The sequence below is a fragment of the Eretmochelys imbricata genome, chromosome 24 (genome assembly GCF_965152235.1).
Source record: "Eretmochelys imbricata isolate rEreImb1 chromosome 24, rEreImb1.hap1, whole genome shotgun sequence".
Classification (NCBI taxonomy): domain Eukaryota; kingdom Metazoa; phylum Chordata; order Testudines; family Cheloniidae; genus Eretmochelys; species Eretmochelys imbricata.
In genome coordinates, this window is record NC_135595.1 from 18471122 (window position 1) to 18540464 (window position 69343).

At 54.8% G+C, this 69343-nt stretch overlaps 3 protein-coding genes and 1 pseudogene across 3 annotated transcripts in view; 1 reads left to right on the plus strand and 3 right to left on the minus strand.

The window, feature by feature from the left end:
• Positions 1 to 2577: 2577 nt before the first annotated feature.
• Positions 2578 to 7545, minus strand: LOC144279719 (phospholipase A2 inhibitor gamma subunit B-like). Its single transcript, XM_077841327.1, has 6 exons — positions 7440 to 7545; positions 6463 to 6590; positions 5839 to 5955; positions 4385 to 4537; positions 3865 to 4005; positions 2578 to 2927 (listed from the first exon to the last, which is right to left on the minus strand). Exons 2-6 carry the CDS (start codon positions 6509 to 6511, stop codon positions 2713 to 2715), a joined length of 675 nt encoding a protein of 224 aa, XP_077697453.1. The 5' UTR covers positions 6512 to 6590; positions 7440 to 7545; the 3' UTR covers positions 2578 to 2712.
• Positions 7546 to 7750: 205 nt separating this feature from the next.
• LOC144280000 (phospholipase A2 inhibitor NAI-like) lies at positions 7751 to 41869 on the minus strand. Its single transcript, XM_077841695.1, has 6 exons — positions 41821 to 41869; positions 38749 to 38865; positions 37646 to 37798; positions 29133 to 29263; positions 9415 to 9628; positions 7751 to 7839 (listed from the first exon to the last, which is right to left on the minus strand). The coding sequence occupies exons 1-6, from the start codon at positions 41867 to 41869 to the stop codon at positions 7751 to 7753; spliced, it is 753 nt and encodes a 250-aa protein (XP_077697821.1).
• On the plus strand, positions 31819 to 32683 carry LOC144279883 (putative G-protein coupled receptor 33; annotated as a pseudogene).
• Positions 41870 to 56911: 15042 nt separating the features above from the next.
• Positions 56912 to 69343, minus strand: part of LOC144279723 (phospholipase A2 inhibitor and Ly6/PLAUR domain-containing protein-like) — a 16164-nt gene continuing 3732 nt past the window's right edge. The window contains exons 2-6 of the mRNA XM_077841331.1: positions 64708 to 64822; positions 62323 to 62436; positions 61082 to 61234; positions 59387 to 59530; positions 56912 to 57588 (exon numbers count right to left, since the gene is read on the minus strand). Coding sequence (XP_077697457.1) covers positions 57350 to 57588; positions 59387 to 59530; positions 61082 to 61234; positions 62323 to 62436; positions 64708 to 64780 — 723 coding nt within the window. The 5' untranslated portion in view covers positions 64781 to 64822 and the 3' untranslated portion in view covers positions 56912 to 57349. The remainder of the gene's footprint in view (positions 57589 to 59386; positions 59531 to 61081; positions 61235 to 62322; positions 62437 to 64707; positions 64823 to 69343) is intronic.

A 69343-nucleotide genomic window follows, 5' to 3' on the forward strand; every position in this document is an offset into this window, starting at 1 on the left:
TTTGCTGTCTCGTCCCTCCCCCTGCCACCCCCACCCCACCCCGGGGCTGCGAGCTCGGGCTGCTGTCAGGCATAGGGGCACCCGTTTAATAATACTGCGTAGGGCCCCATAAATCCTTAGGACGGCCCTGGACCTGGGCATGAAGAACAGCCAGGGCCCTGCAGTGCATCTGAGTTTCTACCATGCCAGCAAAATCATTCCAAGGGGTCCCATCATCTTCCTAATGATCTCCACAACAGCTCTGGTTTCTAGCTGGTTGTAATTTGAGTTTAGCCTCCGCATCTCTTCCTCCTGTCCATCTTCCCCAGCTCCCTTACACTGTGTCATAAACGTTATGCAAGCATGGAGCTGGATTCCTGACACCAACCCAGAGGAAACATCAGATTTCATCAGGAGAAAAATAACCCTGAAAACCTCAAATCTAAATCATAAAACTTTTGGCAGGAAATTGCAGGCAAAAAAAATTCAGCCAAAAATGAAAATTGTTCAAGCTGAAAATACAAAATAATGTTGGTTGAAAAGCACTAAAACCTGGGAAAGTTTTGGCTACAAACTGCTACAAAGGGAACAACTATTGGCCTAAATGTGAATAATTTTTGACCTAAACCCAGAAATGTTTTGAGCCCAAATTCTCAAAACAGAAACAATTTTCAGCAAAAAACAGGTGGAAAAGGTGGTGTTTGGGGCTGAAATCTGAACAAGCTTTTGGCCAAGACCTGCCAAAACCAAACCGATTTCAAACCAAAAAGAGTCAAATGAAGAGAATGTGGCCAAAAACTGCTGAAAAAAATTTAAATTGGCTGGGGGGGGAGGGGGGGGGCGTTTGACCAAAATGGAAAAATCTGTAGGAAAGCAGGTCCCTGCTGTGAAAATGTTTGAGTTGAAAAACCTGATTTTCCATTAAAAAAAAAAAAAGCAAGTTGTGATGGGAAATCTCCTCGCAGCTCCTCATGGAAGTGCCAGGGGGCTGTTGGCCCCTCACTGACATGTTGCACAGCGTGGGGTGGGGGGGGGTCAGCCCTCTCCCAGTACCAAAAGAAAGGGGAAGGGTAAAAGAGAAACCAGGATCCTGAGACTGAGAGGCCCCAGGGCCAATGGGGAGAGGCCTGCACTCCCGGTCAGCCCGATTGACAGGGCAGCAGGCCAATGCGGGAGTCAGGAGCCTAGAGCCCGTCCTCTGTGTGAGCTGGGGCTGGCCGAGCCAGGGCAGGGCAGAGTTAAGGGGAGAGCAGCAGCCCGAGCTGGGCTGGTGGCAGAGGAGGAGGAGCCGGGAGCTGGGGCAGCGCAGACCAGCCGCGCCGAGGCGGAGCCAGGCCCAGCTGCAGGGGGGAGCCGCGGGTGCGAAGCCCGAACAGCAGGACACGGCCCAGCCCCATGTAACACCGGTGCCTCATGCGGCGAGCGGCTGGGGAGAGCCGGGGGGCCTGGGCAGAGGGCCCAGCGCAGGGAGATTTCGCCAGGCACGAGGGCTTCCAGGACGGACTTGGAGCGGGACGTGACCTCGCCGTTGGGGCCGACGCTGGGGAGAAGGGTCCTGCCCCCTAGCGCCTGAGGGCCTGTGGGCCCCGCCAGAGCAGGGTCTGACCCACGGTGTCATTGCGGCGTGGCGGGAGGCCTGGGACGGCTGAGAGACAAACTGTGAACGGTTGTGCTGTCCCTGGCCCACAGGGCGGGGTCATAGAAGATTAGGGAGGGAAGAGCCCATGATACAGGCTCTCTGGGAACATCCCCTTCGTATTGCCCCAGTTCCCACGGGACAGCCCCACAGCTCCGTGACTTCAACACCCTGTTCCTGCCTCCAGCACGTCTCTTTCCTACCGTGGCTCCTTCGGCCGGTCCCAAAGCGTTTGCACCCCGCGGGAAGCTGAACTGACGTTCTCCGGGGCTGTGTCGCTCCCGGCCTCTGCTGCCTGATTTCCCCACTCGGGTCTTTCTGAGCCTAAGCTTCGGGCTTGGAAGGGCTTCCATATGAGGTGAAATGAAACGGGTTAGGGCTCTTCAGCCTGGCAAAGAGACGACTCTGGGGAGATGCCACAGAGGGCTAGAAAATCATGCCATGGGGTGGGGAAAGTGACGAGACAAATAATATTTCCCCTGTCCCACACCACCAGAACAAGGGGTCACCCAATGAAATGGACAGGCAGTAGGTTTCATGCAACCAAGAGGATGTACTTTTTCCCCCACAATGTACAGTTAACCTGTGGAACTCATTGCCAGGGGATGTGGGGATGGGCAAAAGTAGATGGGGGTTCAAAAAAGAACTAGATCAGTTCCTGGAGGATAGGGCCATCAATGGCTATCAGCCAAGATGGTCAGGGACGCCACCCCATGTTCTGGGTGTCCCTAAATCTCTGATGGTCAGAAGCCAGAAGGGACAGACAGGGGTGGGTTTCTCCACATTTGCCTTGTTGAATGCACTGCCCCTGAAGTTCTGGGCATGCCGCCATCAGAGACAGGACACTGGACTAGCTGTGGCCTCTCATGTTCTTACTGGGCTTCTTGACAGCACCACCCACGAGAATCACATTTTTCCCCATTGAAATAAATAAATAAAATTGCAGACAGTTTGCTCTCCAGTGTGTTTTATTCAGTGCTGCAACGTCAAGGGAATGTGAGTCCACCCGGGAGCCAAGAACCGCTGTGGGCGGGAGGGACTAACGCAGGCTGCAGGGTGGATTTCAGTACAGTGTTGCCTTTGCACCAGGTGGAGAATCAGGAGAGAAGCTTCAGCAGGAGGAGCCCAGCGAGGGCTGGGAGGAGGAGCCCGGCTGGTCTCGGAGTCACGCCCGCCGCGCCGGAGGCCACTGTGCATTTGGCTGTGATTAGATCTACCCCGATCCCTGCGATGGTCCCTGAACCCGTTTGTAACTGGGCGCAGAAGGACTCAGAAACGCAGCCCTTTATGTCCATCTGCGTTGGTCTTCCGCCTGCGTGTGTGGGGGAAAGCAGGCGATTGTCAGGGGAGCAGCTCCACTCCTCCAGCTGGGGTAGGACACAACTGCCCCCCCCCTCAGGGCCCCACCAAACTCCCCCCAGCCTCCATCTCCACCCAGCTGGGGTAGGACACAACTGCCCCCCCCTCAGGGCCCCACCAAACTCCCCCCAGCCTCCATCTCCACCTCCGGTCTGGGCCTGGATGGTCTCCCCCTCCTCCTCTGCTCTGATGCAGACTCACTGTGTGTCCTTGAGCCAGCCCCGATCTAGAGCCCACCAATGGCACTCGGATTGGATCCAGCTAGTATTAGCCTCCTCCCCTCCCTCCCCCCCCCCAGCAAAGCACTAGCCCGGGGCTGGTGGTAGCTGTGGGATCTCTGAGTAGGGTGGCTTTCTAGTGAGTTACAGCACCATGATGGGACTCTGCAAAAGTAGGTTCCCTTCCCAGTTCTGCTGCAGCCTTCCTGTATGACCTTGGACAAATCATGGCAGTGCTCAGTGCCTCAGTTTTCCCATCTTTAAAATGGGCAGAACAATCCTTCTTTTGCCTCCTTAGATTACAGGCTCTTTGGGGACAGGGACTGTATCTCACAAGGTGTCCTTTAGCATCTGGCAGAAGAGGGGACCCCGAGCTCAGCCAAAGGTCTGTGCAGCACCCCAGCATAGCAAGTGCTCCCAATACTAAGCCAGTCCCTACCATGAAAAGCTTACAGACTAAACTAGGCTCAGTCAAAGGATGGGAGAAAAACAGGAGGCCCATGGAGGGGAAGACACTGGCCCAAAGTCAGCGCTGGGAACAGAACCCAGGTATCCAGATCTGCAGCTGATACCGTAACTTACCAGACCCCACACAGCATCTCACTTCTGCCCGACTGGGGAAGGGGGGTGAACAAAGGAAAACTAACCCCAGAATAAATGAACGGAAGTTACCAGTTGTTAGGGTCTGGGTGATGTCGACACATCGGGTCTCGGATCCAGTGCACTGTATGGTCTCTTCACGGCATTGCTGAGAGGACAGAGAGTAGCAGCCCCGGCAGCTCCGGCCATTGGGTTTGGTGTCGGCCGGGGGCACTGGGAAGAAGCGGAGCAAACGCAGTCAGCTCGGGGGACGAGCCCCAGGACAGATCGGGGCCAGGAGAGCAGCTGGGGGCTGCACAGCTCAGCCCCGGGGGCCCCCTGCAGGGGGCGCTGTAGCTCCGGGGAAGCCGGGGGCAGCAGGGGCAGGGGAGGGGTTTGCAGCAGGGAGCCCTGGACCCCGCCCTGGGTGGGGCCAGCTGGGTTCACACCTGGTGGAAGCCTAGAGCCCCGCCCACCAAACTCCGCCCACCCAGAGGCTGAGTGTTATTCCAAGGGGCGCCCCCTGCGGGGCGGGAGCACCAGGCCCGGGAAGGTAACGTGGGGCAGGAGGTGCAGGGGATGGGGGAGGAGAGGCGGAGATGGGGAGAGGTACTTGTAACGGTGGTTGTTCTGCAGTCGTCTCCCACGCAGCAGGCGATGCTCGTCCTTGTTGTCATTCCCTTCCCGAAATTCATAGAGACAAGGCCAGCTTTACATTGGCTGGATATCACACACGTCTTGATAATGCTCTGGGTGTTCACTCCCGCTGCACAGGAAGGTGAAGACAGAGATTTATTCCCCTTCCACTCCCACCCCATCGACGCCCTCTTCACAGCGATGGCCCTGTGCCGTTAGCTTTCCTCTACCTGGGGGAAACTGAGGCACGGGAAGAAGAAGTGACTCACCCGAGGTCCGGCAGGGCTAGAGAAGGTCATATCAACACCTCAATCCAGCATTTAGACCCTCCAGCTCCCCACTCAGCTACCGCCTAACCCTGGGGACCCCGAATCTCCTGCCTATAAAGTCCTTTCGTTGCCAAATTTTCCACCAGGGGGTACGTGGAGGACTGATGCTATGTGTCCCGCTCACCCCTTAGCTCCGGGTTTGATCCAGGGGACTCCTTCAGAGCACGACCACCAGATCAGGCTTTGCACAAAGCCCAGCCAAGGGCAAATGGGGGGTTGCCCCCCGTATACCCAGGAGCCCAGAGGGTTGGATGCTTCATGTGGACGTGGGGAAATCAGGTTCCAGGGAATGTTTAATTATTTCATGTTACATGGGGCGGCTTCAACAGGGGAGATGAAGAGACCCTCCCGGGAGGCAAGGGGCATCTGGCACGTCCGTAGCAGGGGAGAGACCTGGGCTGAAGTCCCCAACCCAGAGCTGGGACTAGAACCCAGGAATCCTAGCCCCCCACCCTGTTCTAGGTTTGACAACTTGGTAGTATTTAAAAAACGGACACTCCAGCAGCCCCATCCCTGCCCCGCCTCTTCCCCTGAGGCCCCGCCCCCATCCACTCCTCTTTCCCCCCCGGGGCCCCCATTGCTCGCTGCTTTTCCCCTCCCTGCAGAGCCGGGGCTGGGAGATGCAGCCCCCCAGTGAAGATAGGAGGCAGCCCCGGCTCTGGAGGTGATGACCCAGCACCCCCCACCTCCCCTGCTCACAGTAGATCTGACTGGGTGCTGTCGGGTTCCCTTTTTGACCTGACTTTCCAGTTGAAAACCGGGAACCTGGCCACCCTATCCCGTTCCCGGGCCATGGGCGGCAGGTGGACCCCCACTTCAGGGAGCCTAGCCCCATGGCCCCGCCCCTCACATGAGGTCCCGCCCCCCTGGCTGGAGCCCTAAGCCCCTCTGTTCCCCTCCCACATCTGGAGAAGCCCCGGACCAGCCAGAACCCAGACCTGCCCCTCCTCCTGCCCCCCACTGCCAGAGGAGCCCCAGGCTTGACCCAGCCGGCCGACTGACCTGAGCCCCAGCCTGAGCAGCCCGACTTGCACCTTCCCTGGCCTATTATGCCCACCGTCCATGTCCCTGACCCACGTCGGTTAGCAGCCATTTCACCTACCCTGCGTGGCTTCAGTAAAAATGACACCACAAGAGTCTTGCCCAGAGGCGCAGGTCTCTAGGTTCCCCGTGCAGCTCTTTCCTAGGCCAACACAAGTCTCACACTGCAGACAGGCCCCTGGAGCAGGAGAGAGAACATGACCGGTCTAGATTTGTCCCTTCCTTGCCCCCTCACTTTCCCCTGAATTTAACTGACCCCAGCTGGGATCTGGCCTCATCGACTCCAGAGGAGCTCCGGCCGACTGACTGTGGATCAGTTCGAAATGCCTTTTATATCATCTTGAGCTCCTGTCACTGACATTCAGATCTGCTGCCTTTCAGACAAACTCGTGATGAAAATCCGCTTTCACAAATGCCCTTGGTTTCTGGCCAGCTGTGAAGTGGAACAAGTCCCTACATCGTGCTAGTGATTTAAAGAATAAATATTTCCTCCCATTTCCACACTTGCTTCACTCATTGTTTATGAATTCCAGTCCCCTCCTCCTAGACGCTCCCAGCACAGCCCCCCTTATTCTCTTGCTGCTCTTGGGTAACGTTAACTAACAGGTTCACCGGGCAGGTGGCTCTGAGCTGTTAGGGTGGAGACGTTAGGAAATCAGCCCCTGTAGGAACAGAGCCCACTCACCCGTCACCAGGAGAGCAGCGAGGATGCAGGCGGCAAGAGAAGCCTCCATGGTGATGGGGAAGCAGGAGACTGGCTCTGGGGTCTCTGATGCAGCCAAATCTCCAGCCAGTGGATTGATCAAAGACAGGCTGAAATGAGATCAGACAAGAGATTGCCCATGCCTGAGCCAGGTAAACAGGTGGATCCTCAGAGCTGTTTGCCACAGTTCTGGGGTAGCCGCATCACTGAGCCCTTCCTGGCTGGGACGTTCGCAGCACCCTCCCAGAGCTGTCAGAGACAAACTTCAAATGCTTCTGCTGGAAGGTTGTCCGCGAGGTGACTGTTTCTGGGAATCTACGACGACCACCCACAAGAACCACAAACAAGAGGGAGACAAAGCAGGCTGCTCCCTACGGTACCACGAGACGACTCAGCCACCTAGTTCTCGGAAGTGGGTTTTTTACCCACGAAAGCTTATGCCCAGATCAATCTGATAGTCTTTAAGGTGCCACCAGACTCCTCGTTGTTTTTGTGGATAAAGACTAACACGGCTGCCCCTCTGATACTTGTTCTCGGCTGGTTCTTTGCAGGCTGCCTCTGGTCCCGCACTCCCCTTCAGAGCCCTCATGACCGCCAGCAGGACCAGGAAACCCCACTCCCCCAACCCATCCACTCTGACAGTGATACCTTGTCGTTACAAACAGTCCTCAATACAAAATGTCCATTAACATTCATCGGGTGGAGGAGTGGGATGGGAGCCAGGACTCCTGGGTTCTGTCTCCAGCTCTGCAAGGTGAGTGGGGGCTAGCGGTTAGAGCAGGGAAGGGGATGGGAGCCAGGCCTTCTGGGCTCTATCCCTGGCTATGGGAGGGGAGTGGGATCTAGTGGGTTAAAGCAGGGTGGCTGGGAGCCAGGACACCCAGGTTCTAGCCCTGGCTGCAGAAGGGGCGTGGGGTCTAATGGTTAGCACACCAACAGCCCAGAGGGGTATCACTTACCAAAGGCTCCTTAGAGTAAAGTTTGCCTGGGGTGAAGTGGATGGCTAATTCTTCAGAGTGGACAAGCTGTACCAGGCTCTGTCCTGTCTCTGTCTCTTTGTGGAAGGGCTCAGTTATGTGCTGTGATGTAACATCGAAACTTTAACGGAGGTTTGCCTGGCAGAGTCTGTAAGTTTCTGTTCTCCCCATCAGCCCTGCCCACCCTGTGGGCGTCTGTGCACACTGCCAAATCCTCCTCCATCCTGCCAGGAAATCGACTTAGGGGAATGAGTGATACCAACTCTCCTGGGGTGGCAATGGGGGGTAGCGGGTCACACCAGGGACAGGGCGTCTGGACTCCTGGGTTCCGTCCCTGGTGCCATGTAGATTAAGGGCAGGATTCTTGGGTCCAGCTCCTGTCCTTGGGAGAAGCGGGATCCAGTGGTGAGAGGAGTAGGGGTGGGAGCCAGGACACCTGGGTGCTATAGATGGGGAAACGGGGCACAGCAGAGTAGGGTTGGGGGAGCCTTGGAAATCTGGGTTCCATAAGGCCGTACGGTCTAGTGCAGGGGCGGCCAAACATATTGACCCTCCGGAGCCGCATCTGAGGCTCTTCAGACCTTCAAGAGCCGGGGCGCACCTGCCAGGGCTCAGCCCTTTAGCCTTGCAGGGCGGGGGCTCTCGGGGCTCGAGCTGAAATCCCGAAATCCCCCTCCCTGCTGGACAGAAGCCAGAGGTGATGTGGGGTGGGAAGGGCATGTGTCCCCCTCAGAATTTTGCCAGGGTTTTGCTGGCCCTGCTCAGTCAAATGGTGCAACTGGTCTCCCTCCCTGCACGGGAAAGTCACAGGACCCGTCTCTCCTTTTCATTGTAAACGTTATGACAATATTCCCCCCCCTCCCCAGATCTCGTGATAACCTCTGCAAAGTTCCTGGTACATTGAAGTGCTGGGCATGGGGTTGCAGTGGCGGATTTAGCGTTAGTGGGGCCTTGTGCTCAGCTTCATTTTGGGGGCCCCTCCTTGGGACCCAGCCAAGAACATTCCCTCTTATCTCCCCCCCCGCCCCTGTTTTTCATTCTTTTTTTCTTTATCCTCCTCCTATAAGTCATAGCAAGTAAATGAAAATAAAGTGAGATACCTTGACTGGTTTGTAGTCTACTCCTTTCCCACAGACCCCTTGAAAATCGCTGAGGGTCTCGGTGGGTAACGTAATGATCTTTCCAAATATTGTGTGAATCGCTGGCTAACTATTGTAAAGTGCTTTCGATGCGAGCGCTTTATAAAAAATATATATATATTGGGGTGTGGGGTCTGGCCAGGACTTATAGTGCGGGAGGGGGCTCAGGGCCAGAGGGGCAGGGTCTGGGAGGGAGTTAGGGTGCAGGAGCAGGCAGGGGGTTGGGGTGCCGGGTCTGCCCAGGAGTTAGGATGCAGGAGGGGGCTCAGAGCTGGGGCCGGGGGTTGGGGTGTGGAGCGCGTACCTGGGGCATCTCCCATTTGGCGCAAGGGGTGCAGGTAGGAATGTGGAGGGGGGGTGCAGGAGCTCCAGTTGGGTGCTCCGGGTGGGTGGGAGGGAATGGAGGGGTGCAGGAGACAGGGAGGGCAGGGGGCTGGGGGGTGTGAGGGGATGCAAGAGTCAGGGCAGGGGGCTGGGGGTGTGAGCTGGGGCCGTAGGGGTGCTGCCGGCAAACATCTGTTCAGCGGCGGGGGAAGCGCTGGGAGGGGGGGAGGAGAGGGAACGCGGCTGCTCAAGGGAAGAGGCAGGTGGAGGGGGGAGCTTGGCTGCCGGGGGGGCACGGAGCATGCAGCAGGAGCCCCAGGAGCCGGCAGGACCAAGCTTCTGCCCCCGCAGCTGTGCGGCCCTGGGGCCCCCTGTCGCTGGGGGGCCCCGTGCCAGGGCCCCCTGTGTTTCACTGTAAATCTGCCTCTCTGGGGAGGGCTAAAGCTCTGAGGGTGGTTTTGGTCCTTTCCCCACGTTTGGTCCGTCGCACTCACCTGCAGCCCCGTTTAAAGCAGAGCGGAACGGGGGGACCCGGGCATGGAGAACAGCCAGGGCCCTGCAATGCAGCCGAGATTCTGCCAGGCCGGGCGTTCCCATCCTCTGCCTAATGACCTTGACAGCAGCGCTGGCTTCGAGCTGGTTGTAATCTGAGCTTTGTCTCTGCATCTTTGGCTTCTGTCCATCAGCCCCCAGCTCCCGCACACCGTCCTAAATGTTATGCAAGAGGAGAACTGGAGTCCCACCGGCAGCCCAGGGAAACCTCAGTTTCCAGTAAAAAACCAAAAACCATCAAAAAGCTGAAAATCATAAAACTTTTGGTGGGAAATTGCAGGTGAAAAAATTCTGCCCCCCAAAATGAAAATGTGAACAATTTGGGGCCTTAAAATGAATACCTTTCAACCTTAATCCAAATATCTCCCACCCTCTGAACCCCTCGGCCCCACCCCCCAGCCCAAAGCCCCTTCCTGCACCCCAAACCCCTCATCCCCAGCCCTACCCCAGAGCCTGCACCCCCAGCTGGAGCCCCAGCCTGGTGAAAGTGAGTGAAGGTGACAGAGGGAGGGGGATTAGAGTTGGGGGGGGGGCTCAGAGAAGGGGGGTGGGGGCAGGGCAAGGGTGTTTGGTTTTGTGCAGTTAGGAAGCTGGAAGCCCTAGAGGCAAGTACAACAAGCTAGAACCGAGCAGAGAGAAGATGTATCAGGGGCTAAGAGAGCAACGGACCAGCAGGCAGCAGAAGCTAAGAAACCCTCTGTTATTTATGTCCCACGGGAGCAGAAGTTCACGCAGTTCGGGGGCTTCCCGACTAAACCAGGAAATGCTACGGTGGAGGAGTGGGTCAAGTCTGTGAAGGCGGCTACGCGCGCGCTAAGAGGACCTGAAGAAGATCATGTGGACTTCGTAGAGGAACATGTCAAGGACCAGACCAAGGCCACGGTACAGTTCTGAATTATGCAAACTCTCTGGCATAGCCAAAAAGCCGAAGAACACCCTGTCGCCCGCCAGGAAACACTCAGGGCCAGAGGTTTCACCGGACAACGCGAGGCATGGTCCCGACACTCTGGCCTGAAAAGCTGCAGGCCTGGCAGGAACATCTCCCTGAGCCAGGGTTGGCCTGCAACAGACATGTCCATTCATCGATGGGTCATGCTCCTTTTTATCTCAGTCAGGAGAGATCCCAGGTTACCGTTCGCTATTCTGGACAGGGAGGGCCCTGAGGCGGATGAGGTGTTTGGGTCAAAGGTCACTGTGACGGGCTGGAGATAGCTCATAAATAGCAATAAGAATGTACAGCACCTAGCACAGTGGGGGCCGAGACTGGGTGCCTGGGTGCTACTGTAATACACCTAATAAATAGCAATCACAATATACAGCACCTAGCACTGGTGGGGGTCCTAGGTCTGACAATAACAATCAGATATTTGAACTCACTCCCGTCTGGCAGAGGCTGAGTGGCAGGTGCTTTATCAGACGGCTGCTTCTGTCTCTTTCAGGGGAGCAGGCCTCCTGGGCGTGCCGTTACTGAGGCGGAAATTCAACCTGTGACCATTGGGTCCCTAAGCACAACCTGGAACTAGAGGGTCTCTGATTCGAGAGCAACCCTGCAGTCCCCGACTCATAAACCTCTGCCACGATGCACCCACTCGCGGGGGCTGAAGACGCTCGCTGGCTCAGACAGGGGTCCAGCTCTGGGCTAGGAGAATGCCCCGGGAACCTGAAAGCAAAGCCCAACCAGCCCTGGTTAGGCCGGTTTTTTTTGTACGGCCGGAGACTGAGGAAGAGACAGGGGCAGGCCCTGGACTGGGTGGAAATCAGATCGCTGAGGTGGATCGAGAGCCAAGGAAGGGCCATGTTCAGAACCCTAGGGCTGGAAGGGCCCTCGAGGGGTCATCTAGTCCAGTCCCCTGCACTCAGGCTGGCCCTAAATATAGAAGAGCTGCATGGGGGATCATGTGCCCCCCCCTCCCAATTGCTGCTTGGCCTGGTGGGGCAGAGGGAGAGGGGCTCTGTCCTCCTCCACTGCCCCTGCCCCTGGCAGCCAGGCCCGGGCAGCCCACCGTGCTGGGGGGGGGAGGCGCAGCGGGAGAAGGACAGAGCCCCCTCCCCTCTCTGGTGGGGCAGGGAGAGCCTGGCGGTCCAAGGCTGGGCGCAGGGCGGCGGCAGGGGGTCGCTGGGCAGAGGAGACATGTGGGGTGGTCACACGTCCTCCCCTTTAGATTGTGCCCCCCTCCCGGTATGGGGAGGCCTGAGTCGTCTCTGGCTGAGGGAGTCCAGGCTTAGCCGGTTTGGCCGGGGGACGTCAGAAGACGATCCAGAAAACAGGGTGTTTTCACACCGTTCGGTCAGAGGCGGCTGGAAGACCCAAAGCGAGATGGCTGGACGACACACAGAAGGATCTGATTAACCGCAGAGCTGCTACAAGGCAGACTGAAACGGAGACCTGGGGTGACCCCGTGCGTCTGACCGTGATGCAGGCTCCCTGGGAACATCCCCTTCTTATACCGGGCCCCCGGCTGCCATGGGAGACCCCCACGGCTCCGCTACTTCAAGACTGGGTCCCTGGGTCCAGCACGTCTCTTTCCTATCGTGGCTCCTTCGGCAGGTCCCGAAGAGTTTGCAGCCCCGTTGGAGGCTGAACTGACGTTCTCCGGGGCTGTGTAGCTCCCGGCCTCTGCTGCCTAACTGCCCCACTCGGGATATTCTCACCTAATCTCAGGGCATGGAGCAGCTTCCATATGAGGCGAGACTAAAACGATTAGGGCCGTTCAGCTTGGCACAGAGACGACTAAGGGGGGATGCGACAGAGGGCTAGAAAATCATGCCACGGCACGGGGAAAGTGACTAGAGAACTGCTATTTCCCCTGTCCCGCAGCACCAGAACCAGGGGTCACCCCATGAAACGAACAGGCAGCAGGTTTCATACAAACAAGAGGCCGTGCTTTTTCCCACAACACAGTTAACCTGTGGAACTCATTGCCAGGGGATTGCCAGGGGGTCGTCAAAAGAACAACAGGGTTCAGAAAACAACTAGATCTGTTCCTGGAAGACAGGGTCATCCATGGCAATTAGCCAAGATCATCAGGGACGCAGCCGCATGCTCTGGTTGTCCCTAAACCTCTGACTGCCAGAAGCCGGGAGGCGAAGACGGGGTGGGTTTCTACAGAATCGCCATGTTCTGTGCACTGCCCCGGAAGTTCTGCTTGTACCACTGTCGGAGACAGGACACTGGGCTAGCTGTGGCCGCGTTTCTCTTCTTAACTGGCTTCTTGATGGTCCCACCCACGAGAATTAAATCCCCGCCCCCTTGAAATAAATAAATTAAATTTCAGACAGTTTGCTCTCCAGTGTGTTTTATTCAGTGCGACAATATAAAGGGGATGTGGGTCCGTCCGGGGGAGGAGAGCGGCCAGCGCAGGCTGTATTTGAGTGTGATGGGGCCGTTGCACCGGGTGGGGAATCTGGAGACAAGCTGCAGCAGGACGAGCCCAGCGAGGGCTGGGAGGAGAAAGCCGGCTGGTCCCGAAGTCACGCCCGCCGCGCCGGAGGTTGTGTTTTTTGATGTCAAATCTGCCGCACGGGAGTTCGTGGCTGCTGGAGCCGTGCACGTCACACTGAAGGCCTCGACTCCGGGAGGTGCGTCCGTCGCGCCAGAGGCCGCAGAGCCTGTCCAGGAGGGGTGACCTGGGGAGGGGGAGAGACCCATAGGGAGGCGCTGACGGACGGGCTGGTGAGGTGTCCCAGGCCTGCACCGTCCACCCTGCACAGTGACAGGGAGCAACAGTGCCCCCCACCTGAGAGTGAGGCCACAGGTACCCCCAGCATCCCCCAGATACCCCCTCCTAGTACACACCCCCCTCCAGCATCCCCCAGATACCCCCTCCTAGTACACACACCCCTCCAGCATTCCCCAGATACCCCCTCCTAGTACACACCCCCCTCCAGCATCCCCCAGATACCCCCTCCTAGTACACACACCCCTCCAGCATTCCCCAGATACCCCCTCCTGGTACACACCCCCCTCCAGCATCCCCCAGATACCCCCTCCTGGTACACACCCCCCTCCAGCATTCCCCAGATACCCCCTCCTAGTACACACACCCCTCCAGTATCCCCCAGATACCCCCTCCTGGTACACACCCCCCTCCAGCATTCCCCAGATACCCCCTCCTGGTACACACCCCCCTCCAGCATCCCCCAGATACCCCCTCCTAGTACACACACCCCTCCAGCATCCCCCAGATACCCCCTCCTAGTACACACACCCCTCCAGCATTCCCCAGATACCCCCTCCCAGTACACACACCCCTCCAGCATTCCCCAGATACCCCCTCCTAGTACACACACCCCTCCAGCATTCCCCAGATACCCCCTCCTAGTACACACACCCCTCCGGCATCCCCCAGATACCCCCTCCTAGTACACCCCCCCCTCCAGCATCCCCCAGATACCCCCTCCTAGTACACACACCCCTCCAGCATCCCCCAGATACCCCCTCCTAGTACACACCCCCCTCCAGCATTCCCCAGATACCCCCTCCTAGTACACACACCCCTCTAGCATCCCCCAGATACCCCCTCCTAGTACACACCCCCCTCCAGCATCCCCCAGATACCCCCTCCTAGTACACCCCCCCCTCCGGCATCCCCCAGATACCCCCTCCTAGTACACACACCCCTCCGGCATCCCCCAGATACCCCCTCCTAGTACACACCCCCCTCCGGCATCCCCCAGATACCCCCTCCTAGTACACACCCCCCTCCGGCATCCCCCAGATACCCCCTCCTGGTACACACCCCCCTCCAGCATCCCCCAGATACCCCCTCCTAGTACACACCCCCCTCCGGCATCCCCCAGATACCCCCTCCTGGTACACACCCCCCTCCGGCATCCCCCAGATACCCCCTCCTGGTACACACCCCCCTCCGGCATCCCCCAGATACCCCCTCCTGGTACACACACCCCTCCAGCACCCCCAACTTACCCCTAAAAAAGGGGAGGGGCCCACGCCAGCGCAGGGGCGGCTCGTGACCCTCGACGCCCGTCTGTGCTGGCACCTCGGCCTGCATGTGCCAAAGCCCCACACAGCACTGGCATGGGGAAGCCTCTCCGCCCCGCAGCTAAGCTCTGGAGTGGGGACAGGGCGCGATTTCCAGCCTGTTCCTGCCTTGAACCTGCAGACTCCACAGCAGCCCCCAGGGCAGGGGCTTAGCACCCTCTTCACCCGCCCCCTAGGCTGTGGGGGCTACTCCATACCCTAGGCACCCTCCCCTGCTGAGCCTCCTCTCTGGCTGGGTTTGCCAAAGCCCCTGCGGTCAGTTCCCTGGGCCCTGGTGCACAATGCACCCTTCGGGCGTAACCCCTTCCTGCTCCCGCAGTAGCCGGAGGACAGGAGGCGGCTGGGTTTTGTGTTATGTGGGTGGCCTGCAGCAGCCCGGAGGTGTTAGCTGCCTTTTGACACTGGGTGGGCAGGAAGGGGCAAGCTGCTTCCAGCCACACGGGAGCCCTGGGGGTGGGTAGAAGAGACGAGCTTTGCAAAGACACAGGCCAGGTCATCCCTTCCCTTCCGCCCACTTCTTTGTGGCTGGAAGCAGCCCCCATCCCTTCCCTCCCACACAGCGCTCAGCAGCTGCTGCTGGCCACATCCTGGTGTGAACCCTGGCAGAAATCTGGGGAGGGGGGCATGTGACCCTGGGTCCATCCCCCCCGTGTGTTGCCTCGGGGAGACCCGGTGCCAGATCCCAGGGGAGGCAGGTCTGTCCCAGGGGCCCAGTCAGGCATGGAGGGCGGAGAGCGCTGGGCAGGGCGGGTAGGGTCGGTCAGTCACCCGCCCTATCTGAGAGAGGTGTACGGGAGTGTATGTGTGACATACTCTCCCCGTGACTCCTCTCCCCGTGACAACCCTACAGCCTACAGATAAGAAGGTAAATAAAAAGAATCCAACGACCTATCAGGGGCTCAGCCAGCTTGATCTTAATTTGGATGTTCGTACTGCATCGTTCTGATTGATTGCTGCTGGAATATGAGTCATTCCCTGTATTCAGCACAGGGAACTATGTCACCCTAAGGAGAGAGAACACGATGGGTCTAGATTTGTCCTTTCCTTGTCCCCTCACCTTCCCCTGAATGTAATTGAGGATCTGGTCCGTTGAGCGCAATGGAGCTGCAGCCCGTTGACCCCAGCTGGGGATGCTGTAGAAATGCCTTTCGTAGCATCTTGAGCTCCTGGGAGTGAAATTCAGAGCTGCGGCCTTTCAGACAAACTTGTGGGGAAAATCCTCTTTCGGGAATGTCCTTGGCCCCTGGCCAGCTCTGAAACGCACCCAGTCAGGACACGGTTCTAGGGATTTAAAGAATAAATATTTCCTCCCATTTCCACAATTGTTTCACTCCTTGCAACGGGGACTTTGTGACTTCCAGCCCCCTCCTCCCCGGACGCTGTCACTCGGACGCTCCCAGCTCAGCCCCCGTGATTCTGTGGCGGCTTTTCGGTTACCTTCAGTAACAGTTTCACCCGGCAGGCGGCTCTGAGTCCATTGGAGACGTTAGGAAATCTGCCCCTGTAGGAACAGACCCCACTCACCCGTCGCCAGGAGAGCAGCGAGGATGCAGACAGCAATGGGAAAGCAGTAATGGGGTCTGTGACGGGATCTGTGATGCAGCCAAATCTCCAGCCGGGGGATTGATCACAGATGGGCTGAAATGAGATCAGAAGAGAGATTGTATATGCATCATCCGGCCGACAGAGTTAGTTGGACCACTGAGCCATTTGCCACAGTTCTGTGGAAACCACCCGCACCTCTGACCCCTTTGTGGCCGTTAGGTTCACAGCATCCACCCAGAGCAGTCAGAGACAAACCCCAAACACTCCAGCTGAAAGGTTGCAGCATAAGGTGACTCTGTTTCTGGGGATCCAAAACAATCACCGACAAGAACACAAACAAGAAAGAGACAAAGCAGGCTGCTCCCTGTGGCAGTGAGAGTCAACTCACCAGCCTTGTTCTAGGCTGGTTCTTTCCAGACTGCATCTGGTCCCATGCTTCCCTGCAGAGCCCCCAAGACAGCCAGTGGGACAGGAAACCCCACTTCCCTTCCTCCCCATTAAAGTGATAGCTTGCCATTGCAAGCAGTCCTCAATACAAAACATCCATTAACATTCACAGAGTGGAGAAGTGGGGCTGGGAGCCAGGACTCCTGGATGCTAGCCCCAGCTCTGGAAGGGGAGTGCTGTCTAGCGGTTAGAGCAGGAGGGCCTGTGAGCCAGGAGTCCTGGGTTCTGTCTCTAGCTCTGGGAGAAGAGTGGGGTCTAGTGGTGGGGGCGGGGGCTGGGAGCCAGGTCGTCTGGGTTCTATTCCTTTCTTCGGGAGAGAAGGGGAACAGGATCTAGTGGGTTAAACCAGGGTGGCTGGGAGCCAGGACACCCAGGGTTTATCCCTGGCTCCAGAAGGGGAGTGGGGTCTTGTGGTTAGAGCACAAACAGACCAGGGGGGTGTCATTTACCAAATGCATCAGATGAAGTGAGCTGTAGCTCATGAAAGCTTATGCACAAATAAATTGGTTAGTCTCTAAGGTGCCACAAGTCCTCCTTTTCTTTTTGCAAATACAGACTAACACGGCTGCTACTCTGAAACCTGAATTAGGTCGGGGTTCTCAAACTTCATTGCGCCGCAACCTCCTTCTGACAACGAAAATTACTGCACGACCCCTGGATGGGGGAACAAAGCCTGAGCCCCCTGCCAAGTCCCACCACACTGGGTAGGAAGCGGGGGGACGGGGGGAACCAAAGCTCAAGGACCCTAACAAATTCAGGGAGAGTGATCACTTTACATAAGCTATTACCAGCAGGGGAGTGGGGTGGGGGGAGAGAAAACCTTTTGTCGTGATAATCACCCATTTTTTCATGGTTTGTGTGTATGCGAAAGCTTATGCTCAAATAAATTGGTTAGTCTCCAAGGTGCCACAAGTACTCCCTTTCTTTTTGCAAATACAGACTAACACGGCTGCTACTCTGAAACCTGTTATAGTGTAAGGTTTGCTGATGCCAAGTTAAAGATAATAGAGAGAGAACTACAAGGCCAGACAGAATGTGCTGGTTGTTTAAGTTGCTAGGAATGCTTGTTAGAGGTTGCAGGAAATAAACATTGTTGTAACCCATATAAGGAAGCCAGAGTATTTGTGCAAAGTTTTAATTGGCTGATGTGCAGTGCAGTAGCATTAAGGAATATAAAAGTGTGTGTAATGACCTGCTCTGGGTGCAGGAGTTGAGATTCTGTTCTCCCTGGACCTTGTTTGCAGCTGCAAATAAACTTTTATGCTTCTCCACCCCGTTGTGATTATTGGGTGACGCACACCGGGCAACGAACCCCTGCTGTTGTTTTGCCTCTCGGCACTGGGTGCCGGCAACAGATGCATCAGCCAGAATCTTGTGTCTGAAGCTGATTTCAAGGCAGCAACAGACCTTTAGGGTCACCACTTTGTTACAGGGTTAAAATTAGCATTTTGAAAGGGTAAAAGCATGCAAGAATTGTTTTCTCCTGCATTGCAATCTGATGTTCTTGTTCAAATGTTCTGTGTAAATTAATCCTGTTTTGTGTGCAAATGAGGGATGTGTGTGTTAGAAGATAAGTGTGAAGGCCATCACTGGACCAGATTTCTAGGGAGGAACCGAGGACAGTCGTGAGGGCTTCAGGAGATGGCAACACGCCCCTATTGAGATGTCAGAGGAGGGCAAAGAGATGACTCTAAAGATGAGGCAGGCATCTATCAATGGGGACAAGATAGCTGTGATCAACACCAGCATGGGGTAACTCCCTGAGAGACTGATAAAAGAACAAGATAAAGGATAAGGAGGACCATTTAGAGAAAACAATCTCAAATGGCAATTAATTACAGCATGACTGCAAAATTCATTGGTCCCAATGAGTAAAAATTGCTATATAAACGAGGTGCTTTGTCACTGGATTTTGGGTTCGTCCTGCTAAGACTTCCCCAGAGCATTGTGTCACGACCGACAGAAACCGGCTCCTTCCTACCATGACAAATCTAGCTGGCCACTAGATTGATCCGGACCCTGGACTGGTAACTATAAAATCAACTGGCGGGCCTGTGTGCGTGTGGGTGTGATTGAATGTATATGCTAACTGTTGTAACTTCAATAAACGCAGCGTGTTGCCTTTTCCCCTGAAAAAGATCCCCTGTGCTTCTCATAAGCATAACAGTCTTAGTGGAGAATTGCGAAAGGGGGAAGACGTGCACTGTGATTGCTGAAAATATTGCTAAAGGGAGAAGGTATCCCATATGTATAAAGTGATGGTTCATTCGGTGTGCACACCCCGGCTCATAGAGATACCGGGCAATAGTGGGAGCATTAGAGTCCTCACTGCCCCTACCTGTCTGTCGGGGAAAACTGTACAGATATATATATTTAAGCTGTTTGTACAAACTGTCTAGGTATATACACCCCACCAATCATAGAGATACCAGGCCATAAGGGGGAGGATTCGAGTCCTTGCTGCTCCTACCTTTCTGTCGGGGAAAAATTGCATAGGTGAATATACCCTCGGTCGTAGCAGGGTCGGTCCCAAAAGGAAGGGGGCTTAGCATTCCCCCCTCCTGCTCTGTCAGTCAGGGTTTTTACCGAGTATACGCTTTTTGTGTTGTGTAAGTCCCAGCCCAAGGGCATGGAAAAGTTATAAAAGTAAAAGAACTTTATTAAGAAAATATGTTCAGGCAAAAAGAGTCCCCGAAGGACAATGCTCAAGAGGAGCAAAAGAAATTGCTATTCATACAGGAAATGACTCCTTTTAAGAAAATTTTGCAAACATTTGGGCACAGCCCGTGGACTGAACAAGCATTGCCCGATGTCCATACTATCTAGATTGGCAAAATATTTGTTGGTCTACAGGCCATCGATCCCGATAAAAAGGGACTCGAATGCAATTTAGCTCTTGGGGGAAGCATGCAATGAGGCATTCCTCCGCTTGGCGAGCTGCCGAGAGGAGAATGCTGCACTGTGTGAGAAACTTGGTGTATCTGAACGAGAAACTGATAAATGGAAAATACTGGCCACCAGGGTCCAAAGCCAGTTAGACATTCTCAAAGATACCCTAAGAGGAATTAAAATAAAAGAGGGGATTAGCTGAACAAATAGAGGAAAAAGAGAAAAGAGAATCAGGTTCTAGAGGGAATGGTAAAGAAACTAACGTTAGAACAAGGTAAAGCCCCCGCCACCACCACCGTTGCGAATCTATTTTTAAACACCTCAAACAAAAATTGGGGTTTGCCCCCCCACCACGTAGCGGCCGTGATGGCAGGAGAATGGGGCCAAGCCCAATACAGCGAGATCCCCGAACGGGAGGGAGAATGGGACCCTAGTGAAGCTTGGAATGGAGATATATGGGATGAGCCCCAGGGATTGGAACCTATCCAACAAAACCCTATTGCAGGCATACCGCAAACAGCAGTCACAGCACCCACACCGGGTGGGGGAAATACAACTCTCACCACCGTCCCTGTATCAGCTGCTGATCTAAAAGCCATGGCTGAGAATTTGGGACCCCTAAAGAGACCCAGTTTCTGCCGATGGTGCTCTCATGCGTTTTTTCTCGCAGTAAGGGAAGAGCTGAACGCCACTGAAGCCCCCCGCTGGATGAGCATCTGCAGGGCGTCAGAGAGTCGGGGGCCCGAGATAGGATTAGAGTCGACGAGAAGAGCAGCTTAGTAACTTCAATGGGACGTTTTGGGGAGCAAATAGGCAGGAGCAATTTTATAGCACAAGCCGTAGCCACAACCCAAGAGCCCAATGAAGACCCCAAGAATTATTTAACCCGATGGGGTTTGATGCAGGTAATGGCTGGCTTAACACTGGTGGGCAGTGCCTCCACGCTGGATACAGCGGCAGTCAGCGTACAATCCTTAAGAGACTAAGCTGCTTCCCTAACCCCCTACTATTAGGAAAAACTTTTTCACTAGGAGGGTGGTGAAGCACTGGAATGCGTTACCTAGGGAGGTGGTGGAATCTCCTTCCTTAGAAGTTTTTAAGGTCAGGCTTGACACAGCCCTGGCTGGGATGATTTAGTTGGGGATTGGTCCTGCTTTGAGCAGGAGGTTGGACTAGATGACCTCCTGAGGTCCCTTCCAACCCTGATTTTCTATGATTCTATGATTCTACTACTCCGGGGGCCTTGGAATTTGGCAAGAGGGTCGCTCACCTACCCTAGGGGAACTAAGAAGTTCGGTCCAACAAATAACCACCCGTTCTGGACCACAGCCCACTAGAGAAAGGGAACAAGCTGCCTATGTAGCTACATTAGAAGGAGCCGTTACGTACACCAAGGGGAGCGGCACCAAGGGAATCACGGGCTCCCGAGGAGGATATACTAGAGGCCGTTCCCGTGGACGGGGAAACCCAGGGGGACAGGGAGATCGGTTATACCCAGACCTCCAGACACCCTCCTCGCAGCACTCAAAGGAGGGAGGTGGGCTCACGGAAAATGAGGTTCACCGGCTAGCCTGGTGAACACTAATGCAGCACGGGGCAAACCGAGAACAGTGGAACGGGGCCCCTACACTAGACCTGGTCAGGGAAGCCATGAGGTTGCAAACCCCACCTAAAGAGGTGGCTAGCATAACTCCTAGTGCACCGCCCCCCTCTTCCTCACTGCAATGCCTCCCAGACCCACTCCCTTTTCGGGGGCAAGAATAGAGGGGCCCGCTGAATGGGAAACCCCCACCACCAGTAGGGGCACGGAGGTGGAGGTTCATAGGCAGCGTCTCTGTACGGCCGTGTGTGTCCGTTCAGCAGGCTGGATATACCCCTAAACTAGCTTTAATAGCTACAGGGGCTGCTGTATCCTTAATCAAAACAGCCGCAAAGGCAGGAAAAGGATTAAAACAAGTAGCTTTAAAATCCTTTAAAGGGAAACTTAGTCTCGGGTGGGAATGGACTCAAGTCCTTTTTTCAGTACAAAGGTTTAAGACATTGGGGGATTAGATCCAGACTCCCGACATGGTTGATGAAATTATCTGGGATCCAACTGGTTGTTTAAAAACCATGTGGTGATGGATATGCCTAGAGGTACCCTGTGGAAGTTAGAAATTCCCCCTCCCCACTCGGTAAAAAGCAGGCAGGATGTTATGTTATCAAAAGAGGAAGAGAGACCGGCAGCTGCACTTACAACCCAACAAGCTGAAAAGTGGCACTTGAAATTCCCCTCAATAGGGACTCAAAAGAAAACAGATTGCTGTAAAATTAATGCTTGCGTTTAGATTGTTGGGGAATTTGTGCCTCTCCAGAAACAACACTCGTACCCGAGGGAGGCAAAGGCCCCATTAGTGCAAACCATCCAGGACTTAGAACAACAAGGGGTCATCCAAAAAACAAATTCACCCTTGAACTCCCCTGTGTGGCCAGTGCTGAAGGCAGATGGCCAATCCCGGTGTCTAACAATTGATTATAGAAGAATCAATAAGGGCACCATTCCTATGGTTTCTATTGTGGCCGATATGACACAGGTCATACAAAAAGTGCAGGCCAGATCTAAATATTTCTGCTGTTTATTTGGACAACTGTTTCTTTGCCACACCCCTACATCCGGACTCCCAAGATCAGTTTGCCTTTACAATAAAGGAGCAAGGATTCACGATGTGACGGAGAGACTGCCGAGACTCATCGAGCCCTCAGTTCGCTACCCCTTCTTGCTTCTCCACGTGGGCTCCAATGACACTGCCAAGAATGACCTTGAGCGGATCACTGCGGATTACATGGCTCTGGAAAGAAGGATAAAGGAGTTTGAGGTGCAAGTGGTCTTCTCGTCCATCCTCCCTGTGGAAGGAAAAGGCCTGGGTAGGGACCGTCGAATCGTGGAAGTCAACGAATGGCTACGCAGGTGGTGTCGGAGAGAAGGCTTTGGATTCTTTGACCATGGGATGGTGTTCCATGAAGGAGGAGTGCTGGGCAGAGACGGGCTCCACCTAACGAAGAGAGGGAAGAGCATCTTCGCGAGCAGGCTGGCTAACCTAGTGAGGAGGGCTTTAAACTAGGTTCACCGGGGGAAGGAGACCAAAGCCCTGAGGTAAGTGGGGACGTGGGATACCGGGAGGAAGCACGAGCAGGAGCGCACGAGAGGGCAGGGCTCCTGCCTCATACTGAGAAAGAGGGACAATCAGCGAGTTATCTCAGTGTCTCTACACAAATGCAAGAAGCCTTGGAAACAAGCAGGGAGAACTGGAAGTCCTGGTGATGTCAAGGAATTATGATGTGACTGGAATAACAGAGACTTGGTGGGATAACTCACATGACTGGAGTACCGTCATGGATGGTTATAAACTGTTCAGGAAGGACAGGCAGGGCAGAAAAGGTGGGGGAGCTGCATTGTATGTAAGGGAGCAGTATGACTGCTCAGAGCTCCGGTATGAAACTGCAGAAAAACCTGAGTGTCTCTGGATTAAGTTTAGAAGTGTGTGCAACAAGGGTGATGTCGTGGTGGGAGTCTGCTATAGACCACCGGACAGGGGGATGAGGTGGACGAGGCTTTCTTCCGGCAACTCACAGAAGTTACTAGATCGCAGGCCCTGGTTCTCATGGGAGACTTCAATCACCCTGATATCTGCTGGGAGAGCAATACAGCGGTGCACAGACAATCCAGGAAGTTTTTGGAAAATGTAGGGGACAATTTCCTGGTGCAAGTGCTGGAGGAACCAGCTAGGGGCAGAGCTCTTCTTGAGCTGCTGCTCACAAACCGGGAAGAATTAGTAGGGGAAACAAAAGTGGATGGGAACCTGGGAGGCAGTGACTATGAGATGGTCAAGTTCAAGATCCTGACACAGGGAAGAAAGGACAGCATCAGAATACGGACCCTGGACTTCAGAAAAGCAGACTTTGACTCCCTCAGGGAACTGATGGGCAGGATCCCCTGGGAGAATAACAGGAGGGGGAAAGGAGTCCAGGAGAGCTGGCTCTATTTTAAAGAATCCTTATTGAGGTTACAGGGACAAACCATCCCGATGTGTAGAAAGAATAGTAAATATGGCAGGCAACCAGCTTGGCTTAACAGTGAAATCCTTGCTGATCTTAAACACAAAAAAGAAGCTTACAAGAAGTGGAAGATTGGACAAATGACCAGGGAAGAATATAAAAATATTGCTCGGGCATGCAGGAGTGAAATCAGGAAGGCCAAATCACACTTGGAGTTGCAGTTAGCAAGAAATGTTAAGAGTAACAAGAAGGATTTCTTCAGGTATGATGGTAACAAGAAGAAAGTCAAGGAAAGTGTGGGCCCCTTACAGAATGAGGGAGGCAACCTAGTGACAGAGGATGTGAAAAAGCTAATGTACTCAATGCTTTTTTTGCCTCTGTCTTCACGAACAAGGTCAGCTCCCAGACTACTGCACTGGGCAGCACAGCATGGGGAGGAGGTGACCAGCCCTTTGTGGAGAAAGAAGTGGTTCGGGACTATTCAGAAAAGCTGGACGAGCACAAGTCCACGGGGCTGGATGCGCTGCATCCGAGAGTGCTAAAGAAGTTGGCGGATGTGATTGCAGAGCCATTGGCCATTATCTTTGAAACCTCATGGCGATCGGGGGAGGTCCCGGACGCCTGGAAAAAGGCTAATGTAGTGCCCATCTTTAAAAAAGGGAAGAAGGAGGATCCTGGGAACTACAGGCCAGTCAGCCTCACCTCAGTCCCTGGAAAAATCATGGAGCAGGTCCTCAAGGAATCAATTCTGAAGCACTTAGAGGAGAGGAAAGTGATCAGGAACAGTCAGCATGGATTCACCAAGGGCAAGTCATGCCTGACTAATCTAATTGCCTTCTATGACAAGATAACTGGCTCTGTGGATGAAGGGAAAGCGGTGGACATGTTGTTCCTTGACTTTAGCAAAGCTTTTGACATGATCTCCCACAGTATTCTTGCCAGCAAGTTAAAGAAGTACGGGCTGGATGAATGGACTATAAGGTGGATAGAAAGTTGGCTAGATCGTCGGGCTCAACGGGTAGTGATCAATGGCTCCATGTCTAGCTGGCAGCCGGTATCAAGTGGAGTGCCTCAAGGGTCGGTCCTGGGGCCGGTTTTGTTCAATATCTTCATTAATGATCTGGAGGATGGTGTGGATTGCACCTTCAGCAAGTTTGCAGATGACACTAAACTGGGAGGAGAGTTAGATACGCTGGAGGGTAGGGATAGGATACAGAGGGCCCTAGACAAATTAGAGGACTGGGCCAAAAGAAATCTGATGAGGTTCAACAAGGACACGTGCAGAGTCCTGCATTTAGGACGGAAGAATCCCATGCACCGCTACAGACTAGGGACCGAATGGCTCGGCAGCAGTTCTGCAGAAAAGGACCTAGGGGTGACAGTGGACCAGAAGCTGGATATGAGTCAGCAGTGTGCCCTTGTTGTCAAGAAGGCCAATAGCATTTTGGGCCATATAAGTAGGAGCATTGTCAGCAGACCGAGGGACGTGATCGTTCCCCTCTATTTGACATTGGTGAGAGGCCTCATCTGGAGTACTGTGTCTATTTTTGGGCCCCACACTACAAGAAGGAGGTGGAAAAATTGGAAAGAGTCCAGCGGAGGGCAACAAAAATCATTAGGGGACTGGAACACATGACTTATGAGGAGAGGCTGAGGGAACTGGGATTGTTTAGCCTGCAGAAGAGAGGAACGAGGGGGGATTTGATAGCTGCTTTCAACTCCCTGAAAGGGGGTTTCAAAGAGGATGGATCTAGACTGTTCTCAGTGGTAGCAGATGACAGAACGATGAGCAATGGTCTCAAGTTGCAGTGGGGGAGGTTTAGGTTGGATATTAGGAAAAACTTTTTCACTAGAATGGTGAGGAATGCGTTACCTAGGGAGGTGGTGGAATCTCCTTCCTTTGAGGTTTTTAAGGTCAGGCTTGACAAAGCCCTGGCAGGGATGATTTAGTTGGGGATTGGTCCTGCTTTGAGCAGGGGGTTGGACTAGATACCTCCTGAAATCCCTTCCAGCCCTGATCTTCTATGATTCTATGAAACCCGGAAAGCCTCTTATGGCCTGGACAAACTTCACTTTGCCCTGTGTTGAGTTCTTCAACCAACTGAGCATGAACATTCAAATTCTAAAACAAATACACTCATCAGAGAAAAACAGCTATTAATTCAGTTAGCTTCTCTAGGGCTGCCAGCATCAGGAATACAGGTGAGTACAATTCCTTATGTGTGTCCAGGGGTGGGAGTTTCCAAGCTATGGACGATTTCTGTCTCCTAGGCATTTTGGGGGAGCTGTGAAAATTAAGAGGGACTTTTTTTTTAATTACTGTCCATATAAACTGTATAAAATAATTTTGTTTGTAAAGTTTTTTTAATGCACCACTAGGTGGCGAATGTCATTTCTGTTAATGATCATTTAAAATATTTACTCCTGGGGGAATTCTGCACCAAAACATTAAAAGTTCTGCACGCAATATTGTAAAATTCTTCAACATTCTGCATATGTTATCTGTCAAAATAACAGAATATAATCCCACCCGTTTCAATTATTTTGGTAATTTATTTCAAAACACCTGTCAGGAAGTATGTCTGTAACAAGGAAAATGATTCACGAAATGGTTTTTGATAGATTCCTTACGAGGCAGGTTAATACAGAACTTTGAGTGATCATTCTTGTAAACCACAACACAGCAATGTGTTTCCGCACCCCTCAAAAGCAGGGCAAAGGCTTGGGGGAGTCGGGGCAACAGAGAAGCTGAGGGAGAGGGAAGTCATTGCTGGGAAGGAGCCTGGGAGGGAACCTGGAGGGTTGTTGGGTGCATGTGGGAGAAGTGTGAAACAGGTTTTTTGAGGGGGAGTTGGGGAGCCTGCCCCATGCAGACCCTGACTGACCCGTAACCGCTCCCATTTAGTCAGGCATATCTTCCAATGTCCATAAGTGTCCTTAAGCCCCCCTCCACCATCCCTATGTGTCCCTGCACCCCAATTCAGCCACCCCCTCCCTGGCAACTGATGGCCAAGGCCCATCCTCTGCACAAGGCAGGCAGAAGAGCTGTCCCTGACTTTACTAAAACGAACTGTGACAAAATGGGGAGTGTGGGGGTCCAGCACCCACCGCAGCTCCAGTTTCAGGGTTTCCTCCCCGCCACCGTGGTGGCTGGGAGCTGCGGGGGCCCCCTTCACACCCAAAGTGACGGGGAACAGTGGGAGCCCCCTGCCACCTGCCACGGCTCGGAGCTCTGGGGCTGGTGGCCAGGAGCTGTGGGGGGCCCTGCCGCTTGCGGTAACTGAGAGCTCTGGGGCCCCCACTGGCTGACAGCTCCAGCCCTGCTGCCCCGGGGCTGAAGCAAAAAATGTCACGGCGGTCTCTGGAAGTCACGGATTCCATTACCTTGGTGAGATAATTGTAGCCTAATAAACCCTTCTGTGTCACACGCTGGCTGAGGGTCACTGGTGACGGTGAAGTTGGGGGCAGGGCCCTTTGCGGGGTGGGTAGCGTTTTCACAGGTGTACGATTCGGGGGGCTCACAGTGTGAACAGGGGGTTGAGTGCTCTGAGGTCAGAGGCTGTCCCGGGTGTGAGTCTGGCCCGAGGGGAGTCACTGCAGGAGGGTCCTGTCTGAACTTCATTCCGGGCAGTTCCAGAGCCCCAAGCCTGGTGCCCGGGACACTGGGCTGCCTAATTTCCCCACTGGGGTCTTTCTGAGCCTGATCTTAGGGCACAGAATGGCTTCCTTATGAGGTGAGCTTAAAAAGGTTGAGGCCTTTCAGCTTGGCAACAAGACGACTCGGGGGGGGATGAGACAAAGAGTAAGAAAATCATACCATGAGGTGGGGAAAGTGACCAGAGAACTGCTATTTCCCCTGCCCCACCGCACCAGAACCTGGGGTCACCCCATGAAATGGACAGGCAGCAGGTTTCATACAAACAAGGGGCCGTGCTTTTCCCCTGCAATGTACAATTAACCTGTGAAACTCGTTGTCAGGGGATGTGAGGATGGGCAAAAGTATAGCAGGGTTCAGAAAAGAACTAGATCCATTCCTGGAGGATAGGGCCACAATGGCAATTAGCCAAGCTGCTCAGAGACACAACCCCATGCTCTGGGTGTCCCTAAACCTCTGTCTACCAGAAGCCAGGAGGGGAAGACAGGGCTGGGTCTCTCCAATACCGCCATGTTCTGGGCACTGCCCCGGACGTTCTGGGGGGGCCACTGTCTGGGACAGGACACTGGGTAGCTGTGGCCTCTCTTCTGTTCCTAACAGGCTTCTTGATGGTCCCACCCACGAGAATTAATTTTTTCCCGTTTGAAAGAAATAAATAAATGCAATTCCAGAGAGTTTGGTCTCCAGTGTGTTTTATTCAGCGAAGCAACATCAGAGGGATGTGAGTGCGTCCGGGAGCAGAGAACCCCTGCCGGGGGGAGAGCTGCTAACCCAGGCTGCGGGGTGGATTTCAGTGCGGTGGGGCCGTTGCACCGGGTGGGGAATCAGGAGAGAAGCATCAGCAGGAGGAGCCCAGCGAGGGCCGGGAGGAGGAGCCCGGCTGGTCCCGGAGCCTTGCCAGCCGTGCCAGAGGTTCTGGTTGCCAGAGCCGCGCCCGCCACGCTGGAGGTTGTGGTTTCCGGAGCCGCCCCTGCCATGCTGGAGGCCACTGTGCATTTGGCTGTGGTTAGATCTGCACCGATCCCTGCGATGGTCCCTGAACCCGCTTTTATCTGGGCGCAGAAGGACTCAGAAGCACAGCCCTTCATGATGGTCTGTATTTGATTCCACCTGCGTGTTTGGGAGAAACAGGTGATTGTCAGGGAAACAGCTCCACTCCCCCAGCTGGACTAGGACACAATGGCCTCCTCCTCCTCTGGGCCCCACCAAACTCCCCTCCCCAGACCCCCACAGCCTTCATTTCCCCGTCTGTCTGCTCACGCCAGCCTGTCTGGCCCGGGATGGCTTCCCCCTTCTCCGCTCAGAGACAGTCGCGCTGTGTGCCTGTAAACCAGTCACTTGCCACCCCGATCCAGAGCCCACTGACAACATCTAGATTGGATGAGGCCTGTATTAGCCACACGGCTCATCTACAAAGAAGCAGCTCAGTGCTGGTGGCAGAGATGAGATCTCCAAGAAGGGGGGCTTTGTAGTGAATTAAGGCACCATGATGGGACTCCGCAAAACTAGGTTCAGATCCCAGCTCTGCCACAGGCCTCTTGTGTGACATGGGGCAAGTCACGGCACTGCTCTGTGCCTCAGTTTCCCCATCTTTAAAATGGGGAGAAAGAGCCTTTGTTTGCCTGCTTAGATTGCAGGCTCTTTGGGGGCAGGGACTGTATCTCATTGGGCATCCTTCAGCATCTGGCAGAAGAGGGGACCCCGATCTCAGTCAAAGGTCTTGAGCAGCACCTGGCTCAAGAGGGGACCCAAATCTTGGTCAGGGGTCTGTCCAGTGCCTAAAAAACAGGGGTTCCCAGGACTAAGCCAGGCCCTACCACAAAGAGTTTACAGATTAAATTTTATACAGGTAATGGAGAGAAAGAGAACCAGAGGCACAGGGAGGGGGAGACACTGGCCCAAGGTCACACCGGAGGCCAGCGCTGGGAACAGAACCCAGGAGTCCTGATCTGCAGCCGATACCTTTCCCTAGCGGCCTCCACGCAGCGTCTCGCTTCTGCCCTACGGGGGCGGGGTGCGGGGGAGGGGAAGAAACAGCAAAGGAAAAACAACGCCGGAATAAATGAACTGAAGTTACCAGTCGTTACGGTCCCAGCGGCGTCAAGACACTGGGTCTCGGATCCAGCACACTCTGTGGCCTGCTCCTTGCACTGAGCAGCATTCAACACGTAGCAGCCCCGGCAGCGCCGGCCATTGGGTTTGGGGTCGGCCGGGGGCACTGGGAAGAAGTGGAGCAAACGCAGTCAGCTCGGGGGACGAGCCCCAGGACGGGTCGGGGCTGGGAGAGCAGCTGGGGGCTGCAGAGCTCAGCCCCGGGGGCCCCCTGCAGGGGGCGCTGTAGCTCCGGGGACGCTGGGGGCAGCAGGGGCAGGGGAGGGGTTTGCAGCAGGGAGCCCTGGACCCCGCCCTGGGTGGGGCCAGCTGGGTTCACACCTGGTGGGAGCCTAGAGCCCCGCCCACTAAACTCCACCCAGCCGGGGGCTCAGTGTCAGTCCATGGGGCGCCCCCTGCAGGGCGGGAGGACCAGGCCCGGGACGTTATCGTGGGGCAGGTTCCAGGCAGCCGGAGGTGCAGAGGGATGGGGCAGGAGAGGTACCTGTCACGGTGGTTGTTCGGCAGGCGTCTCCCACACAGCAGGCGATACTCGTCCTTGCTGTCATTCCCTTCCCAAAATTCATACATTCGCTGGATGGGATACAGCCCTTGAGAAAGCTCTGTGTCCTCTCTCCCGCTGCACAAGAGGAGAAGTCTGAGATTCCCCTTCCACTCCCACCCCACCTTCACAACGATGCCCTGTACCATTAGTCTTCCTCTACCCATGGGGAAACTGAGGCACGGAGAGCGGAAGTGACTCACCCGAGGTCCTACAGGGCTAGAGAAAGCCATTTCAGAACCTAAACCCAGCACTTAGATCCTCCAGCTCCCCACTCAGCGGCCACCTAAACCTGGGGGCCCCAAATCTCTTACCGAGAAAGTCTTTTCACTGCCGAAGTTGGTACGTGCCGGGCCGCCAAGATCCCGACACTGGGCATCCAGCCACCGCTTAGCCGTGGCGGGATTCACAGTCTAGGCATTCCCCTTCCAATATCACCTGCGGGGCCTGATCCAGGGGATGCCCTCGGAGCACGTCCACCGGATCCGGCCCTGCACAAAGCCCAGCCAGGGGAGGAGATGCTGGGTTGCTCCCGCCGGATACCCAGGAGCCCAGTGGGTCAGACGCTCCCCGTGGACGTGGGGGAATCAGGTTCCAGGGAACGTTTAACTATTTCATACAAGGTGGGGTGGCTTCAACAGGGGAGACAGAGAGACCCACCCGGATCCAGGGGGCCAGGCACAACCGTAGGAGGGGAGGGATCTGGGCTGAAGTCTCTAACCCGATTTGGGCCAAGTGGGGATTTGCACTTGGCTCCCCCAGGGCCCAGCTGAGCGCCCAGCCACTGGGGTCTCCTGGCAGCCCCTCCTCCACCACTGTCTTCTGCAAGGAAAGGCTGACCCAGTTCAGACGCCCGACTCCCGGCGAGGGGTTCCCGGCTGTGGATCCCAACCGGAGCCGGGCGCCTCCGTGAAGCCAAGACGTAGGGCCAAATTCCAGGTGGGGGCCGGGCTTAGGCCACACCCCTCGCCTCGGCATTTCCTACTGGCTGCTTAGGTGGCTCCCACTCAGCGTGCTGGCTTTTGCAGATCCCATCCTCAGTGGGCCCCTGACCCCCTGGCTGGCTAGTCACCTAGATGGATCCAGTGGACACATGGGGCCACCAGAGGCCAGCAGAGGCTTCAATGGCAGTCACTGCGACTTTGGAGCTTTCCAAAATCCAGCAAAGTGAATCCACGTTTCAGCTTTGGTTGCATTACAGGCCAGCTTTGCTCCCTAAGGTTGTCGAGATGGGTAGGGGGCTTCCAGATGGAATCCAGGTGTCAGGATCTCCAGGAGTTGAGAGAGAGAGTGGTTGGAGACTGGCTGATGAAGAGTGTAATGGAAAAGCTGGGGATTATTTACAAACACATATGAAGTCATGGCTCAGATTCAGCTAGGAGGTGGTGGTCTGGTAGCGTCACCTCATCAAATTTGCAGCCTTGTTCTCTGGAATCTCGGCGGTCATTGAACACACACGAGTAAGGCCGGGTCTACACCAGAAACTTTTGCTGGCACAGCTATGCAGGTCAGGGCGCGTGATCTCCTGGGACGTCGCTGTGCTGCCTAAAGCCCATAGGGGCACTTATACCAGCCAGAAAACCCCTCTTGCCCGGAGAGCTTATTTCAGCCTCCTACTGATGTTGTCCCACAGTGTGTAACTGAAACATTCATTGGAGTAAGAGCCTGAGTCTCCCACCTCCCAGGTCCAGTCCTTCTCTCTCTTGTGCGCTTGTTCGCTGTGGCCCAATGAACAGGGGGAATCTCACATAGGAGCAGGGAGGGGATTTTCCCTCTGGCTTTGGCCCTGGGGCGACACTGCTGGGATCCAGTGTCCAGTTCTGGGGCCCACAGGTCAAGGGGGAGGTTGGCTGATTGCAGAAGAGCTACAAGAATGACGGAAGAATTAGAAAACCTGCTTCATAGTGACAGGCTCCAGCAGCCCAGACCCTCACAATCCCTACGCCTTCCCAGCCAGCCCGCTCCTCATGGCTCCTCCACTTTCCCAGCCAGCGCAGCAGCCAATGGGAGCAACCCTCAGCTGGTCGGGAAGGGAAATCAAGTGGCAGCTGCTTGTGGCATCCCCTGCTGGGATTGCTGGCTGTGGGCTGTGCCTGTGAGTTCTGGGGCCGAGGTTGAGGATGATGGTGACCTCCCTCTTTTCCTTCCATCTGGTGCTCACCTACCTGCTCACGCCCTGCTTTATAACTCTGTTCGCGTCTACCTGTGCCTGGGTTTCCACTGGGACTTTGGCACGGCCATGTATGAACTCAACGCCTGCCTCTCCCTGGGCATGTTCTCTGCATCTTCCTCCTCACCCTCACAAGCCTGGACCACTGCACTCTCCCCTGCCGCCCTGTTGGGTTCCAGCATCACCCCAGCGTGGCCCAGGTCAGGAAGCTGTTCGCAGCTGGTCTCCTTCACCCTCAGTGCTCCCTAACTGGGTTTCCGGGAGCTCCTGGAGATGGAGGGATCAGAGTTGTCTGCACGAATAGTTACACCTTATCTGGAGAGGGGGACAGAGCCGAGACGCAGACCTGGAGGACACGTCTCCATCTTGTTCTGTTCAGGGTGCAGTTCCTGATAGGCTTCCTGCTGCCCCCCTGCACAAACGTGGGATGCCATGGCTGGACAGGGCTGTAGATGAAGAAGAGGGGGCTGGCGCGGAGCAGGAAGCCTTTCAAAGTCATGGTAACTGCCGTGGTGTCATTCTTCGTCTACTGGCTGCCCTACCACCTCTGCCACGGCCTGCTGCTCTACGAGAATGCGTTGCTGGTGTCATTCACGAGCACCTTCCTGCTTATTTACACCCTCCTGACGTGTTTCAACACTTGCTGTATCCCCGTCCGCTACATCTTTGTGGGGGAGATGTTTTGGCAGGTGCTCAGGATGTCCCTCATGACTCTGGTCAAGGCAGCTTTCATTGATGATCTCGGCAGTGAAGCACCTGAGCCCAGTGGGAAACAAGGGACAGAAGTTGAGGGACCAGAACTGGAGATGGACTGAAAGTGCCTGGAGTAAGAGAACATTGGAAACTTGTCATCCCACCTGTTCCTTCATCCCTGATTGAACTAAAGCATGATGGGTTCCTGGTATTTCAATATTTTTAAACTGAGCAGTGTCCTTGGGATTCCAGGTTCCTTTTCACCTGCAAAATCCCATGTGTTCTAGGTCTCTCAATCTTTTCAACATCAATAGGTCTTTAAAGAATCTAGATTATTGTCCACCTCTAGAACCTCATTTGTTCTTGGTCTTTCTACGTTATGAAACTCAGTGTGTGTTCAGGGGTTCCAGATCACTAGCTGGTTCCAGAATCTCATTTGTTTTAGGTCTCTCAATGTGTTCGAACCTAACTGATTCTCATGGGATCTGCATCAGTGGCTGGCTCTGGAATCTTTGTTTTATGTCTGTCAGTGTGTTCACACTCAATAGGGTCTGTGAGTTCCGGATTCATGACTGGTTCTAGGACCCAAGTGGATTTTAGAGTGTTTTCAAACCATATAGAATCCAAGAGGTTCCAGATTCTTTGCTGGATCTAAAAATCTCCTGGGGGTTCTAGACTTCCTAATGGTTTAAAATCCATTTGGCGTAGTGTATTATAGGAGAATCTGTGTATTATAATTGCATTATCTAGCAATTATAATACACAGATGATGCTGGGGAGAAGGTCCTGCCCCCAGCGCCTGAGGGCATGTGGGCACCGCCAGAGCAAGTGTCCGATCCGCGGTGTCACCGCAGCGTAGCTGGGCTTGGGACGGGAGAGGGACAGACAGTGAACTTTCCTTGCATCCCAGAGACGGCTCAGAGCCGATGCATAGAGCAGACATGGAGGGTCAAGTGGCACCCCAGAGTGGCCTGCGGAGAGGGACTCTCTCCTTCTCTCCGTGCACTTCTCCCCACTGCTCGTTCGGCCGCTCTCCCAGGGATCCTTGTCGGGGTTACGAGGACTCTGCCGCATTGGAGGGAGGACGGGGAGCCCTCGAGGGCAGGCCGGGCTCCAGCTGAAGGGAGTGGGAGTGAGGATTCAGATCCTGTCACTGTCCAATTCCACTGAGGTGCTGCAGAAGCCAGGAAAGTCCCCCATAAGAGCGGGACTATTCCCCCGCTTGTATAATTTGCATCACAAACAGGATCCCATCTGTAGGATCCACCCCATTGCTTTACTAGTTGGATCTGGTCAGGAGCCCTGTCATGGCTGGACTTGAAGAACCATGGGCCCAATTTGCTGAACTTCAGCGTAAATTATCAGACCAGGCTGAGGCATTACGAAAAGCTAGACCCGAGCAGAGAGAAGATTTGTCACTAGCTAGGAGAATAAGACACCCACAGACAGGAGAAGTTATGAAAGCTTCTGCTATTTATGTCCCACAGCAGCAGATGTCAAAGAATTCAGTGGGTTCCTGATTAGACCAGGTGATATGGTGGAGGAGTGGATCCAGTCTGTGAAAGCGGCGATGTGCCTGCTAAGAGGACCTGAAGATGATCATGTTGACTTTGTAGAGGATCACCTCCAGGGCTAGGCCAAGGCCACAGTGAAGGTCATGGCAACGGCAAAAAAAAGATGTGGAAAAGGCATCTGAACTCCTCCTAGAAGTGTGTGGAGACAAGGTACCTATTGGGCCCAGACTAAAGGAGTTCTCTGAGAGAAAGCAGGAGCCCCGGGGAAACTGTCCAGGTGCACGGGTGATTCCCTCTGCTGTGACATGAGCAGGAGGCTTAAAAGAAGAGCCCGGTCAGAAGTTCCATGAACTCATGCAAGCTGCCATGACGCAGTCGGAAGAGGAAGCTCCCGTGGAAGAGACTGGGAAGCCCTCACAAAACATGGCATCAATAAACCCAAACCTGAGCTAAACAGTCTGGCTCCAGAGCAATAATGCAGCCCCAGATTCATAAACCTCTACCATGATGCACCCACAAGAGCGGGCTGAAGGCACCCGCTGGCTTATACACACATACGTTTCCGTGCGAGGAGAATGCCCGCTCAGCAAACTGAAAGTAAAAGCCAACAAGCCGGTAACGAGGCCGTCCTTTTTGTCTGGCTCTGGCTGCTGGGGATTGAGGAAAAGACAGAGCAGATCTGAATAGAGTGGAAATCAGAACGCTGAGATGGTTGCTTGGAGAGCCAAGGAAGGACTGTGTTGGAAATGAATGTGGGAAGTAGGAAGCTGGCACCAATGAAGCAGAAGGAGTCCAGGCTTAGCCGGTTTGGCCGGGGGACATCAGAAGACTATCCAGAAAACAGGGTGTTTTAACACCGTTCGGTCAGAGGCGGCTGGAAGACCCAAAGCGAGATGGCTGGACGACACACAGAAGGATCTGATTAACCGCAGAGCTGCTACAAGGCAGACTGAAACGGAGACCTGGGGTGACCCCGTGCGTCTGACCGTGATGCAGGCTCTCTGGGAACATCCCCTTCTTATAGCCAGGCCCCCGGCTGCCATGGGAGACCCCCACGGCTCCGCTACTTCAAGACTGGGTCCCTGGGTCCAGCACGTCTCTTTCCTATCGTGGCTCCTTCGGCAGGTCCCGAAGAGTTTGCAGCCCCGTTGGAGGCTGAACTGACGTTCTCCGGGGCTGTGTAGCTCCCGGCCTCTGCTGCCTGACTTCCCCACTCGGGATATTCTCACCTAATCTCAGGGCATGGAGCAGCTTCCATATGAGGCGAGACTAAAACGATTAGGGCCGTTCAGCTTGGCACAGAGACGACTAAGGGGGGATGCGACAGAGGGCTAGAAAATCATGCCACGGCACGGGGAAAGTGACTAGAGAACTGCTATTTCCCCTGTCCCGCAGCACCAGAACCAGGGGTCACCCCATGAAACGAACAGGCAGCAGGTTTCATACAAACAAGAGGATGTACTTCTCCCCACAGTTTACAAGTAACCTGTGGAACTCATTGCCAGGGGATGTGAGGGTGGTCAAAAGTACAGCAGGGTTCAAAAAAGAACTAGATCTGTTCCTGGAGGATAGGATCACCCATGGCAATTAGCCAAGATGGTCAGGGACACAACCCCCTGCTCTGGGTGTCCCTAAACCTCTGACTGCCAGAAGCCGGGAGGGAAAGACAGGGGTGGATCTGACCTAAATTACTGTGTTTCCCCTGAAGTTGTGGTTGTGCCAGGGTTGGGGACAGGGCACCGGACTAGCTGTGGCCGCTCTTATGTTCTTACCGGGCCTCTTGATGGTCCCACGCACGAGAATCACATTTTCCCTCCATTGAAATAAATAAATAAAGTTCCAGCACGTTTGGTTTCCAGTGCGTTTTATTCAGTGCAACAATATCAAGGGGATGTGAGCCCGTGCAGGAGCCGAGAACGCCTGGAGGGGAGAGGGGCTGACGCAGGCTGCAGGGTGTATTTCAGTGCGGTGTGGCCATTGCACCCGGGGGGGAATTAAGAGAGAAGCTCCAGCAGGAGGAGGCCAGCAAAGGCTGGGAGGAGGAACCCGGCTGGTCCTGGAGCCGCGCCCGCTCTGCCGGAGGTTGTGGTCGTTGAAGTCATCCCCGCTGCACGGGAGGTCGTGGCTGCTGGAGCCACGCTCGTCGCGTTGGGGGCCCCGGGCCCCGGCGTCACGTCCGTCGCGTTGGGGGCCCCGGGTCCCAGGGTCGCGTCTGTCATGTTGGGGGCCCCGGTTCCCCGCGTCGCGTCCGTCGCGTTGGGGGACCTGGGTCCCGGCGTCGCGTACGTCGTGTTGGGGGACCCGGGCCCCGGCGTTGCGTCTGTCGCGTTGGGGGCCCCGGTTCCTGGCGTCGCGTCTGTCGCGTCGGGGGCCCCGGTTCCCAGCGTCACGTCCGTCGCGTTGGGGGCCCCGGGTCCCAGGGTCGCGTCTGTCATGTTGGGGGCCCCGGTTCCCCGCGTCGCGTCCGTCGCATTGGGGGACCTGGGTCCCGGTGTCACGTCCGTCGTGTTGAGGGACCCGGGACCCGGCGTCGCGTCCGTCACGTTGGGGGCCCCGGTTCCCGGCGTCGCGTCTGTTGCGTTGGGGGTCCAGGGCCCCAGAGGTGCGTCTGTCGCGTTGGGGACCCAGGGCCCTGGAGGTGCATCCGTCGCGTTGGGGGCCCAGGGCCCTGGAGGCGCGGCAGTCATGTTGGGGGCCCCGGATCCCGGAGGTGGGTCCATCGTGCCAGAGGCCGCAGAGCCTGTCCAGGGGGGGTGACCTGGAGAGGGGGAGAGACCCATAGGGAGGCGCTGACGGACGGGCTGGTGCTGCATCCCGGGCCTCACCATTCACCCTGCACAGTGACAGGGAGCAACAGTGCCCCCCACCTGAGAGTGAGGCCGCAGGTACCCCCAGTATCCCCCAGGTACTCCCTCCCAGTACACACCCCCCTCCAGCATCCCCCAGGTACCCCCTCCCAGTACACATCCCCTCCAGCATCCCCCAGGTACCCCCTCCCAGTACACACATACCCCTCCTGCAGCCCCAAATTACCCCTAAAGTGCCCCCCAGTTGTACCCCCCAGGTCCCCTCTCCCCTTGCAGCGTCCTCTATTTGGGAACTGGAAATATGGCAACCCTGGCAATAGAGAGCCCTGGATCCTGCCCTGGGTGGGGCCAGCTGGGTTCACATCTGGCAAGAACCCTGAGCTCCAACCACTAAACTCCATCTACCCAGGGACTGAATGTTGTTCAATGGGGCACCCCCTGCAGGGCGGGAGGACTATTTGCAGGTGATTAGTGCTATTCCATGGGGCACGCCCTGCAGGGCGGGAGGACTATTTGCAGGTGATTAGTGCTATTCCATGGGGCACCCCCTGCAGGGCGGGAGGACTATTTGCAGGTGATTAGTGCTATTCCATGGGGCACGCCCTGCAGGGCGGGAGGACTATTTGCAGGTGATTAGTGTTATTCCATGGGGCACCCCCTGCAGGGTCGGAGGACCAGGCTAAGGAAGTTAACACGAGGTAGGTTCCAGGCAGCCGGAGGTGCAGAGGGATGGGGCAGGAGAGGCGGAGGTGGGGAGAGGTACCTGTAACCGTGCTTGTTCTGCAGGCGTCCCCCATGCAGCAGGTGAAGCGCATCATTATTTCCATTCCATTCCCGAAATTCACAGAGACGGGGCTGGATCTACATTGGCTGGATGTCACACAGCCCTTGAGAATGGTTTGGGTCTTCATTCCCGCTGCACAGAAGGAGACATCTGAGATTTATTCCCCTTCCACTCACACCCCATCGACGGCCCTGTGCCATTAGCCTTCCTTTACCCATGGGGAAACTGAGGCACAGGGAGGGGAAGTGACTCACCTGAGGTCCGGCAGGGCTAGACAAAGCAATTTCAGCACCTAATCCAGCATTTACATCCTCCAGCTCCCCACTCTCCTGCCACGGGGGAATCAGGTTCCAGGGAACGTTTAACTATTTCATACAACATGGGGCGGCTTCAACAGGGGAGACAGAGAGACCCACCCAGCTCCAGGGGGCCAGGCACGACCGTAGCAGGGGAGAGACCTGGGCTGAAGACCCCAGCCTGATTCGGGCCGAGTGGGGATTTGAACTTGGCTCCCGCAGGGTCCAGCTGAGCGTCCAACCCTTGCGGTCTCCTGGCAGCCCCTCCTCCACAGCTGTCATTAGCAAGGAAGGGCTGACCCGGTTCAGACACCCGACTCCTGGCGAGGGGCTCCTGGCCGTGGATCCCAAGATCCAAGATCTGTGCAGCCCAGATTTAGGGGCTGAACTCCGGGTGCCGGGGGGGGGGGGGGGGGGCTTAAGCCACACCCCTCTCCTTGGCATTTCCTATTGGCTGGTTTCGGCGGCTGCCTGCTCTGCGTGCTGCCTCTGGTGGATCCCATCCTCAGGTGCCTCCCTCTCCCCATGCACCGTACGGGGAGCCGGGCCCCGACCCACTGGCTGGCGAGTCGCATGGGGGTTCGGCATCGCCATGCTGAGCCGAAGGCCCCATTGGGGAGCCAGCCCACAGTGTCTGGCATAGGACCCAGGCATCCTGGCTGCTTAACAGCTGCTCAGACCCATCCACCCCATGCCCTTCCCAGAGCTGGGACTAGGAGAGGACCCAGGCGTCCTGGCTCCCCAGCCTGTCTGCTGACCCAGGTTGGGTACGGCCCCCTCACCTACCCCATGTCACTTCTGTCCGAGCGATGCCACAAATGTCTTCCCCAGCGGCGCAGGTCTGTAGGTCGCCCGTGCAGCTGGTTCCTGGTCCATCGCAAACCTCACACTTCAGACAGGCCCCTGGAGACGGAGCGAGAACATGAGCCACCCGGATTTGTTCCTCCTTCGCCTTCCCCGGGGCTCTGCGGGGAAGCACCGGGTGCAGCGCCCTGGGGTCCCTTTTCCACCGCGCTGCCCCAGTTTGGTCCCTGGTCCCAGCTGGCTACAGGCATTTCACGCGTCTCCCTGGGTTCACTGCAGATTTTAGTTCACCGGGCGGTTTTCCCACCTCACAAACCCCAGAGAGATCCCCAGTGGGTGTGAGCTGGTCTCGCTCTCAGCAAGTGTAAGCGGGGGAATAGTCCCACTCTTGTGGGGAACTTTCCTGGCTTCTGCATGACCCCGGTGAAGCGGGCTAGCGAAAGGATCTGAGTCCTCGCTCCCACTTCCTTTACCCAGTGGGCTCCTTGCCCTTGAGGGCTCCCCTTCCACTCTCCTGTCTGGCAGAGTCCTCGTAACCCCAACAAGGCTGGGCCCAGGATTCCTGGGGGGCTCGACCCCCAACCCTGCTGTGGTCACCTAGGACAGGGGCCAGGGTGTCCCCACTCCGGGGGGCTCTCTCTGCACTGGGCACTTCTCTGACCCACTGACCATTACATACAAGTTAAAGCAAATGCAAGTTATTTAATCAACAATTAATGTTAAAAAGAATAAGGGAAAATGGGAAAGGTGAAAGGAAACACATCACCCCGCTCTGTGGCAGGGAACATCACAAACAGTGTCTCTGGAACGTCCGGGCAGTTCACAGTCTGCTCCTGGTAAGTGCCAGGCCCCCTGCTCCGGCCCTGGCCGTGCTGCAGGGATGCTGCGGGTCAGACACTCGCTCTGGTGGTGGCCACACGCTCTCAGGCTCTAAGTGGTAGGACCCTTCTGCCCAGTGTCGCCCCCGCCCTGGCGGGGTTACGAGCCAAGCCTGGCCTGCAGAGCCTCCTGGCTGAGGCGTCTCCCTGTGCTGGGCCCGCTGCCCAGGGTCCCCCTCGCTCTCCCCAGCTGCTCACCGCACCCAGCTCCGGACAGCTCCAGCCCCAGCTGCACCACTCGGTCTCTGCTGCTGCCTCCAGCCCCCTGGGCTGCTTCTCTGGCCCCTCTGGCTTTGGGGCTGCAGCTCTGCTCCCAGGGCAAGTCTGCTCTCTCTGGGCTGCGCCTCTGGTCCCTCTGGATCTGGCCCAGCTCCGCTCCCCAGCTCAGCTCGGGCCCCGGCTTTCTCCTTAGCTCGGCCCCCCTCTGTCTGTCTGACCCAGGCAATTCCAGCTCACCCGGAGGAGGGGACTTGACTCCCTCATTAGCCTGCCCGCCCTGTCATTCAGGCTGACCTGGGACATTGGCCTCTCCCCGGTGTTCCTGGGGGCTGTCAGTCTCAGGGTCCTGATTCCCCATCGACCCTTCCCCCTTTTTAGTACTGGGAGCTAGCAACTAAAACACCCCCCCGAATGTTAGTAAGGGGACAACAGTCCCCTTACACAAGGGCCGATTGACACCTGCCATCGAGTCCAGTGCAGCTACGCCCCCCTGACACCGGCTGGGCCCTGGCCCCATGGACACCAGCTGGGGGTCACATCGACCTGGCCTTCATATTGCCTTGAGCTCCTGCTGCTGAAATTCAGATCCGCCGCCTGTCACACAACAGACAATCCCCGTTCGAAATGCCCTTGGCCTCCGGCCAGCTCTGAAACGTGCCCCGTCATGACACGGTTCTAGTGATTTAAACTGTAAATATTTCCTCCCATGTCCACAATTGTTTCGCTCGCTGTCACGGGGACTGTGACTTCCAGCCCCCTCCTCCTCAGACACTGTCACTTGGATGCCCCCAGCTCAGCCCCCATTATTCTCTGGCTGCTTTTCGGTTACGGTCAGGAAAAAGTTTCACCCGGCCGGCGGCTCTGAGCTGTTGGTTCGTTGGAGAAGTTAGGAAATCAGCCCCTGAAGGAACAGACCCCACTTGCAGTAAAGAGAAAGCCAGGAATCATAGAATCATAGAATCATAGAATATCAGGGTTGGAAGGGACCCCTGAAGGTCATCTAGTCCAACCCCCTGCTCGAAGCAGGACCAATTCCCAGTTAAATCATCCCAGCCAGGGCTTTGTCAAGCCTGACCTTAAAAACTTCCAAGGAAGGAGATTCCACCACCTCCCTAGGCAACGCATTCCAGTGTTTCACCACCCTCTTAGTGAAAAAGTTTTTCCTAATATCCAATCTAAACCTCCCCCACTGCAACTTGAGGCCATTACTCCTCGTTCTCTCATCTGCTACCATTGAGAACAGTCTAGAGCCATCCTCTTTGGAACCCCCTTTCAGGTAGTTGAAAGCAGCTATCAAATCCCCCCTCATTCTTCTCTTCTGCAGGCTAAACAATCCCAGCTCCCTGCACAGGAGCACAGGGTCTGGTGTAAGATCGGCGGTTGGACCCAAAGTCAAAGCAGAGAGTTACCAGGTCAGCGTCTGGCAGAAGAACTTGGAAGCGGGGTTGCTAGTGTTGCTAAAACACGGGTTCTCCTGAGAAGTACCAGGCACCGGGTATTCATATAAGCACATTCCAGAAGGCGAGGACAGGTCCACCCCAACATAAAACTACCATATAAATACCGCCCTGGGAGCCGGCCAGGGCCACACCGACCCCCCAGTAAAGCCAAAGGTAGGAGGACAGAGTGATGGATGGACATGGTGTGTTGGAACCAACAGGAGAAGGTGCAGGGTGGTGGCTAACCCCCTCGGGAGTGTGATACGAACTTGTTTGTATCAAGGTGTAAAAGAGAAATCGCAGGGGGGGGCACCTTTGTCCGGCCTGGGGGGCAGCAGAAGGTCTTGCTGTTGACTGAGCTGTTAGGACACTGTAACCACGCAGCCGGGATGTTTTCTCAAGCCCCTTTGCCGCCGAACTGAGCCTGCGGTCTTTGTGGGTAATACCATCCAGGTCTGCTGTGCCTGGATGGCACACGGAAAGACCAGGCACGCACGCCAACTGCCAACCCCACTCACCCGTCGCCAGGAGAGCAGCGAGGATGCAGACGGCAAGAGAAGCCCTCATGGTGATGAGGAAGTAGGAGATCAGCGCTGGAGGTCTCGGATGCAGCCAAATCTCTGGCCAGGGGGTTTATCCCAGATGGGCTGAAATGAGATCAGATGAGGGATTGCACATGCATGAGCCCATCGATAAGGTGGGTGGAATCACTGAGCCGTTTGCCACAGCTCTGGAGTAACCGCTCCTCTGACCCCTTCGTGGCTGGTATGTTCGTGGCACCCACCCGGAGAAGTCAGAGACAAACCTGAAATTCTCCTGCTGGAAGGTAGCAGCGTAAGGTGACTCTGTTTCTGGGAATCCAGAACGATCACACACAAGAACCAAAAACAAAAGGGAGACAAAGCAGGCTGCTCCCTAAACAGAGGGAGACAAAGCAGGCTGCTCCCTATGGCGGAGAGAGACCACTCACCCACCTTGTTCTAGGCCGGTTCTTTGCAGGCTGCCTCTGGTCCCACACTTCCCCACAGAGCCCCCAGCCCTCCAGCAGGACCAGGAAACTCCACTCCCCCAACCCACGTGCTCTTAAAGTGAGAGCTGGCCGTTACAAACAGGCCTCAATACACAACGTCCAGCTCCCTGCAAAGCCGCTCTCAGCCATGCACTACATCTAACAGCGGAGGGATTCCAGGGCCCGGGCCAGGACAAACCCATATCCCTCTTCCAGAGCCAAATTCCCTCTGGGCCCCCTCCGCACAGATCAGGGCCTGGGGCCCTGCACCATCACCCCATGTTCCCCAGGGGGAGGAGAAATTTTACTGGCCCCTCCCCCACGCGGAGTCGGGGTTTTGCTCCCCACTCCACACAGCTGTGACACCTCCCCCACCCAGTTGGGGTCATTCGAGTTGCCACAGACCATCCGGCAGCCATAGACGGGGGGAGACATTCCCCCTTCCTCCTGGGGGCAAGGACCTCTGTCCTCACCCTCGCCCACCCCCTGTGCACTGTGCTTGGGGGCTTCCCACCCTTACGGGGGGGTCACGGCATTGCCAGTTCTCTGCAGCTGCCTCAGTTTCCCCACATTTAGCTCAGGGCTCAGCCACCCTCATGCTCTGTTCTGCCCCATGCTCCCTGGTAAGGGGGAGACAGAGCTGATTTTCTGGGCCTGGCCGAAGGAGTCCAAGAGTCTACGCAGGAGTCAGAGAGTCCCCTCTCCGGTGCGGCAGCGGGCGGCTCTCTCCCCTCACCCCACCCCTCAGTCTCAAATAGCTGTTTGCATTCGCTGGATAGAGAACTGGAGCACAATGGTGCTTCTCCTTTGATGCAAACCTGCCACACCCATCAGCTGCGCTGTTTGCATGCTGGCTCTTGCCTTTATCAGCATTCATACGGCGGAGGAGTAGGGGTGGGTGCTAGGACTCCTGGGTTCTATGACTGGCTCTGAGAGGGAAGTGGTGTCTAGTGGTTAGAGCCGGGGGACGGGGTGTGGGGGGACGGGACAGGATGGGACTGGGAGCCAGGACTGCTGGATTCTCTCCCCAGCTCTGGGAGGGGAGGGGAGTCTAGTGGTTAGAGCAGGGAGGCTGGGAGCCAGGACTCCTGGGTTCTCTCCCCAGCTCGGGGAGGGGAGTCTAGTGGTGAGAGCGGGGGGCGGGGCTGGGAGCCAGGACTCCTGGGTTCTCTCCCCAGCTCTGGGAGGAGAGGGGAGGGGAGTCTAGTGGTTAGAGCCGGGGGGGGGCGCTGGGAGCCAGGACTCCTGGGCTCTCTCCCCAGCTCTGGGAGAAGAGGGGAGGGGAGTCTAGTGGTTAGAGCTGGGGGCGGGGAGCCAGGACTCCTGGGTTCTCTTCCCAGCTCTGGGAGGGGAATAGGGTCTAGTGCTTAAAGCACCAACAGCCGAGAGCGGTGTCACTTACCAAACGCTGCTTAGAGAGAAGTTTGCCTGGGGTGAAGTAGGTGGCTAATTCCGCGAAACAGAACGGTGCACCTGTCTCTCTCTTTTTATAGATGGGCTTGGGTAGATACTGTGACGTAATATAGAAACAAATGGATTAGCATGATTCTTCTGGTCATGCCTATACATTCCTGTTCCCCGCGCCGACCCTGCCCACCTGTGCACACTGCCAGCTTCTCCTCCCTTCTGGCCGGGAAATCCTATTTGAGCAGTTATTGCCAAACTGCGGAACGCGTACCCCTAGGGTGTACATGAGCTCTCGTCGGGGGTACATGCGAGACTCCTGTAATGGCGGATAACCATAGGAGTAGTTTGACCTCTCTCTTTGGAGGGGCAGGGCCCCTGGCCAGCAGCCGCCGTTCTTTGGCCACCTGGCTCTGAAGGCAGAGTCACCGTCCACAGCAGTGCAAAACTTCAGAGCTGGGCCAGGACTATAACAGGGTTCAGAAAAGAACTAGCTAAGTTCCTGGAGGACAGATCCATCCATGGCTATTAGCCGGGATGGGCAGAGATAGTGGCCCTAGCCTCTGTTTGCCAGCAGCTGGGAATGGGCGACAGGGGATGGGTCACTGGATGATTCCCTGCTCTGTTCACTCCCTCTGGGGCACCGGGCACTGGCTGTTAGGATATAGATATTCAGGCCTGTCTGCAAAGGCCTGTACTTTAAGAATTTAGGTGTATTCTTATCGCTTGGCTAGTTCTAGAGGTATAAAAGAAAGAAATCACTGTCTGCCGGTGTAAGGGCCTTCTCTTACTGTGACAGTTTGAGGCCCTGTTCTTAGGCTAAGGCCTTTGGCTAAGCAGCAGAGGCAGCCATAAGCTGGGAAGCGAACGGTCACCTCCTCACATTCCAAACTAGTCACACTGAAATAAGGTGCTATTGGGCTGTTCGGCACTATCAGGACAGGATTGTATTCCTATCACCTCCAGAGAAAGGGAAGTGCCTAGAAAATGTAAAAGGAAACTTAGTTTGATAGCATCCTGTCTGGCAAGAACTCACTTATCAATACTGGGATGTGAAATCCTCACTTCTGTATTGTTTTGTCATTACAGTACCCACTTTGCTATTGTTTGTCTGTGTAATCTCTGTCTGGTTCTGTGATTGTTCCCGTCTGCTGTATAATTAATTTTGCTGGGTGTAAACTAATTAAGGTGGTGGGATATAATTGGTTACATAATCATGTTACAATATGTTAGGATTGGTTAGTTAAATTTCAGGAAAATGATTGGTTAAGGTATAGCTAAGCGGAACTCAAGTTTTACTATATAATCTGTAATCAATGAGGAAGTGACTGGGTGTGGGTGGGCATGGGCATGTGGGTGAGGGAAATGGGAGCAGGGAATGGGGGTAAGAAAATTGGAATCATGTTTTGCTAAAGGGGGAAATGGGAACAGGGAATGGGAGTAAGGAAGTTGGAATCATGTTTGGCTAAGGGTAGGAATGGGAACAGGGACACAGGTGAAAGGCTCTGTGGTGTTAGAGGTGGGAAGGGGGACACTAAGGAAGGAAACTGGAATCATGCTTGCTGGAAGTTCACCCCAATAAACATCGAATTGTTTGCACCTTTGGACTTCGGGTATTGTTGCTCTCTGTTCATGCGAGAAGGACCAGGGAAGTAAGTGGGTGAAGGAATAAGCCCCCTAACACTGGCCACTGTCAGAAGACAAGATCCTGGGCTAGATGGACCTTTGGCCTGACCCAGTCTGGCCGTTCTTATGCGTCTCCACTTCCCCACGCAAAGCAACTAGAAACCTCTCCCTCGGCAAAGTTTTTGGTGAATTGAAGTGCTGGGCATGGGGAAGGATAAAGCTCTGAGGGTGGTTTTGTTCATTCCATTGACACTCATGTTAATCCCTGTATAAAAACGCAGAGCAGAAAAGAGGGACCCGGGCCTGGAGAAGAACCAGGGCCCTGCAATGCATGGAGACACAACGCAATGAGCGAAGAAGGGAACTGATCCTACCATGCTGAGTAAATCATGCCAGGGCTTTTCATTGCCTTTATAACGACCGTGACCACAGCTGTGGTTTCAAGCTGGTTGTGAACTGGGTGTAACCTCTGCGCCTCTTCCTTCTCTCAGTCATCCCCAACTCCCACACACTGTGTCATAAATGTTATACAAGCACAGAGCTGGATTCCTGCCCCCAACCTAGAGATCACATCAGATTTAATAAATGAAACTCTGAAAACCTCAAAAATCTTAGAGTTATAAAACTTTTGGGGTGAAATTGCGGGGGGGGGGGGGGTGGATGGCTTTCAGCTAAAAAATGAAAATTGTTCAGATTAAAATAAAAAATAAGAGTTGAAAATGGTCTTAAAACTGGCTCAGTTTTGGCTACAAACTGCTACTAAGTGAACAATTATTGGCGTAAAAGTGAATCATTTTCCACCAAAACCCCAAAATCTTTTGACCCCAAACTATGAAAACACAAACTCTTGTCAGCAAAAATGGCCATGGGAATTACGGGGAGGGATGGGAGCAGGATTAGCGAAATTATTCCCCCTGCAACACAAACATGAACCCCCCCAGCCAGCAGCTGCTGCTCTCTGGCCGCCCAGCTCTGAAGTTCAGCGCTGCTCAGACGGGTGTACATGGTAGACTACATTATCTGGAAATGGGTACACAGCCGGAAAAGTTGGAAAACCGCTGAATTAGAGGAATGAGTGAAACCAGCTCCCCTTCGAAGACTTGGGATGGCAATGTGGGATAACAGGTCAGACATGGGACAAGGAGGCAGGACTCCTGGGTTCTGTTCCCAGAGCCATGCCGATCAAGGGCAGGGCCCTTGGGTCCTACTCCTGTCCTTGGGGAAGCGGGATTCAGTGGTGAGAGAAGTGGGGCTGGGAACCAGGATGTCTGGGTTCTATAGAGTGGACAGTGGGGCACAGTCAAGTAGGGTTGGGTGGGCCTTGGAAATCTGGGTTCCATAAGGATGTGGGGTCTAGTGGGTTAACGCAGGAGGAAGAGGGCCTGTGGGTCAGGACTCCTGGGTTCCATTGAGAAGTGATGGAGGGGCTATTAGTTAAAACTGGTTGTCGGAACTCCTGGGTTCTCTCCCCAGATCTGGGAGGAGAGTGGGTTCTGGTAGGTTAGTGCAGGAGGACTGGAAACCAGGATTCCTGGGTTCTCTTCCCAGCTCCATCAATGACTGTGTCCTTGGGAAAGACACAGGGCCTGTCTCTCCTTTTCGTTATAACAATATTGCCAACCTCCACCAGATCTCGTAATAACCTTTGCAAAGTTCTTGGTACATTGAAGGGCTGGGCACGGGGACGGCTAAAGCTCTGAGGGTGTTTCTGGTCCTTTCCCACCTTCATTCCATGGACACTCATGTTAATCCCTGTTTAAACGCAGATCGGATTAGAGGAACCTAGGTATGAGGAAGAACCAGGGCCCTGCAAAGCAGTCAAGATTCTACCAGGCTGGCACCTGGCAAAATCATTCCAGGGGTTTCCATCACCTTCCTAATGACCTTGACAACAGCTCTGGTTTCAAGCTGTCTGTAAATTGGGTGTAATCTCTGTTTCTCTTCCTTCTGTCGGTCACCCAAACTCTCTCACACTGTGTCATAAATGTTCCGCAAGAGTAGAATTGGATTCCCACCTCCCTAACCCAGAGGAAATATCAGATTTCATTTAAAAAAAAAATGAAAAGCTCAAAAATCTGAGAGTCATAAAACTTTTGGTGGGAAGGTGCAGGGGGAGGGGGATTATTTCAGCCTAGGTGAGCACTGAATTGCCATAATCCAGCCCCATGTGAGACTTTAGGCCCAAACCTTTGCTGGCAGAATAAATATTTGGGGATCCCACTACTGACACCAATGCTTCTCCTGGGGAGCATTGTCACTGCCTCATTGTCCTTTCAAGTGGGGGAAGGGCAGGGTTACAGCATGGGGGGGTGGAACCACTGTCGTAAGGCACCAGATCGCAACCCACAGAGTGGGCGCATGGGGCGGCCATGGGAATGCACTCAGGGGAAATTCTGGGTAGGGAAACTGGAACACACCCGGTGACCACCATGAATCTGTGGGGCTGCTATGGGATTGTTCCGAAGGGGCATCTCTTCTTGGTGGAAGCTGCCAGCCAAACTAGGAAAGACTGTGACAAACAGCCTTTGATATTAATACAGCTACGCCTTAGGTTAAAACCAACAAATCTAGGGTGTGGAACAGAATGTCTAAATCAGCTTTGTAGTCAGGGCTCCCGGGTTCTTCTCCTGCTTCCAGGAGGGGTGTGGTGGGTAATGAGTTAAAGGAAAAGGAGCCAGGAGGCCTGGTTTCTATTCATGGCACCAAGAAGGGAGTGGTGTCTAGCAGTTGGGGAAATGAAGTCAGAACTCCTGGGTTCTGTCCTGAGCTCTGGGAAGCAGTGGGCTCAAAGGGTTAAATCATGACCCCTGCTGCATCCCAGTGATATCTGCACTGCCCCTTCGCTGCTGTCCGGGGCGGGGAGATGCCGCGAGGTGGGTGACATTTATGTTGCAATTTAAAAGACATCTGCCCATCCGGAGGGGAGCAGCAGGGTGAGACGCAGAGAAGCCCTGGGCCCAGGCAATGGTGGAAAAGCAAATGTGGGGCTGGATGAGGGGGTGGCAGCTGCTGATGAGCCGATGGGTGGTCCAGCAAACAAATCACATCAACTCCAAGCAAACAGCTACCATTTCCTAAGGGTGAAAGCCAGCCTGTAGCGAGGAGGTGTGGAGGAGTTATGCTGGAACGCCCTGAATATGAGATTTGGACCTTGGACTATAAGCTATGAACTGAATTCTAAAGGAACTCTTTGCAACTACAAAGCTCACCATCTCTGCTGTGAATCGGCACCTCAATGGATTGAACTCGTGTCTGTCTGTACATTGATCTTTTAACCAGACTCTCTCTCTTTTCTTTTTAAATAAAGTTTAGTTTAGTTAATAAGAATTGGCTGTACCGTGTATTTGGGTGAGATCTGGAACATTCAGTAACCTGGGAGGTGACATGTCCGATCCTTTGGGCTTGGTAGAACCCGTTCTTTTATATGATGAAATAAGGTTTTCAGAAATCATCATATTTGATATGGGTACCTGGATGGAGGCCTGAGGCTGGATCACTTTAAGGGAACTGTGTTATTTGAGCTTCTGAGTAACCAGGAAGGTAATAAAGAAGCTGGTTTATGCTGGCTTGGTGAATCTAAGTGTTGGACTATCCACCAGCTTTATGGGGACTGTCTGCCCCATTCTTTGCAGTTCACCCTAATTGAGTGACCACAGCTGGCCATATTAGTGGTGCTGATGTAAGCAGAGTCAGGATGAGCTCCACCCTGACATCTGGTGGTGAGGTGTGGCAAGCTGTGGAAGAGAACTTCAGGGGCCGATCTTATTTACATAGGCACACCCACCCCGCCTAGAATGAGACCATAACTGCCCAAATGGTCACTTTGGCTGCTGTGGGATCCCCAGTGTCTCTGTTATTGGGATAGGAAGAATAAATTGTTATTACCCTGATTATGGGAAACAAGGACAGTGGAACTGCACTTGGCCTTTTGTTATGATGGAGGGACTCGCCATCAACTAAGTAGCACTCGCTAGGCAAGGGTCATGGGTTTCAAAAACTCTGTGAATGGAAAGAGGTTAGGGATGGGTATTAATACGTGGTGGTATGGGTCCCTTGGTGAGGGGCTCATATGCTAATTGCACTTCCTCCTTTCTCCACTGTGGAATATCAGAGCTAATTTTGATTCTGTTAGGAGTCTAGTTACAGGCTGCTGAGCTAAATTCCCTTTGGGCTAATGGTGCACCAGCCCTGAGGCTCCCCTACTACAAGCTGAAATCATAAAAGAGCTAAATTTACTAAGAGGTGAAATCACTGAGCCCTGGTCTACACTAGGACTTTAGGTCGAATTTAGCAGCGTTAAATTGATGTAAACCTGCACCTGTCCACACAATGAAGCCCTTTATTTTGACTTAAAGGGCTCTTAAAATCGATTTCCTTACTCCACCCCTGACAAGTGGATTAGCACTTAAATCGACCTTGCCGGCTCGAATTTGGGGTACTGTGGACACAATTTGATGGTATTGGCCTCCGGGAGCTATCCCAGAGTGCTCCATTGTGACCGCTCTGGACAGCACTCTCAACTCAGATGCACTGGCCAGGTAGACAGGAAAAGAACCGCGAACTTTTGAATCTCATTTCCTGTTTGGCCAGCGTGGCAAGCTGCAGGTGACCATGCAGAGCTCATCAGCAGAGGTGACCATGATGGAGTCCCAGAATCGCAAAAGAGCTCCAGCATGGACCGAACAGGAGGTACGGGATCTGATCGCTGTTTGGGGAGAGGAATCCGTGCTATCAGAACTCCGTTCCAGTTTTCGAAATGCCAAAACCTTTGTCAAAATCTCCCAGGGCATGAAGGACAGAGGCCATAAAAGGGACCCAAAGCAGTGCCGCGTGAAACTGAAGGAGCTGAGGCAAGCCTACCAGAAAACCAGAGAGGCGAACGGCCGCTCCGGGTCAGAGCCCCAAACATGCCGCTTCTATGATGAGCTGCATGCCATTTTAGGGGGTTCAGCCACCACTACCCCAGCCGTGTTGTTTGACTCCTTCAATGGAGATGGAGGCAATACGGAAGCAGGTTTTGGGGACGAAGAAGATGATGATGATGATGAGGTTGTAGATAGCTCACAGCAAGCAAGCAGAGAAACCAGTTTTCCCGACAGACAGGAACTGTTTCTCACCCTGGACCTGGAGCCAGTACCCCCCGAACCCACCCAAGGCTGCCTCCTGGACCCAGCAGGCGGAGAAGGGACCTCTGGTGAGTGTACCTTTTAAAATACTGTACATGGTTTAAAAGCAAGCATGTGAAAGGATTACTTTGCCCTGGCATTCGCAGTTCTCCTGGATGTACTCCTAAAGCCTTTGCAAAAGGTTTCTGGGGAGGGCAGCCTTATTGCGTCCTTCATGGTAGGACACTTTACCACTCCAGGCCAGTAACACGTACTCGGGAATCATTGTACAACAAAACATTGCAGTGTATGTTTGCTGGCATTCAAACAACATCCGTTCTTTATCTCTCTGTGTTATCCTCAGGAGAGTGAGATATAATTCATGGTCACCTGGTTGAAATAGAGTGCTTTTCTTCAGGGGACACTCAGAGGAGCCCATTCCTGCTGGGCTGTTTGCCTGTGGCTAAACAGAAATGTTCCCCGCTGTTAGCCACGGGGAATGGGGAAGGTTAAGGGGGTAGCCACGTGGTGGGGGGAGGCAAAATGCGACCTTGTAACGAAAGCACATGTGCTATGTATGTAATGTTAACAGCAAGGTTTACCCTGAAACAGTGTAGACACTGTTTTATAAAATGTGTCTTTTTAAATACCGCTGTCCCTTTTTTTTTCTCCACCAGCTGCATGTGTTTCAATGATCACAGGATCTTCTCTGCACTATAAGGTGGGTAGAAAGCTGGCTAGATTGTTGGTCTCAACGGGTAGTGATCAATGGCTCCATGTCTAGTTGGCAGCCGGTGTCAAGTGGAGTGCCCCAGGGGTCGGTCCTGGGGCCGGTTTTGTTCAATATCTTCCTAAATGATCTGGAGGATGGTGTAGATTGCACTCTCAGCAAATTTGCGGATGATACTAAACTGGGAGAGTGGTAGATACGCTGGAGGGGAGGGATAGGCTACAAAAGGACCTAGACAAATTGGAGGATTGGGCCAAAAGAAATCTGATGAGGTTCAATAAGGATAAGTGCAGGGTCCTGCACTTAGGACAGAAGAATCCAATGCACACCTACAGACTAGGGGCCGAATGGCTAGGCAGCAGTTCTGCGGAAAAGGACCTAGGGGTGACAGTGGACAAGAAGCTGGATATGAGTCAGCAGTGTGCCCTTGTTGCCAAGAAGGCCAATGGCATTTTGGGATGTATAAGTAGGGGCATAGCGAGCAGATCGAGGGACGTGATCGTTCCCCTCTATTTGACATTGGTGAGGCCTCATCTGGAGTACTATGTCCAGTTTTGGGCCCCACACCACAAGAAGGATGTGGATAAATTGGAGAGAGTCCAGCGAAGGGCAACAAAAATGATTAGGGGTCTAGAACACATGACTTATGAGGAGAGGCTGAGGGAGGTGGGATTGTTTAGTCTGCAGAAGAGAAGAATGAGGGGGGATTTGATAGCTGCTTTCAACTACCTGAAAGGGGGTTTCAAAGAGGATGGCTCTAGACTGTTCTCAATGGTAGCAGATGACAGAACGAGGAGTAATGGTCTCAAGTTGCAGTGGGGGAGGTTTAGATTGGATATTAGGAAAAACTTTTTCACTAGGAGAGTGGTGAAACACTGGAATGCGTTACCTAGGGAGGTGGTAGAATCTCCTTCCTTAGAGGTTTTTAAGGTCAGGCTTGACAAAGCCCTGGCTGGGATGATTTAACTGGGAATTGGTCCTGCTTCGAGCAGGGGGTTGGACTAGATGACCTTCTGGGGTCCCTTCCAACCCTGATATTCTATGATTCTATGATTCTATGATTCTCATTCCCAGAGGCTAGTGAAGCTTAGAAAGAAAAAAAAATGCACTCGCGATGAAATGTTCTCCGAGCTCATGCTGTCCTCCCACACTGACAGAGCACAGACGAATGCGTGGAGGCAAATAATGTCAGAGTGCAGAAAAGCACAAAGTGACCGGGAGGAGAGGTGGCGGGCTGAAGAGAGTAAGTGATGGGCTGAAGAGAGGGCTGAAGCTCAAATGTGGCGGGAGCGTGATGAGAGGAGGCAGGATTCAATGCTGAGACTGCTGGAGGACCAAACCAGTATGCTCCAGTGCATGGTTGAGCTGCAGCAAAGGCAGCTGGAGCACAGACTGCCACTACAGCCCCTGTGTAACCAACCGCCCTCCTCCCCAAGGTTCCATAGCCTCCACACCCAGACGCCCAAGAACGCGGTGGGGGGACCACCGGCCAACCAGCCACTCCGCCACAGAGGATTTCCCCAAAAAAGAAGGCTAGCATTCAATAAATTTTAAAGCTGTAAACTTTTAAAGTGCTGTGTGGCATTTTCCTTCCCTCCTCCACCACCCCTCCTGGGCTACCTTGGTAGTCATCCCCCTATTTGTGTGATGAATGAATAAAGAATGCATGAATGTGAAGCAACAATGACTTTATTGCCTCTGCAAGTGGTGATTGAAGGGAGGAGGGGCGGGTGGTTAGCTTACAGGGAAGTAGAGTGAACCAAGGGGCGGGGGGTTTCATCAAGGAGAAACAAACAGAACTTTCACACCGTAGCCTGGCCAGTCATCAAACTGGTTTTCAAAGCTTCTCTGATGCGTACCGCGCCCTCCTGTGCTCTTCTAACCGCTGTGTCTGGCTGCGCGTAACCAGCAGCCAGGCGATTTGCCTCAACCTCCCACCCTGCCATAAACGTCTCCCCCTTACTCTCACAGATATTGTGGAGCTCACAGCAAGCAGTAATAACAGTGGGAATATTGGTTTCGCTGAGGTCTAAGCGAGTCAGTAAACTGCGCCAGCGCGCCTTTAAACGTCCAAATGCACATTCTACCACCATTCTGCACTTGCTCAGCCTGTAGTTGAACAGCTCCTGACTACTGTCCAGGCTGCCTGTGTACAGCTCCATGAGCCATGGCATTAAGGGGTAGGCTGGGTCCCCAAGGATAACTATAGGCATTTCAACATCCCCAACAGTTATTTTCTGGTCTGGGAATAAAGTCCCTTCCTGCAGCTTTTGAAACAGACCAGAGTTCCTGAAGATGCAAGCGTCATGTACCTTTCCCGGCCATCCCACGTTGATGTTGGTGAAACGTCCCTTGTGATCCACCAGAGCTTGCAGCACTATTGAAAAGTACCCCTTGCGGTTTATGTACTCGCCGGCTTGGTGCTCCGGTGCCAAGATAGGGATATGGGTTCCGTCTATGGCCCCACCACAGTTAGGGAATCCCATTGAAGCAAAGCCATCCACTATGACCTGCTCATTTCGCAGGGTCACTACCCTTGATATCAGCAGATCTTTGATTGCGTGGGCTACCTGCATCACAGCAGCCCCAACAGTAGATTTGCCCACTCCAAATTGATTCCCAACTGACCGGTAGCTGTCTGGAGTTGCAAGCTTCCACAGGGCTATCGCCACTCGCTTCTCAACTGTGAGGGCTGCTCTCATCTTGGTATTCATGTGCTTCAGGGCAGGGGAAAGCAAGTCACAAAGTTCCATGAAAGTGCCCTTATGCATGCGAAAGTTTCGCAGCCACTGGGAATCGTCCCAGACCTGCAACACTATGCGGTCCCACCAGTCTGTGCTTGTTTCCAGAGCCCAGAATCAGCGTTCCACCGCATGAACCTGCCCCATTAGCACCATGATGCATGCATTGGCAGGGCCCATGCTTTCAGAGAAATCTGTGTCCATGTCCTGCTCAGTCATGTGACCGCGCTGAAGTCGCCTCCTCGCCCGGTATCGCTTTGCCAGGTTCTGGTGCTGCATATACTGCTGGATAATGCGGGTGGTGTTTAAGGTGCTCCTAATTGCCAAAGTGAGCTGAGCGGCCTCCATGCTTGCCTTGGTATGGCGTCCACACAGAAAAAAGGCGCTGAACGATTGTCTGCCGTTGCTCTGACGGAGGGAGGGGCGACTGACGACACGACTTACAGGGTTGGCTTCATGGAGCTAAAATCAACTAAGGGGGTGGCTTTACATCAAGGAGTATTTCAGGCAGGACTTCACGGAGGGTTCCAATAAGAAATGGTGCACCTAAGTTATTGTTCTTATTGGAACAAGGAGGTTAGCCTGGCCTCTGATTGATACCTGGCTAGATTTACCTTGCTGCACCTTCTCTGTGAGTGACTGCAGTGTGACCTAGAGGAATGAGTCCCCTAAACAGAGGAGGAGGCAAATGAGTACAAAACAAATCTGGTCTATTTTTTGTTTTGATCCATTCCATCTATCTTTTACATCTTTGGAGGGCAGCAGATGGTGCAGAAGGACTGCATGCCATCCGCATCTCATGGCTGCTCGGCAGAAGATGGTACAGTACGACTGCTAGCCATCCTCATCTCTTGCCTGCCTGGCAGAAGATGGTACAATATGACTGCTAGTAGTCCGTATCACCTGCCTGCTCACCATAAGACGGTTCAATAGGACTGACTGCAGGACTAAAGAGAATGATCTGGTCAAGTCACTCTAAATTTAGTCCCTGCGCCCATGTCTGTCCAGGTGCTCCCAGCCGACGTGGCCAGGAGCACCTCGGACATGACAATGACGGCTACCAGTCGTATTGCACCGTCTGCTGCCACAAGGCAAGGGGTTGATGCTGCTGTGTAGCAATGCCGTACCACGTCTGCCAGCACCCAGGAGACATAGGGTGACGGTGAGCTGAGCGGGCTCCATGCTTGCCGTGGTCTGGCGTCTGCACAGGTAACTCAGGAAAAAAGGCGCGAAACGATTGTCTGCCCTTGCTTTCACGGAGGGAGGGAGGGAACGGGGGCCTGACGATATGTACCCAGAACCACCCGCGACAATGTTTTAGCCCCATCAGGCATTGGGATCTCAACCCAGAATTCCAATGGGCAGCGGAGACTGTGGGAACTGTGGGATAGCGACCCACAGTGCAACGCTCCGGAAGTCGACGCTTGCCTCGGTACGGTGGAAGCGCTCCACCGAGTTAATGCACTTAATGCACTTAGAGCATTTTCTGTGGGGACACACACTCGAATATATAAAACCGATTTCTAAAAAACCGACTTCTATAAATTCGACCTTATTCCGTAGTGTAGACATACCCTGAGTGTTGTGTTAAGTAGTGGGGGAGCCTGAAGCTATATGGTGGAGCAGTTTGCGGGATGGCTGACAGGGCAGAGCAGTTTGTCGGATGCCTGGAGCAGCTCATGGGGCAGCTGGGAGAGCGGAGCCCCATGGGGAGGTGGGGCCATCAGCTTTGGACCACGTAAGGAGCCCCTTAACTCTCCCCCCATCTCCACCCAGGTTGGAAGGTAAAACTCTGCAGATAAACTTTTGAACTCTGGGGCTGCCCTGACCAGGGACAGAGACTTTGGGGTCGTTGGACTTTTGGGATTTTGGGTTACTGGACTCAAGAACCAAAGGGAAAGGACATGCCCCAATTTGCTTGGGGTGGGTTTTTTGCTCACGGGTTGTGTTATGAATCCTGTTGGTGGTGTTTCCCCAACATAATGCCACATTGTTTCTCTCTGGTATTAAAAGGCTTTTGCTACACTCAGACTCTGTGCTTGCGAGAGGGGAAGTATTGTCTCTTGGAGGCGCCCAGCGGGGGTGGTATAGATTTGTCCCAGGTCACTGGGTGGGGGCTCGAGCCGGTTTTCATTGTGTTATTGGAAGGGAACCCCTAGATCCTGACCCCGGCCCTTGTTGCTGCCAACTCTGACGGGCAGAAGGGTTACACTGGCAATGCTGGAATCTTTGCAGTTGTCTCTTGGCCTTTGTTCTTCCTCTCTGCAGCGAAAAGCGATGGAGGAAACCACAAACTAGTCCTCCTGGCTTCCTGCCTCCTCCTCACGGCAGCAGCAGTTGACCTCCTAGTGCCTCGGTTCCCCTCAGCCGACGGGGATCAACTCTGAGCAGCCACGTGCCTTGGGTGGTCACCTCCATTTTCCTAGCTCTCTCTGCTATTTAGAGGGGCTTAATTGCTCCTTGAACTGAGCCTGAAGGCAGGTGCTTGCCACAGCCATCGGCTTTCATGAGGTCTGTGGCCGTCTTTGCACCCAAGAGTCACCTGTTAGCAGCCCTTAGCAACCTTCAGCATAACAATACGTAAATAGTGAATAGGGGGTGCTCCAGAATATCGTTCGGGCAGGCAAGGCGTCACCAGGTGGTGCTGTTACACTTAACCTGAGCAGGACCTTTTCTGATTGTGGAGCAAGTTTTGACTTGTGGGGAGATGTGCTGGGGTTTTGCTAGTTTTTTTGGAGGGGGAGGGGGGGAATTATGCGAGGTTTTTGTGTGGAGGGAAGTGTGCAAACAGCCGGTGTGTTTGCTGTGCCCTGCAGCCTCTGTCTGGAGTCAGTTCTGGAGGCAGAGTTGCTCCCTGAAGCAGGGGTGTTTGTCAGAGACACATGAAAGCGGAGGAGACATGGTCAGAGCTGGTACACACGAGCACACACACATGCATGGACGCTCTTGGGCGATTGCATCTCTGGTCATGCTTTATTCAGAGGAGTTTGAAATGCACAGGGGGGCTCGGACCTTTTCTGGAATCTCCGGGGAGCTGGGAGCCAGGACTCCTGGGTTCTATCCCCAGCTCTGGGAGGTGAGTGGGGGCTAGTGGTTAGAGCGGGGAGGGGGAGGGCTGTGAGTCAGGAGTCTGGGGTTCTGTTCCCTCACAGGGATCTTTGAAAGCTGGGGGAGAAGCTGTGTGGGGATATTAATAATGCACAGCACTTTGCTCCAAACTCCAGCGGAATTAGCAGAGTCCCCTCCTGGCTCTGTCTCAAGCCCCTGCCTAGCCAGGGATCCCAAAGACCTTTGCAAGGGAAGGTCACCATTGTTATCCCCCTTACAGAGAGGGGGAAACTGAGGCACAGCCGGGGGCAGGGAAGGGCAGAGCATGCCGGTTATACTGAGACACTAATGGCCTGTGGGGCAGCCAGTCACGCAGATGGGGCATCAGCAGAGGAATAGCCCCAGAAGGGCAGAGAGGAAAAGGGAGGCCCAGGGGACGATGCTGCCCAGGGTGAAGGCGTCCCAGGCCAGAGTCCGGGTGGCACTGCTGGGCTGCGCTTGGGGCGCCGGGCTGCACTGGACCTTGGTCAGTTTGTAGGTGAACACCCCCGATTCCAGCGTCTTGATGCCACAGGCCGCCTGGGTAGCGCAGCCCCGGGCTGCAAACGGGATCGCGACTCCACCTGTGTGGGGAAACCAGAGTCGATCAGACACGGCTCAGCCTAAGCCCCTTCTGTGACGCCATGATCGGGCCCCGGTTGGTTCTCCAGGGACCTCGCCTCCAAACCTAAGCGGCCTCGGGGTAGCTCCCAACCCGGTTCATAAATTCTCAGGCCAGGAAGGACCCCTGTGATCAGCGAAGGGGGCATCCTGGGTAGCGTAGGCCACTGGACTTTAAAGCCAGGTTTTCCACACCTTGGATCATTCTCATGGCTCTTCTCTGACCCCCCCCCCCACACACACACACACCACCACCCCAACACACACTGCAATTTACCACCATGTTCCCCGACACCAGCACTGGACACAGGATTCCAGCAGCGGTGCAACCAGTATCAAACGTGGAGGTAAAATAAACCTCAGGGGGTTGGGGGAACCCTGCTTTTCTTCCTGCGCGGTCCTCAAGATGCACCCACTCTTCTTCGCAAGAGGCCCTGGGCTCTGAATCGTTATCACTGGCCCAGCAAAGGGAGGTCCTGCACGCCATGTGACGGCATCTCTGCTATGGCAAAGGGGGCCATGCAGAGCCCCTGGCCTGGGGTACCTGGGTATGGGGGGCACTTGGAGTAAGGGGGAGTTGCAGGGAGTCCCTGGGGCACAGGGGGTTCTTAGGGGGTGCAGTGTGCTCATCCTACAGAGGCAATGAAGCGACTGACCCTCCAGGAAGATGTTTCACCTAGTCAGACAAGCTTGCGGTCTGTTTTTTTCATGCAGTATCTTTCTAGGGCAGCTGTGCAGCAGGAGAAATTGCTCTCTGCATGAATCTCTGACTTCAAAAATATTCCCTGAGATCCTTTGGAGTTTGAACAGAGATTAAGGGGACAGCCTGCATGCTGTTTGCATCCACCTCTGTTCCAGGACTGGCGGAGACAGTGTAAACAAGCAAACTGCCCTAAGGAAATACTAGACTTTGCCCCACGGATTTCTCCTCCAGTGGAAAACTGACCTACAAGGCCACAGAATTCTGCTGCTGCTCAGCAAAGGGGGTAAAATATTTTTACCCCTTTTGACCAGAGCGGTTCACCAAAAATATGCAAAGGGACTCCAAGTCTTGCTGGAATGTGCAGGGGGGCTGGGAGCCAGGACTCCTGGGTTCTTTCCCTGGCTCTGGAGGGGAATGGGGTCTAGTGATGAGAACAAGGGAGCAGGGAGCCAGGACTGTCCTTTGCTCTAGATGGGGAATGGGATTTAGTGGTTAGAGCGGGGGCCTGGGAGTCAGGACATGTAGATTCTAACCCTAGCTCTGGGAAGGACGTGGGGTCTAGTGGTTAGAGAGGGCTGGGAGCCAGGACACCTGGGTTCTGTTCTTGGTTCTGGGAGGAAAGTGGGGCGCAGTGAGCTAGAGTGGGGAGGGCTGGGAACCAGGAGACCTGGGTTCTATCCCTGGCTCGCGTAGGGGAGTATAGTGGTTAGAGTAGATGGGGCTGGGAGCCAGGACTCCTGGGTTCTCCCCCTGGCTCTGGGAAGGGTGTGGGGTCTAGTGGTTAGAGCAGGGGGAGCTGGGAGCCAGGACTCCTGGGTTCTCTCCCTGGCTCTGGGAAGGGTGCAGGCCCTAGTGGTTAGAGCAGGGGGGCCTGGGAGCCAGGACAGAGCCCGATGATGCAGCTTTTCCTTTTAACCGACGGCCTCTTTGGTTTCAGCTATTGCTAAGCAAAGGGGCGTTCCCGGCTCCCCGGCTCAGCCGGCCTGGAAGAGCCCCAGGACCCCCCCCCCCCCCGACTCCCCGGGGTTTAACCCGCCCCGGAGCGGCGGAAGCTGCACCTTGCGCCAGCGTCCCGACGACGTCAGCACATCGGTTGGCGCCTCCCGTGCAGTGCAGGGCCCCGTCGCTCTCGCAGCTCTCGAAGCCCGGGGCGTAGCAGGCCGGGCACTGCAGCCCGTTGCGGACGCTGCTGATGGGCAGCCCTGAAAGGCAGCGGGAGAAAGAAGGTTTTGCTCCGGGAAGAAACCGTGGCCGGAGAACATAGGATGGGCAGGACCCTCCCGGGCCATCCACCCGGCACATCGTCCCGCTCAGCCAGCCAGCTCCCCCACTCCTCCAGCGGGCAGCTGTCCTGCCACCCCTCTCCTCTGGCGGCTAGAAACATCCTGACTTCCAGCCTCGGTCGCTTCCCGGGCTGTGTGTTCCCGCGCCCGCCTCCCCCACCAACTTCCATCGCTCTTGTCCCTCGGGGCTGCTTCCCCGCGTCGTGTCCTGGGGCACACGCCGGAGCAGTCAGGGCTGGCGTCTGCCTTGCTCCTTTCGAGAGACGAAACCCAGCAGCTCCCAGGGGCTTCAACCCGCCTCGCTGGAAGGACCCATCTTTCTCCGCTTGCAGGAGCTCTAGTCCGCTGGGGCCTGTCCAGCAACGGAGGCCGAGATGGGTGCTTCACCCAAAGGGATCGAAGAAAAGGGTTGGTAAGAAATGGACCTCGAACCAAAGCAGAGGCTGGTTGAGTCTGAGCCATTCAAAAGCGTCTTTTTAGGTCCGTTTCTTTGTCACCCTTCCTAACTCCAGTCCTGCTCCTTGTCCGCGTCGCCTAGGTCCTCTTGTTAAGAAACCGGTTTGACTTTTTCACCTAAATCCGAGGTTTGCAACCTCTTCATTTGCGGGCCCCTAAAGAATTCTGAACGGAGATGCGGACTCCTTTGGAAATCCCAGACATCGTCTGTGGCCCACCCCCACCCCCAGGCGTCCACGGACCACAGGTTGAAAACCACTGATCTCAGCCCACCTGGGGCTGCGTTTGAACAGAAGCGATGACGAACTGCCGGTACCGGGGCGAGCTGCTGGATCTCTTTAAAGGAGCAAACAAAGCGGATTGCGTCTCTGACTGGCTCGGAAAAGGTCCGGACGTTGCAGCACTGGGGAAATCCGGGACTGGGAGGCGTGGGTTGGGGTCACCTGTGCAAGCAGCAGCCACGGAGGGGAGGGGACGAGGAGCAGAGACACTTGAGGGACTGCAGGCTGCAGGCATCTGGGCTGACGTAGAGCATTTTAAGGCACCCATGGTTACAGGGCAGGCAGTGACCCCTTACTGGTCCATTTTGCACCCCAGAAGACTCCCCCTGAGAGCAATCAGGTCTCCTCTCAGCCTGCATTATCCCAGGCTAAACAAACCAAGCTCTCTCTCTCATAAGACCGGGTCCCCATGTCTCTGATCAGCCCAGAAGCCCTGCTCTGCACCTGGCCCACTTTGAATTCATCTGCCTTGAAGGTGGGGGACCACAGTATGCAAGGAAAGGTCTTACCAGGACAAAGGCATTAAAACTTCCCTCTCTCCCCTGGACATGTCTCATCCCCACTTGCTTCCCATGACAAATGACCTCCCCCCCAACCGCACGCTTGCCCCAGGGTCTTCAGAAATCTCCTGGCTTTTCCCCGAGGCCGGGAATAGCAGCCCCTCGGAGGTTTGGGGTTTGACCCAGGTGCTTCCCTGCGCCTGCAAATCCGACCCGCCGGCGGCGGTACGTACTGGAGGGCGTGGACTCGGCGTTGCAGTCGTCGGTCTTGCAAATTTCCGACTGGATCTCCACGGCCACCGTGGCCCCGAAGTAAAAAGCCAGGAAGCCCGTGAGGTTCTGGCGGGAGTTGGCGCAGGACTGGTACGTGCCCGAGTTCTCCGCGCCTGTTGGAAAGGCAGGGAGGCGAGAAGGGGACGTCACGCGCCGGTTACACCGACGGAGCCACCGCTAGATATTGGCACGAGCAGATCCTCACAGGCAGGTCTCCCACAGCCAGGTGAGGGCGCTAACCACCGGGCAACACAGCCAACTTCTCCCCATTCCGCTCGCCACCCCCAACAGAGCAGCTCCGAGAGCAGAGATTAGATGGGCCTGGGGGTCTCCCTTGTTTCTTTCCCAATGAGAAATGCCTGGCCTGACTTGGGATAGCACCTCTAGGGGAGAGATTGTCCCAGGCAGAGACAGGGGCCTCCCGCCCAAGGCCCCGACCTAGGAGAGTCGGGCGCCCCTGCGGATTGGGCCCTGAACCCCAGCCTTTCCCTCTGTATTTTTTTCCTTGGCTTCTCACTCAGCAGGATGGCCACTGAGCCGTGGCTCATTCCAGGATGCACCCCCCTCCCCTTGCCACCTTATAACCATCACCAGCCGTCTCTGTAGGAACGCAGGGCTGGAAGCAGTGGGGGGTCCGTCCCGTGGTGCCCTCCTTGCTAGGCTCAATTCCAGGGCCCAGACTGGCATTGCCCCTCCAAACCATGGTGGGGGGTGGCATCATCCCACCGGGCGGGGCTGCCGTCCCTGGGCCATCACGCTGAGCGGGATGGGCACTTCCCTTTGGCTGTCATATCATCCCTGGGGACAAGAAACTGAGTGCCCAGGTCTGGGGGGCCCCTCGCTGCCGGGGCCCCCCCTGTGATCACCTGGCGAGTGCCCCATGCCACCGCTAGTTGGAAGGGACCTCGAAAGGGCATCCAGTCCAGCACCCGGCGCTGAGGGCAGACCAAGGCGACCGAGACCAGCCCTGGCGGGCGTTCGTCCAAGCTGGTCGGAAAACGTCCGCTGATGGGGACCCCACGACCGCCCTTGGGAGCCGATTCCAGCCCACCCACCCCCCTCTCTCCCCGCTGCCTTTCAGGGCTGGATTCCTCTGGCTGCATTCAGACACACGCCAGCTCGGAAGCCGCGTGGCCAACGCGCCCAAGCGCAGGGTTCCCGCCGCACGGGCGCATCCCGCAGCCGCCGCGAGGGGACTCACCGAGCGTGTTGTGCTCTCGAACGATGATGCAGGCGTCCTGGGGCGGGGAGCAGGTCTGGGGGGCCGGGTGGCAGCTTTGTCCAGTTTTGCAATAGAAACAGGCCAGCGGCGTCCCTGAAAAGAGAGATGGGGTGGGAGGGGGCCGGGGGGGAGAAACTCATCTTTGTACCCAACCAACATCTGGCTTCCCAATTTTGGGGAGACTCTTATCCTTCCTGGGCCCTGTCCACGCTACAGCCGTTATAGCAGCACGGCTCCCGGTGCCGCGGCGTGGATGCTTCCTACCTTGGAAGAAGGGGCTGTGACAAAGTGGGCACGTTCCACCACGTTTTTATGAAGCCGATGCGTGCCTCAGTTTCCCCCGGACTTGGCACTGCTACCCAGTGGCCCGGGGGAAAGGGCTGAGTGTGCAAAAGCCCTTGTAAGTGTGCAATAGCCCCGCTCACCTACAGCCACCCTAGCTCAAGGGGATGCTGTTCCATCCCCGGGCTGAGGAGCGGAGCAAACCACCAAGGGGCTGCGACGTCTTCTGCGTTCCCCCAATAATAACCTGCAAATGTTACCCCAATGGGTCCCGACGGCGGCGGAAAATTTCCCATCCCGGCTATTCGTGGATGGCAAATGGACCTTGGCAAAGGGCTGAATATTCTGACGTCATCTCCCGCTCCCCCGATTGCCTGGGGGCCCAGATGACCCAGCCGCCCCAGAAACCGAGGCCAGGGGCAGACAGGAAAGCAGAGGACGGAGCAGTTCTTACAAAACAGGGGTGCATCGACGTAGCTTTCACCATCATCGGCAGCCGTTTGCTTCGGGCCCCTTTCCCCGTGAGGTCTCCGTGCACCGGTCTCTTCACAGAGGCTCTGACCGGTGCCCGCACGTGGCACCGTCTTGCCCCAGGAGCCGTGGGTCAGACCCAGCTCTGGCGCCCTCTCTAGGGCTTGCGGCTAAGTGACCCCTTCTGCTGTGTGTCACCTCTTGCCCCCCGGCCCTCCTGGAGTGCGTGGGGTCCGACTCATATAGCCTTCGGGCTCCGCCCACTGCCCGCAGCTTCGGCAGTGATTGGTGGTTGATCAGAGCCAGCTGGGCCTCACCTCCTCCTGATTGGCTGGGTTTGTTCCCCACCCTCAGCCCATTGGGTAGCGGGGGGCGTTATTTTGTCTTTGTTTTTCCCCGCCCACATGACAGTGCACTCTGCCACACCCCACCCACAGCCGAAACGCTGAACGGCCGGAAACGGAATTGATTTCGGGGGCCAAAAATGGTCATATTCGAAGCCAGAAATGGCACCTGGTGCATCATGGGAGGTGAAATTCAGTTGTCTCCTGCTCCCATTCTCCTGCCTGGGCTACAGGTCTCATGATGCACCCAGCTCCCAGCCCCCCTGCCCTAACTACTAGACCCCATTCCTCTCCCAGAGCCAAAGAGAGAACCCAGCCCCCCTGGCCTAACCACTAGGCCCCACTCCCTTCCCAGAGCCAGAGAGAGAACCCAGGAATCCTGGCTCCCAGCCCCGCTGCCCTAACCACTAGGCCCCACTCCCCTCTGAGACCTGAGAATAGAACCCAGGAGTCCTGCCCTGCCCTAACTACTAGACCCCATTCCCCTCCCAGAGCCAGAGAGAGAACCCAGGAGTCCTGGCTCCCAGCCCCCCTGCCCTAACCACTAGACCCCACTCCCCTCCCAGAGCCAGAGAGAGAACCCAGGAATCCTGGCTCTCAGCCCCCCTGCCCTAACCACTAGACCCCACTCCCCTCTGAGACCTGAGAATAGAACCCAGGAGTCCGGCCCTGCCCTAACTACAAGACTCCATTCCCCTCCCAGAGCCAGAGAGAGAACCCAGGAGTCCTGGCTCCTAGACCCCCTTCTCTAACCCACTAAACCCCATTCCTGTCCTACAGTGGGGCGGGGGGAGAACCCAGGAGTCCTGTCTCCCAACTGGCCCTTCTCTAACCACTAGACCCTACTTCCCATCCAGATCCAGGACTAGAACCCAGAAATCCTGGCCCCCTCTCTCCTTCCAGAGCTGGGGAGAGAACCCAGGAGTCCTGGCTCCCAGCCCGCCCGGCTCTAACCAATAGACCCACCTCCCCTCCTAGAAGGAGCACAAGGTCCCTGAACTACAGCTCCCACGAGGCACCGTGGCAGCGTTTCTGGATTGAAATTTTGTATGTTTCGATTTTCCACGGACAGCTTGAAATGTTTGCTGGGGGAACCCCCTTCCGCCTGCCCATTTTCCAACCGACCTGGGGTTCGGGGGTGTCTCATCCGCAGAACACAGGGCGCTCCGCTAGAGGGCTCACAGGCTCTTTAAAATGGGACCACCCCCCTCCTGCATGCTACGGGGTGGCCCCCCACAGGCTGTCACCCCCACCGCCGGCGACTCACCCGTTCCGTTCTGAGCAGCCGCGGTCGCCTGGAGAGCGGCGAGGACACAGAAGGTGAGGAGCGCTTTCGTCATGACGGGGGAGAGCACGGGGTCGTGATCGGCGCTGAGTGGGGCCTGCAGGACAGCAAGGGCCGACAGGCCAGGTGGTTAGCGGGCAGGGGCCAGGGCTGGGAGCCAGGGCTCCTGGGTTCTAGCCCCGTCTCAGCCACGGACCTGTTGCGTGGGAGCTAGGACCGATCAGGTCTTTGAGCCTCGGGGGTTTGAACCTGAGAGTTTGAATGTGGCCGGGACTAGAAAGAAAATGAAACGAGTTAAGTCCACTAGGAGATATGTCAGCATGGCCAGAGTGGGTCAGAGCAAAGATTCATCCAGCCCAGAGTCCTGTGTCTGGCCCTGGCCGGTGCCAGGTGCTTCAGAGGGAATGAACAGGGCAATTATCAAGTGATCCAGCCCCTGGTGTCCGGCCCCAGCTTCCGGCGTCGGAGGCTCAGGGACACCCAGGGCAGGGGGATGCGTCCCTGACCAGCTCCAGGAACTGATCTCTTCTGAACCCAGTTATACGTCTGGGTTTCACAACATCCCCATGGGCACCATTTAGGGATGACAAGGGGGGCTTCCATCCCCCCACCCCCCCCGAGTTTCCTACCACAGCGGGGTGCAAACAGGAAAACGAACCGCTGCTCCAGGCTCTCACCGGAGGAAGCCGCAGCCCTTAGCTGAGTCTGAGTGGAGCTGTCTGCATGGCTCTGTCCGCCCCCACCCTGAGCAGAGCCCCCTCCGGCTGGGCGGCTGAGAGCCTGGCACCAGAGGGCACTCAAAGCCCTTCCTGCGGGGAAATAGCTCCTCGTTCCCCCGCTGGTGGGATGGGAGCCAGGGGAGGGCAAGTCCTGGCCAGCCTTGGCCCAGAGAAGGGACCTGGTGCGTGCTGATCTCCACGAGTCTCCCTCACAAAGCCGGGCCGTTTTATTTCCACTGTCACCGTCGGTGCTGCCCTGAGACGTTCAGTCTCTTATGATGGAAACCAGAGGACGTTATTGTCCGTACCTCAGCGTCTCCATCAGCAAATACAAATGGTTTCTTTCTTCAATTATTCTACGGACCCAGGGACTTTTTCACAGTTCCTGGCTGGCTCTTAATCCTACCAGATTGTTACAGCCTGGGAATAGATCTCTTTCTTAACTTCCTTAATATCTGAGTGCGCCCTAGATATGACATTGCTTAGAGGGCAAATTTTCTTGGTAACATTTAACACGTCTCGTGTCAGATTGTATTTTCATTATGGCACGTTGAGAATCATCCAGTTGGGTCACTGGTACATACTCAGGATTCCTACAGTATATTATAAAACTGAACAGTTTCCAGAGGCTGCAACAGGCTTTTAGATCAGTCCTTTGTAAATACAAGTTCAATTTATGCATTCGTTTTTATGATTTGAATCTTTACACCTTGAGTTCCTTGAACTGGAGGGTGTTTCATTTGTGCTGGAGAATGCATTGTATAAATATATTACAATGTTTAAGACTTTATTTCTAGTTACTGAGTAACTTAATAAGAAAAGAAAACACATCGCCATTGTAAAAAGCGATGGACTTCAGAAAAGCAGGCTTTGACAACCTCAGGGAATTGATGGGCAGGATCCCCTGGGAGAATAACAGGAGGGGGAAAGGAGTCCAGGAGAGCTGGCTGTATTTTAAAGAATCCTTATTGAGGTTACAGGGACAAACCATCCTGATGTGTCGAAAGAATAGTTAATATGGCAGGCGACCAGCTTGGCTTAACAGTGAAATCCTTGCTGATCTTAAACACAAAAAAGTAGCTTACAAGAAGTGGAAGATTGGACAAATGACCAGGGAAGAATATAAAAATATTGTTTGGGCATGCAGGAGTGAAATCAGGAGGGCCAAATCACACCTGGAGTTGCAGCTAGCAAGGGATGCTAAGAGTAACAAGAGGGGTTTCTTCAGGTATGTTAGCAACAAGAAGAAAGTCAAGGAAAGTGTGGGCCCCTTACTGAGTGAGGGAGGCAACCTAGTGACAGAGGATGTGGAAAAAGCTAATGTACTCAATGCTTTTTTTGACTCTGTCTTCACTAACAAGGTCAGCTCCCAGACTGCTGCACTGGGCAACACAGCATGGGGAGGAGGTGACCAGCCCTCTGTGGAGAAAGAAGTGGTTCGGGACTATTCAGAAAAGCTGGACGTGCACAAGTCCACGGGGCCGGATGAGTTGCATCCGAGAGTGCTAAAGGAGTTGGCGGATGTGATTGCAGAGCCATTGGCCATTATCTTTGAAACCTCATGGCGATCGGGGGAGGTCCCGGACGACTGGAAAAAGGCTAATGTAGTGCCCATCTTTAAAAAAGGGAAGAAGGAGGACCCTGGGAACTACAGGCCGGTCAGCCTCACCTCAGTCCCTGGAAAAATCATGGAGCAGGTCCTCAAGGAATCAATTCTGAAGCACTTAGAGGAGAGGAAAGTGATCAGGAACAGTCAGCATGGATTCACCAAGGGCAAGTCATGCCTGACTAATCTAATTGCCTTCTATGACGAGATAACTGGCTCTGTGGATGAGGGGAAAGCAGTGAACGTGTTGTTCCTTGATTTTAGCAAAGCTTTTGACTCTCCACAGTATTCTTGCCAGCAAGTTAAAGAAGTATGGGCTGGATGAATGGACGATAAGGTGCATAGAAAGTTGGCTAGATTGTCGGGCTTAATGGGTAGCGATCAATGGCTCCATGTCTAGTTGGCAGCCGGTATCAAGTGGAGTGCCTCAAGGTTCAGTCCTGGGGCCGGTTTTGTTCAATATCTTCATAAATGATCTGGAGGATGGTGTGGATTGCACCCTCAGCAAGTTTGCAGATGACACTAAACTGGGAGGAGAGGTAGATACGCTGGAGGGTAGGGATAGGATAAAGAGTGTGACAAAGTTTCTGCTCTACCTTGGTGGGTCTTGCGCTTATTGGTGGATTTGCTCGCCTTGGAGCTTCATGGCAGCCCTCAGCTTGGCCGTTTTTCTGAACCCACAGTCCAGATCGACTCCTCCTGTGTCTGACCAGGAGTTGGGGGGATTTGGGGGGAACCCGGGTCCGCCCTCTACTCCGGGTTCCAGCCCAGGGGCCTGTGGAATGCAGCTGTCTAGAGAGCCTCCTGGAACAGCTGTGCGACAGCTACAACTCCCTGGGCTACTTCCCCATGGCCTCCTCCCAACACCTTCTTTATCCTCACCGTAGGACCTTCCTCCTGGTGTCTGATAACGCTTGTACTCCTCAGTCCTCCAACAGTCCGCGTTCTCACTCTCAGCTCCTAGTGCCTCTTGCTCCCAGCTCCTCACACGCACACCACAAACAGAAGTGAGCTCCTTTTTAAAACCCAGGTGCCCTGATTAGCCTGCCTTAATTGATTCTAGCAGCTTCTTGATTGGCTGCAGGTGTTCTAATCAGTCTGTCTGTCTTAATTGTCTCCAGAAGGTTCCTGATTGTTCTGGAACCTTCCCTGTTACCTTACCCAGGGAAAAGGGACCTGCTTAGCCTGGGGCTAATATATCTGCCTTCTATTACTTTCCTGTAGCCTTCTGGCCCGACCCTGTCACAAGAGGGACCTAGACAAATTAGAGGATTGGGCCAAAAGAAATCTGATGAGGTTCAATAAGGATAAGTGCAGGGTCCTGCACTTAGGACGGAAGAATCCAATGCACCGTTACAGACTAGGGACCGAATGGCTAGGCAGCAGTTCTGCGGAAAAGGACCTAGGGGTGACAGTGGACGAGAAGCTGGATATGAGTCAGCAGTGTGCCCTTGTTGCCAAGAAGGCTAACGGCATTTTGGGCTGTATAAGTAGGGGCATTGCCAGCAGATCGAGGGACGTGATCGTTCCCCTCTATTCCGCATTGGTGAGGCCTCATCTGGAGTACTGTGTCCAGTTTGGGGCCCCACACTACAAGAAGGATGTGGAAAAATTGGAAAGAGTCCAGCAGAGGGCAACAAAAATGATTAGGGGTCTGGAACACATGACTTATGAGGAGAGGCTGAGGGAACTGGGATTGTTTAGTCTGCGGAAGAGAAGAATGAGGGGGGATTTGATATCAGCCTTCAACTACCTGAAAGGGGGTTCCAAAGAGGATGGATCTAGACTGTTCTCAGTGGTAGCAGATGACAGAACAAGGAGTAATGGTCTCAAGTTGCAGTGGGGGAGATTTAGGTTGGATATTAGGAAAAACTTTTTCACTAGGAGAGTGGTGAAACACTGGAATGCGTTACCTAGGGAGGTGGTGGAATCTTCTTCCTTTGAGGTTTTTAAGGTCAGGCTTGACAGAGCCCTGGCTGGAATGATTTAGTTGGGGTTGGTCCTGCTTTGAGCAGGGCGTTGGACTAGAACCTCCTGACGTCCCTTCCAACCCTGAGATTCTATGATTCTATGATATTCTATGATAACATTTTTATCTACTGGAAATACACCTACAGGTTTCTTAGAGCTGATGGTAAGCCCGTGTTGGCCAATCTATTGTAAAATTTTCTTTCCAATTATCACCTGAAAAGCTTTTTGTTCTTCCTTTTTTTTAAAGCTAGTGCCAAAACGAACTTCTCTAATTTATTAGTTATTCCACCTTTTAGAAGAATATTTGAGGGGAAACTCAAGT

Excerpts from the sequence above, each read along its gene's own strand:
- LOC144279719 (XM_077841327.1), bottom strand. The coding sequence starts at position 6,511 with ATGGAGGCTTCTCTTGCCGCCTGCATCCTCGCTGCTCTCCTGGTGACG. Across the intron at positions 4,538-5,838 it reads TTTTACTGAAGCCACGCAGG|CGGGAGTGAACACCCAGAGC; the intron begins GTAGGTGAAATG and ends CTTCCTGTGCAG. Across the intron at positions 2,928-3,864 it reads CACCCAGACCCTAACAACTG|GCGGAAGACCAACGCAGATG; the intron begins GTAACTTCCGTT and ends CCACACACGCAG.
- LOC144280000 (XM_077841695.1), bottom strand. The coding sequence starts at position 41,869 with ATGAGGGCTTCTCTTGCCGTCTGCATCCTCGCTGCTCTCCTGGCGACG. Across the intron at positions 38,866-41,820 it reads CGCTGCTCTCCTGGCGACGG|GGGCCTGTCTGAAGTGTGAG; the intron begins GTGAGTGGGGTT and ends CTCCGTCTCCAG. Across the intron at positions 7,840-9,414 it reads TGCTTTAAACGGGGCTGCAG|GACAGGAGCTGGACCCAAGA; the intron begins GTGAGTGCGACG and ends GCTTCTCCCAAG.